This window comes from Emydura macquarii, unplaced genomic scaffold, assembly GCF_026122565.2.
Source record: "Emydura macquarii macquarii isolate MOO-44397 ecotype Brisbane River unplaced genomic scaffold, CSIRO-AGI_Emac_v2 contig_1043, whole genome shotgun sequence".
Taxonomy (NCBI): domain Eukaryota; kingdom Metazoa; phylum Chordata; order Testudines; family Chelidae; genus Emydura; species Emydura macquarii.
Window position 1 is genome coordinate 13,799,356 of NW_027131180.1, and position 53,648 is coordinate 13,853,003.

At 41.6% G+C, this 53,648-nt stretch overlaps 1 protein-coding gene across 1 annotated transcript; it reads left to right on the top strand.

Moving 5' to 3' along the window:
• The first annotated feature begins 2,566 nt into the window (after positions 1-2,566).
• Positions 2,567-48,132, top strand: LOC137150996 (amine oxidase [flavin-containing] A-like). Its single transcript, XM_067545151.1, has 15 exons — positions 2,567-2,695; positions 19,631-19,725; positions 22,339-22,476; positions 32,522-32,626; positions 33,915-34,006; positions 35,894-36,035; positions 37,854-38,003; positions 38,349-38,508; positions 39,385-39,481; positions 41,567-41,620; positions 42,523-42,580; positions 43,036-43,133; positions 44,581-44,692; positions 45,782-45,844; positions 46,365-48,132. The coding sequence occupies exons 1-15, from the start codon at positions 2,650-2,652 to the stop codon at positions 46,518-46,520; spliced, it is 1,566 nt and encodes a 521-aa protein (XP_067401252.1). The 5' UTR covers positions 2,567-2,649; the 3' UTR covers positions 46,521-48,132.
• Positions 48,133-53,648: the final 5,516 nt, after the last annotated feature.

Consider the following 53,648-nt stretch of genomic DNA (forward strand, 5'->3'; position numbering starts at 1 on the left):
TTATAACACAGGTAACCCATAAATCACAGCCATTTCCCTGTGTAATTACTAATCAGTGGAACACTCTCTTACATCAATGAAAATACAATGTAAAACTATTAATATAGAAAGGTGCTCCAAACCTGTGGTGACAAGGGCCATATAAATACATAGAAAGTGAAGCAGAATGTGGCAATGACAACTAAGAATAAATCTGCTTTATGTGCTATAAAAATGTATATAACCCTGAAGGAGGGCCAGATCTTCAAATTCATTAACAAGTAGCATAAATTGCTTTTATCTACCTTACCTTGGGGATCTATACTGTGCCCATCACTATAGAACTTGAGTGCCTGCCATGTAGATTCATAGAGCCTAAGGCCAGAAGGCACTTCTAGTCCAGTGGTGCACAAACTTTTCCAGTCATGCCCCCCCCCCCCTTAGCAATAACAGAATCTGTCCACATACAGCCCCCATTACTGCACAGCCAAGGCTTCCTCAGCAGAGGATCTTGGGCTGAAGGTGGAGATGCAGGCGGAATTGGGGATGGAGGAAGATCTGGGACTAGAAACAGAGCTGGGCTTGGAGGCGGAGCAGGACTGGGGGCTGAATGGGGTTGGGGGGAAAAGTGAGGCTGGGGTTGGAGCAGGACTGGAAGAGTGGCGCTTCCTCCCTGCCTCCTGTGGGGGCTGGCCCAGGCCCCACAGCGCACACCCCTAAATGTTCCACTGCATCCCTCTAGGGGGTCACAAAGTTTAGGGACCATAGGCCATAGAACTTCCCCAAAATAATTCCTAACAGCCAGTCTTGTTTGTCAGTGATGGAGAATCCACCACAACCCTTGGTTAATTGTTCCCGTGGTTAATTACTCTCACTGTTAAAAATGTATGCCTTATTTCCAGTCTGAATTTGTCTAGCTTCAACTTCCAACCACTGGATCCTATTATATCTTCCTCAGCTAGACTGAAGAGCCCATTATTAAATATTTGTTCCTCATGTGGGTACTAATAACTATAATCAAGTCACCACATAATCTTCTCTGTTACACTAAATAGATGGAGCTCCTTGACTCTATCACCATAGAGCATGTTCTCTGAACTCTCTTCAGTTTATCAACATCCGTCTTAAATTGTGGACACCAGAACAGGACACTGTATTCCAGCAATGGTCACACCAATACAGAGGTAAATAAATTCTCTATTCCAATTTGAGATTCCTCTGTTTATGCGTCCCATGATCACATTAGCTTCTTAGGCCATAGGGTCACACTGGGAGTTCATGTTCAACAGATTATCCACCCCCAAATCTTTTTCAGTCACTGCTTCCCAGGATAGAGTCCTCCCTCCCCCAATCCTATAGGTATGGCATACATTCTTTGTAAAATCAATAGCAATAAAAGTCCCAGTTAAATGCTTTTCACATACACTTACGTCATTAGAAAGGTCAGGCTAAAAAATTGGTTTATATAAAATGTTACAGAAAACAAAAGTTAGCTAAATAAAAAGGCTTACAACGCTCAGTCTGTAATTTTATTATCCTTCAGAGGCCATGATGAAGAAAGTTACTATGCAACAGTGCAAATGTCAACACAATAAACTTTTTTTTTCCAAACTGAGGCATAAATCCTGTTTCTGCCCTGTATCTGCATTACAGTCTACTCCAAAAACAAACCAACAACAAAACACAGTCAAACAAAAACAGATGCTGAATCTGGGTTTTTCTGGTGTTTTTGCACTGGGATCTTGATTTATTTTTTAATTTATTTTTGGACTCAGAGCAGCTGTATTGGTTCTTCCCTTTAGCCAGTGGAATTTGGGGGATCAGAGCCAAAATTTGTCTGGATGTGCGTAGGTTCCCAGTACTGGATCCAGATGTTTGCATTTCTGTAAGAGGACTAGTCGGGGCCTAATTTTTTTTTAACTGGACTATTTTGATAGGCCAGTCAAATTACACATTACAGGTTTTTTGGGGTGGAAAGGAAGAGTGAGCAAGGTCCAAGGAGAGCTACCTTGTTCCCCAAGCTGTAGATTATTGGCAGCAGGACCCCAGAGAGTTGCCAATTAGGAAAAGACATCACAATATCTGTCTCTTTGTCTAGGTCCTTAGGCTGGGCAATCTCTGGGGATCGCCTGAGGCCCGGGTCTCTGACTGATCACTCACTGCTGCTCTGAGGACATTTGCCTGGCTGTCCGGAGGACAGGGACAGGTGCGCGCTTCCCCTCCCTGCACATGCAGGAAGGGACTTTTCATCCGTAGGAGACCCTGAGCCGCGCACGCTGGCAGACACAGAAACTCGCAGAGAAGAAGCAGGGAAGAGGAAACAGGACTGGGGAGCGGGGTCCTCCCTTCCCATCACTTGCCGGGGTGGCGCTTCTGAGGGCGGGGGAGGCTCTGGCTCCCTTTGCCTTCCCCAGTGGTACCTGATTGACACTCAGCGGGCGCCGCGCGCTCCGTCCTCTCCACCCCCGCGGGCGGGTGGAACTCCGCGGCACCCTCCTCCCCGGGAGCCGTGATTGGCGGGGCGGCGGGCGGAGCTGCGCGCGGGGGCCGGGCCGGGCCGGGCCAGGCGGGCGGGGACCGGGAACTGAAGGAGACGCAGGGCGCGAGCGGCAGCAGCAGCAGCAGCAGCAGCTCCTGGGAGCCTCAGGCGCGGAGAGCCGAGGCAGCGCCATGAGCGACAAATACGACGTGATCGTTGTCGGGGGAGGCATCTCAGGTCAGTGCAGCCCGGCGAGCCGCCCCTCGGGGTTTGCTGACGGTCTGCGGGGCTCGCTGCTGCTGCTGGGGATTCCCCGCCGCGCCTCTGTATCCCGCGCCTCCGGGTCCTTCTTCAGCACCCCAGACTCCCGCGCCCCCGGACACTGCCTCACTCTCACTCCACCTGGCCCCGCTGAGGAGCAAAGGTGGAGCAGATGGGCGGCTGGGGGGTCCGTTGGTTTTTGTATGCAGGTTAAAATGCGATGGCCCCAGAGGCACCGGGTGAAAGCCTTGCCCCACTGCACGTCGGGTAGCAATGAAACCTCTAGCAGACTGCAACTTGCATGCTGTCTCACTTAGCTGTATGGCCAACGGTTGCGATGTCCAGAGTTACGGTTTCCCAGCTGAACTGTGCTCAGGCTGATCTATAAACACAGGCGTCTGTTTTTGCAATAAACAGTCCAGGTTAGGCTTTCCTTTCGCTGATCTTGTAATGAGTATACGCTATGGCACCCTTCGCCTGTTTTAAATAAGTATCTGCTCTCACAGCAGCGATAAACCTGTTGTCCCCTTTCTTCAGAAGCGTAACTGTCTTCAGTCGTTGGCACTATCACGCTGCTGTTTGGAAGATTGCCAGGGTGCATGTGGAAATCTTTGGTAGCGGTTTGAGAAAAGAGATCATTTTCAGTGCAACAACTCAGTAAGCCCCCAAAGGTCTCAACAGGCTGAGCACAGCCATCAGCTGATTTTAAGTGGGGAGCCTTTTTCATATAAGTGTAAAGTTACAACAGTGTCAATCTTGGTAAATAATGTATCGCCCTAGTTAGGTACAATGTAATGAAATAGAGTGTAAACCCCACTGTACAACAAAGTGTGTGAAAACACAATGGAATGGAATGGGACCAAGAGATAAGAGTTTGGGCTTGGTTTTCCTGTTTTTTAAAGGTGCTAGAATCGTAGGCATGGGGAGAGTTTGTTTTTCACATCTGAGAAGTTACAAGAGCTACAGAAGATGCCCTTATTGGAATTTCAGATGTTTCTTAGTGTGTATCTTGCTCTTGCACTTCATTACTGCTGTCTTGTCAGGAAGAAAACTGTATGTGTGAACTAGATGGCTGTCATTTAATGTTGTTTTTTTGACATGTGGAGGCCAAGTTTGTTTAGGGTGGTTCAATTCAAAAGTAACAAAACACTATCTTTAAATGACACCTTTCTCTGTTGTTGTGGTACAGATGTAGTTTCGTGATTACCATTGATCTTTCCTAACTATTTTGTGACAGTTAAAACAGGGGTTTTTCTTTGAGAAAAGATGTCTTTGCTATAAGTCTCGGTCCCTCAGAAATACTGGGCTTTTCACATTTCATCTACTGCCTCCTGCAGTATTCAGAACACATGCTTTTATACAGTAAAGAAAATTCTTGCTCCATGTACCCATGCACAATTCCCGTTTACTGTAGTTGAGAGCTGCACAGGAATATCTGAGATTAGAATTAAACATTGATTTATGATGTTTGGGTTTGCTTTGTATAAATCTTTTAAACCTGGCTAATATGCTTAACACAATACCTTGAGTTTTCAGGTATTATCTGTTGTGTTATGAAAGTTTCCAGAATTGTCAAATACTATGTAAGGAGGTGACATCAAATACAATACAATACAAATACAATAACAATTTTAACCAGAACTGCGAAAGTCATGAAAGTTAAATTTTTGTTTGTAATAAAATAATCCAGTTTCCTTCAACTACCCCAGATATGATAGTGGTTTATTAATCAACACACTAGAATATTCAATTGTTATATGAAATTACTTAGAGTCCTCCAATAGAAAAAAAGTGTTTGTGTATTTCTTAGTTAGATGAAAATACAAAAGATTGTGTAGATCAGCCCTTGTGTGTGTGTGTGTTTTTGCAATGCCTGATTGTTGTTCTGGTAACATGGACCATTCAAGCATGCTTCTCAAGCTTTAGCTCATCTCCAGAATCCTTTGATGGAATTAAAAACCTTATTATGTACAGTTGGAGGTATGACATTCTTTATACAGTTGATATAATTCTAAGTACTAGTTCCCCCTAGGAAATAGGTCTCTACCTGTATGTTGCTATTCCGGTCTCCCCATTTATAAAGACGTTTTGAAAAATGTGGTGAACGTTTTTAATTATTCCTTATAATATTAACCACAACGAGCATCAGGAAATTGCTTCAAGATGTTTATTCATAGGATTAAAGCCTAGCAGAGAGCCTGAAACAGAGCCAACCAAGAAACAACAAGATGTAAAGTTTTTGAAAACATGTCAGTGAAATGAAAAAATGATGAATAAACATAATGCATTCTCTGGGTACAAGAACACTTTTCTTGGCCATGGAAACTGTTCTTCTAGGCAGTGCCAATTTCATAAAAATTGGTGTTTACTTTCTTATTGACTTTCTTCTTTCTTTCATTTTGAACTGACATTGAAATAGGAAAGTGTTAGAAAAGCTGCTAATGTACACCCCGTTCATTGAAAATGTACATTAATTACAAGACCATTTACAGCTGTGCTCCATCTTTCTTATCAGCTCTTGGGGTTTTTTTGCATGACCCCTCTGCCCTGACCACTGTGTTATGCAGGAGTTCAGACTAGATTATCATAAATCATCATGGTCCTTTCTGTCCTTAGAGTCTGTGAGTGACTTCAGTGGGGTCAGGATTTCAGTGACAAAACTCCCGTTGACTTCAATAGAGTCAGGATTTCACTCTATGAATCTGATGCAAGCCTTGACTGTCTGCTTCTTCCAGACTTTGTACCTTCTTCCATGTTTCTGTTATGCATGGAATACACTCCTCAAACTGATCCATAAGGCCACTACTCTATCTTCCTTCACACATCTCCTAAATACTCACTTCTTCCTGATATTTACAAGAAAGGACAGATTAAGTGGCTGTGGAATACACTTGAGGTCTTCTCTAATCATTACAAATATATGAAATGTAAATAATGTATATGCATGTTTCTTGGCACAGACTGTCCTCTTACATGTTTGTTTAGCAACTAGCACAACGGGGCTCTAATTCTAACGGGAGCTTTTGAGTGCTACCGCAATTCAAATGGTAGTAATTATTGTACATTTAAAGTTACAATTTTAAATCAGCAGAAATTTTTCCACATCCTTTCTGTAGTGGGGGACCCAAAACTGGACACAATACTCCAAATGTGGCCACATAAGGGCCGAATAATCACTTTCCACAGTCTGCTGGCAATGCTCCTATTAATGCAGCCCAATATGCCGTTAGCCTTCTTGGCAACAAGGACGCACACACAGTTGACTCATATCTAGCTTCCTGTCCACTGTAACCCCGCAGACGTGCTGCGTAGCCAGTCAGTCCCCAGTCTGTAGCAGTGCATGGGATTCTTTCATCCTAAGTGCAGGACTGCACTTGTCTTTGCTGAATCTTATCATATTTCTTTTGGCCCAGTTTGTCTAGGTCACTCTGTATCCTATCCCTGTCATCTAGTGTATCTACCACTCCCCCCAGCTTAGTGTCATCCGCAAACTTGTTAAGGGTGCAATCCACTCCGTCATCCAGATCATTAATGAAGATGTTGTACAAAACCAGCCCCAGGACAGACCCCTGGAGCAGTCTGCTTGATGCCAGCTGCCAACTAGAAATCGAGCCATTGATCACTTCCCATTGAGCCCGATGATCTAGCCAGCTTTCTAGCTACCTTATAGTCCATTCATCCAACCCATACTACTTTAATTTGCTGATAAGAATATTGTGGGAGACCATATCAAAAGCTTTGCTAAAGTCAAGGTATATCACGTCCACCGCTTTCCCCACATCCAAAGAGCCAGTCATCTCATCATAGAAGACAATCAGGTTCGTTAGGCATGACTTGCCCTTGGTGAATCCATGCTGACTGTTCCTGATCACCTTCCTCTTTTCCAAGTGCCTCAAAATGGATTCCTTGAGGACCTGCCCCATAATTTTTCTGGGGACTGAGATGAGGCTGACTGGTCTGTAGTTACCTGGATCCTCTTTCTTCCCTTTTTCAAGATGGGCACTATATTTGCCTTTTTCCAATCATCTGGGACCCCCCTGATTGCCACAAGTTTTAAAAGATAATGGTCAATGGCTCTGCAGTCACATCATCCAACTCCCTCAGCACCCTCAGATGCATTGCATCCGGCCCCATGGACGTGTGCATGTCCAACTTTTCTAAATGGTTCTGAGCTTGTTCTTTCACCAAGGAAGTCTGCTCACCTCCTCCCTATGCTGTGCTGCCCAGTGCAGTAGTCTGACAGCAGACCTTGTCTGTGAAGACAGAGGCAAAAAAAAAAAAAAGCATTGAATACTTCAGCTTTTTCCACATCATCTGTCACTAGGTTCCCTCCCCTATTCAGTAAGAGGCCCACACTTTCCCTGACCACCTTCTTGTTGTTAACATACCGTAGAAACCCTTCTTGTTACCCTTCACGTCCCTTGCTAGCTGCAACTCCAATTGTGCTTTGGCCTTCGTGATTTCATTCCTGCATGTTCGAGCAGCATTTTTATACTCCTTCCTAGTCATCTGACCAAGCTTCCACTTCTTGTAAGCTTCCTTTTTGTGTTTAAGCTCACCGAAGATTTCTTTGTTAAGCCATGCTGTTCGCCTGCCATATTTGCTATTCTTTCTGCATATCGGGATGATTTGTTCCTGTGCCCTCAATAAGGTTTCTTTAAAATACAGCCAGCAATCTTGGATTCCTTTCCCCCTCATATTAGCCTCCCAGGGGATCCTGTCCATCAGTTCTCTGAGGGAGTCAAAGTCTGCTTTTCTGGAGTCCAGGGTCTGTATCCTGCTGTTCTCCTTCCTTCCTTTTGTCAGAATCCTGAACTCTACCATCTCATGGTCACTGCTGCCCAGGTTGCCACCCACTTCTACTCCCCCTACCAAATCTTCCCTGTTTGTGAGGTCAAGAGGAGCTCAGCTCCTACTTGGTTCCTCTAGTGCTTGCACCAGGAAGTTGTCTGCAACACTCTCCAAAAATTTCCTGGGTTGTCTGTGCACTGCTGTATTGCTGTCCCAGTGGATGTCAGGGTGATTGAAGTCCCTCTTGAGAACCAAGGCCTATGAGCTGGAAACTTCCGTTAGTTGTCTGAAGATCTGATATAAAATGATAACTTTAAGTAGCCTTAACTGGATAATAACTATTCTAGATATGGATCAATCTTGTGATTAAACACTAGAGAAAACAGAAAAAGAAGATTCTCAGAACTCTTGACTTTGCTGTTTCAATAGCCCAGCTTGTCAGGCCTCTCCTAGTGTCAGTCTGTCTCTGTCAAGCATCACTTATCCCAGTGTCTCAGAAACCCAACCCCTGAGTTCTTCCCTACATGCATGTTACATTCTGGGGTACAATCCAGACTAGTGAGGGGTTTTGTCACCACCTGCCCTGCCACTTTGGGTGCCTCACAATGCTTTGCTGATGTATCTCCCAACTGGGCCCCTCACAAACAGCATGCAGGTCACACCCTGAGTCTGTGTACAGCTGCAGCCTGCCAGCAAAACTCTGGCTTTCACCAGTCTTGATTACCACTTGTAGGGTGACCCCAACACACTCAGTCCTGGATTTTCCCCAAAAAGCATGTGTTCTGTACTGTCTAGCCCTCTCCTAGGCAGTTCAGATATTAGCGGTCCATTTTTTGCCCCTGAAAGAGGTCTATATACCACAGTTTGCTACTTTGAGTTACTGAATAATTCAGTTTAAACACAACAGTGGATTAGTTTTGACTAAAGAACAAAACAAGTTTATTTAACCACAAAGAGATTTTAAGTGAGTATAAGTACAAGGTATTAAAGTCAGAAATGATTATAAGAGAAATAAAGATAAAATTCTTCCTACTGCTAAGACTTAAACTAGACTTGGTTCAAGGTAAAATCATTACCATAGTTCCCAGCAACACAGCTGACCAAATTCTCAAGTCAGCAGCTGCCCCTAAAGTCCAAAGGGATGGTTTCTTTGTCTTCTTAAATGAAAGAGAGCGAGAAAGATAAAGCAAAAATACGTGGGAGGGGTGTTTGCCCCTCACTTTTTATAGTCCCTTTGAAATGTATTTTCCTGAGGGTTACCCCTAGATAAAAATTCCTTCCCACTATGAGGATGGAGACATGGAATCTCATGATGAAAGAGGTTCCATGTTGTTGTTTCCTAAAATGCAGATTGGTTTGCTCCTGCCCTCCTTTGCTGCCAATGAATGGCCAGTTGACTGGTGATTGCCAGTTAACTTTGATGATACCTGGCTAGAGCTGTCAGCTTGTCCTTTGCTTTTGAGAACAGGTTTACCCCCTCCCTGGACTTGTCTAGTAAACACACTTCAGTCAAAATTTCATCTTATGTTGGTAACTTTACATATAATGTTGCTACACCCATTTAACCATAATATTAGTGATCAGCACGTTATTAGTTTTCAAATGATACCTCACAAGGCATGTTTTGTATGAAGGTTATTACAGTGGTGAGTAGGATAGGAATAAAGGGGTGCATTTGATCACAAGATGAGTCTTTATATTCTTGAGAGTCTTTTGAAGTAAAGGTAAGACACTGCTTGTTTGCATACCAAGCAGGTAAAAAGCTCTGACAGTTGCATAACATTATTGTGGCCATCTTGTTGTGAACTAATACTATTTTAAATAAATTTCTAACATTGTCCAGGGCGTCAGATTCCTACTCTAAAAGACTTAACCCTACCTCCTATTATTTCAAAAGGGGCTTTGAACTTGTGAAGGTGCCCTCTAATCATTCACAGCCTTTATTACACTACTAAGTTAGACTAAAGATAGTTTGCATCATTATCGTCCTTTTCCTTCAAGGAGTCTATGCTTTCCTTGTTTAATGGTAGACGATAAGTTATTTTGTCTCTTGATCATGACTTTAAAAGTACCACATTTCAGTAATTTCATATTTCTCCAGAAATTGAATATATTTAACGTATACAGAATTATGAAAAGACTGATTTTCATGCTGCATAGAGAACATGGATCAGAGATGGAAGTCAGAAGTTATAGAAGAAGTATGAAAAACCAGTGAGATGAACCCACATGCGAGGATGTTTTAGGTTAATATTCAACACAGGGTGCTACAGAAAAGGAAACACTTAACTGTACTTGCAGTTTGCACTGAGGATCATGTGTAGTGCTATTGGATTGGTATTTTCCACTCCATTCTCTGTAATCATCAGACTTTCCCATGGAACCACATACTCAAAGGCTTTGATCATTGTGTGAAATATTGAATAACTGGGAAATGTATATGTGTCCCTGCATGCTATAATGGCAAGACAGCTAAGGCTGTATACTTGTCTGTTTGTTTTAACAGATCTTTGCGTGCAGACTTGCCTGTGGGTAGGAATTTTATGTCAATGCTTCTGTCAAATACACATGGTTGAAATTCTGCTCTTGGTTACACCTGTGCAAATTTGGATTAACTTCACTGACTTTGGAGTTACTTCTGGATTTATTCAGAATTTTGACCCATAATATTTAACTCATTACCAAATGCATGCTACTTCTGTGTTTTTAAATCCACCATATGCTTTGCTATAGCTATCCAGTTCAGATCATGCTCCTAGATATTTCTCGACTAGACATAATATAGATCCTTATAGTCATTGGTGAAAATTTTCAAATTTGTGTACCTAAAGTTAGGTTCCTAAATCTGTATTTAGATACCCAAATAAGTGACCATAGTTCAAAGGTGATAACCACCCTAAATTAGTTCTGATGGTGTTCCGTTAGCAATCTGATTATCATCATGGGAAAAATAAAAACATAGTGCAGAATCTGCAGAATCAAATGCGTATACCCAACATATTGCACAACCTGGGCAGTATGGGTAGAAGTGCTAATAATATTTACCTCCATATCTTATTCAGAACTACTGCAGTCACAAATTAGGCATATCCCAGTAGTAATATTTAATTAGTGCATATTAGTTACAGCATTTTGCGACACTAGGCACACTTTTCAATTAGGATAAAGACAGTCCTTAGTCAAAATGTCATTGTGATATGGTTTTCCCTACAAGAGACAAAAAAAGTCCCCAAATGTTCTTTATACAGCAGTTTTCATACAATTGTGTTCTCTCACACATGGTGTTCTAAAACAATTATATAAAAGGGAGACTGCATCAGACCTGCATTTGTAAATTGAAATATCCTTGGATTACTTATTAAATGAAGATTATTGCACCTATTAGATCTGTCATATGATTGATGAAAGTTATGCATATGAGTGAGTTGGATTGATTGGTTCATGGACTCAAAGTCCGTAACAGATTTTCACAAACCTGTGTCATGTCCTTGAATTCTGGATTTTGTACTGTACTTTTATATTAGCTGAAAGTTATTTAAATTCCCAAATAGTAAGATATATTCCTGTTACACAGAGACTTCCTCAGATATATTGTTATTATTTATTCCAGACACAGAATATTACATATCCAGTGCTTATGAAATATTCCCTAAATACCATAGAATAATCCATACAGGCAAGGGCACATTATTATGGGTGCTTGGTTTCTGACCTACATTATTTTTGTGCAATTAAAATCTCAGCATAATGTTGCAATAGTATTTTTTAGATAAATACTCAGCTGAAGGGTGTCATTTAACATGCAGGATTTATTCTGTGTGTTCAGTAAAACATTTAGCAAAATATCTGTAGAAAATTCACAAAATATCCTGGATGTTCCCACAAGCTCTATTGTGGGTATCCAATATCTTTTTAGCTGATAACATTTTTATTTTAACATCTGAGGAGGAGAATGTCCCAACTCCATGGCACCATACTAACTTTAGTATTAGTTTATTCATTTCTGTTTGTTTTTGTGCTGAGGGGAACATATTATATTTAGTGTAGGGAAATTTGGACTTAAAAATAACAGTGGATGAGCATGTGAGAAAGGCGGCATCATAGGAATAGAATTCTCCTTTTCCTTTGTCCATTGAGACTTTTCTGATACTGCCCATAGGGAAATTCTCTTTGCCCAACTCAGAGTAGAGTGTTCAGCTATTTAAATGGTTTGGATAATAGTGTTATTGAAACTAATTGGAGTAAGGTGCCTTCAGTTAGAGTGTGTCCTGAAATGGAGATGGCTTATTCTGCATTGTTCTGAAAACTATGTCATGAACCAATCAGAGGGGTTTTTTTAATTGAGAGAAAGGAGTTGATCCAGAAAACTAACGCTGACAAACATAGAAAGTGGTTATCTTAAAATTACAAAATAACTAAATGCACCCTCATCCTACCCTTAATATTGCCTAGACTGGAACAAAGACTATAAATGAATCTATGGGAGAACAAGTTAAGTTTTAGACAAACAGAACTTTAGTGACATTCTGGGTGAAGGGAAATTAAAAGAGGAAATTAATTTAGCCTAGTTATGGTGGTTAGTATTGTTTTCTTTCACCATTGAGTTTCTTTGCTGTCTTGTAAAAAAGGTAGTGGTTGAAATGAAATAATGTATTTATTTCATTCTTGTTTCAGTTATTTTTCTTCAGTGATCTCAAATGTATCCTTTCACAGTCTGAAAAGAAAAGCAGGCCTGTTTCTCCTTTCACTTGCAACCCTTTATTCCCCAGTGTACGTCCACTGATGTTAATAAAGTAGCTCCCAAATTACACCAGTGTAACTGAGAGGAGAATCAGGCCCAACTTACTTAAATGTATATTTGTCATACCTGAGAAAACTCCATTAAAAAGGAACTGAGGGTGGAGAGAGAGGAAGAGAGAATTTCTCCCCGAGGATATGGTGTAAATGTATTTCAGCTCATATTGGCACATCCACATTTACTTGGCAAAGATTTCTGTTACACTAATGAGAACTGAGTTTAAGGTGACCATTGCCAGATTTAATTTCTCAATTGTGTGCAGAAATAATTAGATTTCTCATCACTGAAGCAGTAAAAGTAATCACAGCAATAGCATGTTGTTAAGGTGGAACGTTAATGTAATAAAGATTTATTGATAATTGCCTTACTTTACTACTAACTGATGTGTCTTAGGAGAATAAAAAAAAGAAAAAGCTTAAAAATATGCACACCTTAAGGTCAGGAAAAATTGCAGAGACAGCCCTCTAAAGAGGCTTTTTTCTTTTATTATTCAGAGTCAGCTAGGCTACTGCTATAATGGGTTAGTAGCTTATTTTATGTAGAATACGTGAATTGCCATAATACTTTAAGAAGTAATAGCCTGTATTGTTTGTTTTTAGCTGATCTTTTTGTTGCCTATAGTAAACAAATGAACAGACAAAGAGGTGAAAGGTGAAAGAAGTTCTCTCTGTGTATTTAAAAAACAAAAACTAAATTTTCAAAAGTGACTATTGATTTTGGGTCCTGATTTTTAGGTGCCCTGTCTGGGAAGCCTTAAAGGGGCCTGATGTGGGAGGGTGGGTTTCCTCAACTTTGGCACCCAAAATCATTAGTGCTTTTTGAACATTTAAATCCACAACCATATTCTTTCCACTGCCCCCACACAAAATAGTGTAATTTCTTGTGTTGCCTTAGCATTTTTACAAGGATTTGAAATGATGTTATCTCACAGTTACAATGGTTGCAGAGAATCTAGGTTAACAGTCTGACACAGGGACTTATAGCAGTGGAAAGAAAGAGATTCACATTGCCATTGGAAAGAAAGAGATTCACAATTGAGACAAGACTTTGTAATCTTAGCCTATTAGCAATGAGGCAAATCACTTGCAACTCCTGTTCTTTTCGGTTTAAGGTCTTCAACTTCAAATATCTGATCACCAGGCTAACTGTTGTTCCTGATATAAGTCATCTTGAAAACACTGGGTGGTATTCTGGCCCTATTCACATCAATGGCAAAACTATTGATTTCTATAGGGTCAGGATTTCATCCAGTAATTCTGGATCTCATAGTGTAGTGTCAGAGATATCCTTTGCCTGATGCTGTGATCTCACTGCTAGAAATATAATTACCTCTGCCCCCCCCCCCCCCAAATCATTCCTCAAACTTTTGCCATGTGCTAATAGTCTACAAGGATGCTGCTCAATCAGCAGTGGATTTTATCATCACAACAGTTCTGTGAGGTAGGAAAATATTACCCCCATTTTACAGATAGGGAGTGGTGGCACAAAGTACACTAAGCCACTTGCCCAAACTCACACGGGGAGTCTGTGGCTAAGCCAGGAATTGAACTCCGATCTCTTGAGTCCCAAGCCTTGTGCCCTGTCTACTAGATCATCCTTCCATCCCTATGAGCTAAAAGGCCTGGTTAATTTTATTGTGCTCACAAATAGCGTCTTCTGGACTTCTGTCTGCAAGCCAAATACAGTGTACTTGACAGTGGTGTACTTTCTAAGCAGCTGTATTTTTCAGCAATTAGACTTGGTTTGTGTTCTGCAGGCTGACATTAATTTATCTTCCTCTTATCTAATTTTACTGTTTACTCCTCCGTACATCCTGTGTCTTACACTGCTTAGGCTGAAAGGATTGTTATTTCTTTTGAAATGAAGGCAGTGACAGTAGCGATTTAGGGGCTTCAGTAGCACTGTAAAAATCAACTGGAATACAGTTTTCTTGTAGTGTCTTCAAATCCATGGAGCTTGGTTTCCGGTTGCCATGGAAATCCCTGTGGAGGCTGTACAGATTGTCTTGACTTGTTTATCCGGATCTAATAACAAATGGACTTCTACAGCCTGGGACCTCAAACGAGGCACATTCTTGGCAGGCTAACTTCATCTTACCAGACCAGCTAATGCACCGCTAATTTCTAAACTTGGTACTCCCCCAAAAATATTGTCCAAATTATGGTCTCTGTTGTGGGTTTTATACTCTCAGCTATTTTTAGTGGGGGGAGGTATGGGATGCAGTGGTGCCTGGCACCAGCAGCTAGAGGCATTCTATTTCTGGCAGAGAGAAGCAGAGAGAATGCCTGCAAGGGTGGTGGGTGAATATGCTGACATGGTAACTACTATCCTCCTGGAAAGGGAGCAGCAGCACATGCTCCCCACGGTGCTGGCCTCCAGCAACTACAGGGTGCAAAAGGAGGAAGCCAGTCTAGTATCTTAGTTATGTGAGTGCTCCCATTGAAGTCGGTGAGGCTGTTTGTGGGCGAGGAAGGTGCTATGCAGAAGGAGTAAGGCTGGGAGAATCAGACTCTGAAACGGCGTGCTCCATTTCCCTGTTCTGAACCCTGTCTTGCTGGAATGTCATTATGGGCGAGATCTCACACGGGGCCAGGCACAGCACCGTAAAAGTCTCTCCCCTCTCCCTGCTGATAGAGTAGGACTAGTGCAAAGTGCAGAGTATGCTGTGCCAGATTAAGGGGTATTAGCTGTAGGCATACTCCGCCTGTGTGCAGGCTGCTCCAGGAGACACCTGTGTCTCTGAGATCCTCTCTTAGAGCTCCGTGTGAGTCAATGTCTTTGCGCTGCCCCATCGTTTAGCCCTATGAGACCTTTTTTTCAGCTGTTGCCTATGTAGAGTCTCCCCTTTTTTCTTTCCCTCTATACTTAGCTAAATCTGCATAATTCTGGCACTGACATGGGGAACAAGGTACCATGTGTGTCAATGAACCTCACAGCTGACCTTCAGAGGCAATACAATGGATATATGAAAAGGAAATATTCTTTCTCCTCCTTAACTCAGATATCACCACTTTCCTTATGCAATAAATGTTATTGCTCAAATGTATCTTCTTTAATGGGCCTAGCATTTCTTATCATGTTCTCAACTGAGCCAAATTATGAGCAGCAATGAGAAACTTTGTGGTGACAATGGAAAGTGGAATATAAAGGGAAAAACTAGAGACATCCAAGTGAGGCTCCAAAACAGCTAGACATCTTTGCAAGATAAGTTCCTGGAGGATAGGTCCATCAATAGCTATTAGCCAGGATGGGCAGGGATGCAAAACCATGCTCTGAAGTGTCCCTAGCCTCTGTTTGCCAGAAGCTGGGAATAAGCAACAGGGGATGGATCACTGGATGATTACCTGTTCTGTTCATTCCCTCTGATGCACCTGGCATTGGCACTGTCAGAAGACAGGATACTGTGCTAGATGGACCTTTGATCTGACCCAGTATGGCTGTACTTATGTTCAAGCTTCTCACTAGCAATTATTTTTTTCAATACACGATTTCAAGCCTTCTACCAGCATAGCTGCACAACTCTAACAAAATGTGCATGTTGCTGCACCACTCAAAGCTACATCCCTGGCAAGCTCAGGGAAGCATTTGAGACCAGGCTGAAAAAAATGCACAGGACCAGTTTCACACTCTTTTCTTCAAAATGGGCTCTCTGGAGTGTGAACTACATAGTTTAGTGGGGAATTGGAGGCAAGGCACAAAAGTTTTTCCCCATCCCTTGGGTGGTTTCTCAGGCATGTACCTATGCACAACCCAAGGCTTGAATTTGGCCCTTGAAAAATAGATGAGTGAAGGTGAGAGAGTGTGAGCGGGATGAGCACTGAATCAGTGAATGATTTGAGAAATAGAACAGTTTAAGGTAAAGTGAGAAACATGGGAAGAAAAAGATCTCATTTTATGATGCCTATCTCTCACTTTTAGTGCATAGAGTAATAAAGTAGAAATAAAGGAGATCTCCAGTTTTCAATACAGGATATTAGGAAAAAATGAGAAATTCAAGTTGCAGAAACGATAGTGGAAAATTTTACAGTACTTTTTGATTATCTCCATGAATCCAAAAGAAAAAGCAGGCTCCCTAATGCTGTAGAATGTTTAAGGCAGAATTACATAATATTGTTGTCTAATGCCCCTCAGATTCACACCCAGAGCTGACCTAAGGAGCTGAATTTAGTATTTTGCTGTCCTCTCCCTGACTTTATATTTTAAAGAGAGATTTTTTTCTTTTGTTTTCAGATCCATTGTACATTGTGAAAAGAAATCATATCTGTTTAAACTGTCTGAAATCAACACTGAGACTGGTTCCACTTTTGCTGCTTTCCCCTGCAAGTTTCTCCCACCACACCCCAGCACCACGTCCTCCATTCTGCTCCCTCTTGAGGCCACCCACTGCCTCTCCCCCCTCCGGCCTCCCCCCTCTCCCCCCCGAGCTTCCTCCTTCCACTAGGACTCAGCTCTCCTGGGGTGTTCCTCACTCCCCGTATACCTTTTGTGGTGATCTCCTCTCCCTGGCAGGTAATCTGAGTCCCCTCTTTAGGAAACCTCTGGTTGCACCCCTGTTCTCATGACATGAAGGATCTTCACCCCAACTTCAAGAGGGAGCTTTAAAGCCGGTCGGTCATCTCTTCTTACTCTTTCATTAGGTGTTAAGTATTTGTAAGCTTGAAATTCTTGGCATTGCTTCTGTTCCGCAGGTGGATGGGTCCCCTGCCAATTGCCAGTGAGCCAGTCCTGGGCCGGAGTGTCTCACACCAGGTTTGAGCTCTCCCCTCTGCCCCCAGCCCTGCAGTCTCCCCACCCCACAACTAGTCCCAAGTTGTTATCCTCAGAGAGGTGGTCAGACTGAAGAGCATTATTCCCACCACCAAGATTGGATGTTTTACTAAAAGATGAGCTCTGGGAATTATTTTGGGGAAGTTCTATGGCCTGTGCTTTATAGGAGATCAGACTAGATGATCACAATGGTCCCTTCTGGCCTTGGAATCTAGGAATAACCAGGAGTCCGGCAGTTCTGGAAACCCAAGACCCCATCCTACATCATCTTCCCCATGAAGCACCAAAAGCCCATATCTAGTTGCACCTCCCTCCTGTGAGTGGGGGGTTCCCAGTGGCTCCTGCTCTGCTTCTCCCTGGAGACTAGAAGGGAGGGGGCAGTGCCCATGGGCACTGGAAGAACTGCAAAGGTGGGGAGAGCATGTGCGCAGGGTCACAGTGCCACTCAATTTGGCCCAGCCATCCCCCTTCCCCTTGTCCTGTTGGAGGGGCAGCCAGATCAAATCTGAACGAGTGGTATTGCGGCCTTGTGCATGAGATTGTAGAGCCACCTGGCTGCCCCTCTGTCATGATGGAGGGTCAGCCAGGCCAAATTTCCAGCTCCAGTCATGGGTTGGGGGTGGAGGGGATTGGGCTCCCTGCCTCCTTCCTCCTCCTTGGGGCACCCCTGGCTGCTGCTATAAACGCTATTTATCCCAACTTTTTCCTATGCCCTATAGGCATTGCCTTGGCTTTATCTGAATTTTGTCACAGCCAGCTAGCTCTCATTTATGTCACTGTTTCCATTAGACATTAACACAGTGCAGCCCATACCTCCTCATTAACCCTCCTAATGGACTCAAATATACATTGAAACATGCTTTAAAAATAGTGAAACTTGTAAGACTGTAGTGCAAAGGAGTAAAGTTAAACAAGATTAAATGAGTTACAGCAATTACAACTTTAGATACATGATGGGTGCACAGTGCTTTGAATGCCAAAGTGTTTCAGTACAATTATGTCATAGACTAACATGCATTTTTTTCTTTCAGAAATATGTCTACAGGATGCCTCTCCAAAAAAGAATTATTGTTACTTGTTTGATTCTTGAATGTCATTGTGTGTGGGTTAATTCCCTCTTCTCTTTCATGAATGTAAAAAATCCACTTCTGATAATCCAGAAGCCATTATCTAGTTAACCTCTCTCCCCCTTGATACAAAATGTATTTACACAGAGGAAGATTCAGTTTGTTTCCAACACTAGATTGGTTTTTCTGTATCTCTGTTGGGGAGAGAGAAAACCTTTGTCACTTGAAATATGGAGCGCCTAATAAAAATGTAAACATTCTCTGTAATCTCAGACATGCAGAAAAGCTGCACATAGTTTATACAAAAAAACCATAAATTTTGGGAGAAATGAGGTAGGTCTGGAAGGTGTCTGCTGCTCTGGCAAATGTCTTACATTTAAAAACTTTTGAGTATTGAATAGAAAAAGAATGGAGGAATTAACTGCATCCTATGATCTGGTAGTAATCCAACAATTTTTATGAAAAAAAATTTGTAATAATCACATATTTCATTTTATGCAACAATAGGGCATTTTAACTTTCTCAATTTCTGAGAATGATTGATGTGCGTGTGTAAACAGTTGTTTTTTAATCACATCTCTAAGTAGTATGATCAACATGAATATTATATTACTGTTCCTTACTGCAGGGTATATTGTTGGAAGTTCTGATGGCTAAGACTGTCTTTCCTATACCTGAGAAAAATAACAGAAGCTCTATGCCAAATCAGCCTAGGGGACAATGAGATAATCTGGTTTAACAAACTCATTATTATTTTTACAGTCTTGGTTCACATTCATAAAAGTAAAGAGGATTGCTATCCTATTGATTTTGCTGTGTCTCTGATCTCCATCATATGGTCTCGTAATTAGATCATCTGAAAGAGAAAATAAAAAACAAAGCATCCACATTCAGCCAGTTTGATTGCCAAGGCCAAACCCTGCTGCATTAAAACAAATCCCTACCTCAAATATACAGTTTACTTCTGATTTTGGTGGGAATAATGGCAGGGAGTGAGACAGAGAGTTGTCAGGAGAGAGAAGAAATAGGAAAGGCTGCTTTCCTGAGGTGTTCCATTCTGTATATCATCATACATTATTTGTAGCACCTAGAGGCCACAACCAAGACTAGGGGGCCTATGGCTCTAGGCACTGTACAAACACATAGTAAGAGACAGTCCCTGCACTGAATAGCTGATATTTTGTTGTTTAAAAAATCTAATATGTTTTTTAAACCTTGGAGAATGAAGCTTGAGTCTTTGGGATTCTCTCTTTCCCAGTGTTTCTTATGCAGAGAACTCAAAGTTAATGTTAACCAGATGATTCTGTAGTAAAAGTGTATTTCACATTTAATAGGGTACTAAAGCCTGCAGGCCTTTTCAAGGCTTCTAGAGACAGCATGGAAGGTTCTGGTCATGCAGTTTGTTATATTTAAAAAGCTCTTCTTGTACTATATAAGTGTTATCACTGCCAATAACTTTAAAATGATGGTGTCTCTTTTTTCCTATAGGTCTGTCAGCAGCCAAGCTGCTGGATGAATCTGGGCTTAGTGTTCTGGTTCTAGAGGCCCGTGACAGAGTTGGAGGAAGGACTTTCACTGTTCGGGTAAGTGCTTTTTGACAGCAGTAACACTTTATTTTGTGGGTGCATAGTACCACTTCTGCCATTGCCAAGAAGTGGACTAAGGATGGGAAGAGGTTCTTGAAAAAATGTGGATCTCTAAAATGGGTATCACTGTTAAAAAGCTGTTTATTAAAAACTATGTCTTATTTGGACTATGTGGTGTATACAGTGGTTGCCATTGGGCTTAACATATGTCAGACACTGAATTTGACAATATTCCCTGCCTCCTACACATGCTTTTATCCATTGCAGAGGAGAGTCCAAATCATTTTACTTTACATGCATGTGCTGTTGGAAGGAAGTTGCCAGGCCAATACAATAATAGCTAGTTGTCATTGGGTATCATTATGATGTCAGAAAATACAGGGTTGCTATAGATGCCGTACACAGCCAGGATCATCTTGTGGAAAGTTGTATGTTTGGAAGAACCAAAAGTGTTAATTGAGGGCAACTGTGGGGCCACCTCTTTCTATATGGGTACAATGCTGTAGATAATGAGAACTTTCACAGATCTCAGTGACAAGAAGCAATCAAGGCTCTTGAATATCCGTGTGACATAAGGCTCTGTCATTATAGCTCAGATGCATCTTTCAATGCCGTTTCCCTATAAGGCTGTCTGCAATTAAGCTATTACAAAAATGTACTGTACTTTGTTTCCCAACTACATTGGTTGTCATTAACAAAATAAGCATTTCCCTGAGATAACACAACCGTGGTGTACAAATATTGCAGCTGTTTTTCAATCTAAATACAGAGAGATCTTAAGTATGTCAGATACCACTGTATGGTAACTGGGGATAAATATTGATATTCAATAGCAACCATTGTACTTGAATGTACCTGCACATAAACAACATCCTTTTGATGCTAAAAATACTTGATTTAAAACACTTGCTATAAACAAAATCAAACCGAATTATTGTCTTGGGAAATCAGCCTGCTAAGAATAGTATGTGTGTCTTCCTTTTTGCTTTCTTCCCAAGTGTATCTGACACTGTTCAAAGTTCTGCATGGAGTTCCTTCACTGCCAGGCACTAATGCAGCAGTGTTACATGTTCACACAGTATTATATTGCAGTCCTGTGGTGGTGGAGAAAGGATTTTTGTTTTCAAATACATCTAGGGAGGTGCTAAAATACAACAAAGCTGGGAGCCATGTAAGCATTTAGATAGAGAAGGCAAGCTTTGCTACCAGATCTATTTTCAATTTGTAAGTATTAATAGAGGAGACCTTCTGCAAGGATTCGGGAGAGGCTCTTTTTCAGTACAGAAACAGTGCAATATGGATTCTGAAAAGGTAGGGATAGATTTTTATTTTTTTTTCTTAATGGCCATTATTTGGATTTTAACATTGCCTCTCGTATTATAAGGACCTTAAATGATTAAAAAGACAATATTGAAAACAATAATTATCAAACTGTCATGACAGCATTACCATGAGCTCACAGTTCATCACTATGTAATAGTCCTCTCTCTCTCTCTCTCTCTCTCATAACCCTCCTCATCAAAAACTACGTGTTTGGTTCTCCATTGCTTTGCATCTTGTCTACTCATTTACATTTGGGCATGACTGCGTGAATGAGTGGAGAATTCTAATTTAGTAGTGATTGACACTCACTTTACACCAGTTTTGCACCAGTGTAAATAAATACATAATATAAACAGCATTGGAGAATCAGGTGCTAACTTTGCTCTGGCAGGAAATGAAAAGTGAGACAATAAGACCTCTCATATTCTATTGTTAAAGGGCTCAGCACTGTACCCATTGAAGGGCATATCTACAGTACACCCTTAAGTCGACCAGTGTTAGGTCAACTTACAGCCATCGCAGTAATTACTGCAGTGGCTGGTGACCGCACTACTCTCCTTCTGTCAGTGGTGTGTATCCTCACCAGGAACGCTTCCACCAACTGAAGAAGGATAGTGTGGGGGAGGGCTGAGAGGCAGGGTTCTCTGCTCCATGAGCTCTCCACCAGAAGCCCAGCTGCCCCCCGGGCTTCTCATCATCCTGCTCCCAGCCAAGAGCTGGAGAAAAGCTGCCTGAGGCTTCTCACCTCTGAAGGGGAGATCCACTCCAAGTCCGGTTGGCTGCCGTGCTCCCAGAAGGGAGCCAGGGGGCAGCAGGGCTTACCGCTTGGAGTGAGGCGCCTGGGCTGCAGCCCAAGCTGGGCTGCCTGCCACCTGGAGCGGATACCTATCATCAGCTGGGCTGGGGAGCCAGGAGCAGGTTTTTCTTGTCAATTTTACAGCTCTGAAATTGACAAGACAGCCAACACTCGCCCTAACTATAGGGACATCAACCCTACACCTCTGGTGGAGATGGAGCTATGTCGGTATAGTAGAGCACTTACATCAGTGAGAGCAAGGCTGTAGTGTGTACACTTACATAGTTAGGTCGACATAAGCTGCCTTATCTCGAAATAACTTTGTAGTGTAGACTTAAGTCAAAGGGAGTTTTGTCATTGACTACAATGGGTGTAGGACAGAGGTCATTGTAAAGATGTAGTAATATCTAAGACCTTCTTCCTATTCCTAGAGCTTTCTGTTGCAGAGCATCCTATAGCCTTTCTGATTCTTGCAGTTTTTCTTTTAACAGAACAAACAAGTTAACTATGTAGACGTTGGTGGATCATATATAGGACCTACCCAAAACCGAATCCTCCGATTGGCCAAGGAGCTGGGTATAGAGACCTATAAAGTGAATGTAACACAGCGTCTTATCCATTATGTAAAGGTAAGATTTAAATTTTCTTTTCTGCACAGACAGCTAATGAGAATGTTGAATTTTGGAAAGTACTGTGAAAAGAGCTCTGTGTAAAATGCCTTTTTTTGGTAGCTCAGTATGCATGTATCTGTAGTAGATCTTGTTTTTCCGCTTTCATTTATTGGCAATTGAAACAAATTTTCTTTTTCAATGAGTGTGTAAAATATATTCAGTCCATAGGTGCTGGGGTGTATGTGCAAATGGCCATTGTCCCCCTGTAAAACACGGGGAACCATTTCTGAGAACCTGAACTAAACAAGGGCTCAACCAACCCCTTTGGCTCCTGATAGGTGAAGGCAGCACCCCTCCTCCATTGTCATGACAGAGGAGTGTCCAGGCCAAATTTGAGTGGCGTTGCAACCGCAAGCCTCCTCCCCACTTTTGCAGTCCTTCCAGCACCCTTGATTCAGTCAGACTCTAACAACTGAAGACAGGACAAATTTGGCACCTAATTATATTTTAAAATATGCTTTGTAGAACATCAAGATTTCTGGAAGGTTGTCCAATCTTTTGCATCCTGCTTTCATAAACTCTTAAGAATCTAATCAGAAGTATTTATAGCAGCTCTACATAGTTCTATGTGAAAGTTCTTTGCTCTTTTTTTTTTTTTCTTCTTCATGAAGTGAGGGGAAAAGCCACTCATATAGCTTTTGAGACTCTATGACCCCTACAAAGACTAAATGCCAAACAAAGAGCTACTTTTCTGGCAACAATTTACATTTTAGCCAGGTCCACATCTAAACAAAATGACAGTTCCCAGTACTGCTTGGCCACACTACCTGCTTTTTTTCTTGAAAGTCTCCATCAATTCTTCCCTTTAAATGCAGTGACACCAAGATAATGGCTGATCAGTTCTGCAAATTGCCTGCTGCTTGAGCAAGTGGCCATTTTCATTCTAGCAACTGATCTGCTTCTTGAACTAACAGCAGCTTTATGGAATGTTGTTTCTTCCTCGCTGAAGAAAAACACAGAACAGTTGAGAAGTGGGCTTTTAGAAACAGAGTTTCTGATATGAAATTCTGAGAGGTCCCACTCCTGGAAGCACAAACAGTTTAGCATTTTAAATTACTGTTTTTTAAAACACATTTATTTTTCTAACCACACTTCAAAGTATGCCATTTATGAAAATACTTACATGTAAATAATTCGCCTAACCAGGCATTAACCATCTTCTACACAGGGATGCTGGTAGTTCTAAGTTTCCTATAGGCCCCCCTGAGATCTCTCAGGTCTTGCTGGCATAATGTGTTCTCTTAACTCACAAACCATTTCTTTCCCCCTGCTTCATGGAGAGTCTCCTTTGAAAGCTGCTTAGTTGTTGTCATCATCCTGCATCCAAGTAATCTTTTAACTGTTTGTAGCCCTTTGGTCTGTTAGTTCCCAGTCCTGTCAGAAAAAGGCTTGCAACTTTGTTGAAGACAGGATTTGAAGTCCTCAAAGTGAATAGCTTTGCCCATTTCCTTGCAAGTATGTGCTGTGGTGTCTGTATCTGGGCCATTGTCTTTTTCCTATTTGTTTTCCCCCGATTTAAGCTAGATCAGTACATTCATATAGGAAAGTGTTAACCCTATACACAATAACTTCCTCTCACTGAGCAGGTCACATACAGTGTTCCTAAAATTGTCATCTCAGCATTCTTAGATTATCACATATCAGCTCCTACAGTATTCGTAGCGTTATTACATCTCAATATTCTTAGCTTATTACATAGCAGCTCCACTTCTGTTACGATGCTTACAAAATCAATTGGACCAGATTTTCAGCTTGCGTAAATTGGTGTAGCTCCATTGACTTCCATGAAGCTATGCTGATTTACATTGTTTGAGCATCTGGCCTAGTGTATTTAATTTAAACGCATATATGGGCCCCTTTGCTGCTTAAATGGCTCTGCATGTCCTCTGTGTTCTAAGTAAGAGCCTCTAATGGGACACGTATTCATACCTTTAATCCATTTTGACACTGCAGATCCAGATTTCTTTGTCCCATATTTCATTATACATGCTTTAACTAATGACCATGCTTCTCCCATAATCTATCTTTGGTGTGGAAGTGTCTTCTTGTATACAAAGCAGAATTACAAGCTTATCAACTATCCTACATTTCATGGCTAGTCCTGGATTTGGCCTTGCAAGCCTGCTAAGCTACCTTTCTTCTGCCTGTGAGGCCCTTGAAATCTCAGAGTAACAGAAAGCAGATTAAGCTGTTAACATGCCAACTGGAAGGCAGAACAATCCGAAGCTGCCTCCTTTCTCTGTTTGCCAGCTCTTCCCCTTCCTCCTCATTCTCCTTCGGTGTATCATCATTCGGTATTGCTCTGTAGCACAAACAGCTCAGCAGACAGTCTGCCCACTCATCACTGGCTGTCTCATGTAACAGTGAGTTCATCTATACCTGGAGCTGGGAGTGTGAATCCCAGCTCAAGGAGACATACTTGTGTTAGCTCTGATTGAGCTAGTGTGCTAAAAATAGAATGTAGCCATGGCTGTGAGAGCGGCAAGATGGGCTAGTCACCCCGAGTGCATACCATGGGTCTCTGACAGGCACGTCATTGGGGGTAGCTAGCCCCTCCTGCCACTTGCAGTGCTGTGGTTACATTCTATTTTAGTGCACTAGCTCAATGACTGCTAGTGCAAGTGTGTCTTTTCGAGCTGGGAATCGTACCCCCAGCTCTAAGTGTAGACAAATCAATCTCAGTTTTCCTCCTTCTCCCTTATCTATGTGGGAGGCCCATAAACACTAGGACAGAACCTGACAGCATGATCCATTTCTCTCTCCCACACAATTCAAGCCCTCAACCTCTTGCTTTCTTCTCCTGGGGTCTCCATTACTCTTTCTTCTTTCCATTGGGATTTTGTGTTATATCCCATTCTCAGAAGGCAACTACTCTCTCTCCCTTTGAATCCATTCTCAAGATCCACTTCTACTGTGATGCATACAAGAAGTTAGCTACCTCAACTAGGTGTGGGGCATTCAAGGTAATGTATATATTGCTTGTATGTTTTATCCCTCTCCCTCCCATTCGTATGTTTCTTGGCTTCTTAAATTATGAGCTCTTCAGGGTAGGGACTATGTCTTTATGGGTGCAGACAGAGCTTAGCACATTATAAGTGCTACTGGAATCTAAATAACAACAACAGAACTTCCCAAAAATGTAGAGTTAGTTAACAAACTATTTGATACATAGAATGATGGCCCTGAAATTCCTTTAACGTCGCAAATATTTTCCAGATGAATAAATTGCCAGGTTAATTAATTGTCAGTTGTGGATTTGCTACCAAGTTCCACATTTGAACAGAAAACTTTCAGAGGCAAGATTTAAAACATTTCTCTTTAACTATAATATAGTATCTCTCTCAACTAAAGGTCATCACACTGTTTGTTTAGCTGTGGTTAAGCAGGGAGCTCCATTCCCAAGTGCATGTCTCTGAAGTTCACATTCCAACTGTGCTGAGATCAGAGAGAAGAATGGGTAGATTTTGCAGGAAGCCCAAACCAGCTTTGGACTTTACTGTGACAGTTTCAACCATTCATCATGCCTACCACGGATTCAGATTTTTTGTTCAGCAATCTCCCATGAGACAGGATGGTTTTGCTCTAGCCATATGCTTCCAGGATACTGCTAGGAATCATTTAGGTTAGAAGCAAGGGAATAAGTGGCTTTGCTGGTTTAGGAAGCAACCAAAGAGATTTAGAGCACTCTAAGACATTCCATAAACTTTCTTGTGGGGGAGGAATTTTTAAAGTATATTATACTGATTGCACTTTAAGAAACCATGAGCTTTTACTGGGAGATGGGTTTCCTTTGCAGCCTCTGTTTACTTGGAAAATCCAAACTTGCTGTCTGGCTTTTTCTATAGAAACAACTCCACTTGTTACCATGTCAACCAATGTGAATCAAAAGCTAGTTTGTATCCTGGACCACTAAATATATTTTTTATTTTTGGCATGTAGATTTTGTTTAGCTACTAGAGTAGACTATCTTTCCAGCAAGACTGTTCTTTATGTATTGTCCCCATGGCCATTGAGAGTGTTTTAGGGATGAGGGGAAAAAGAGGGACTTCTTCTTTCACAGATTTGATTGACCGCATTCTTTTTTTATCTGATATCTGTTACTTTCCTTGAAAGTCCCATTATCCTCCATTTTCACTTTCACATCAGTTGAACAGGAGCCTCTAGAAATCATCGCTGTTGGTGCCTCGCTGTGGTGTTAAATGAAGCGCCTCTTACAAAATATGCAGCATACTTGTGTTTGATTGCAGCATTCACACTGATATAAAAAGTCAGTAGGTAGATCAGTGATTTTTTTTTCTTTTCTTTTTTTTAATTTTGGTTGTGCTGCACTAGCTCAGCATTTTCAAGGCACCTGACGATCATTTGTCTGTATAGCTTGGTATCTTACATAGAGCTGCTTCTTCCACACTAAGGGTACATCTACACAGCAGCTGGGAGCATGCTTCCCAACTTGGGTACACAGACACACCCTAGCACGTTAAAAATAGCCATGTAGCTGGGAGTAGCACAGGTGGCAGCTCAGGTTCGCTGCCTGAATACAAACCCAGCTGGACCTTTCAGGTACAGACTTGAGTGGCTAGCCCAAACCGCCGCCCAAACTACCCCTGGCTACTTTTTAGGATAGTAGCTCGAGCAGAACTAGCATACCTGTCTACACGCACTGGGAAGCACGCTGCCAGCTGCAATGTAGATGTCCCATAAGACTAAAAGAGGTGAGGGTGTGAGCAGGTGAGGGTGTGAGCAAGTCTACATAGCGATTTGTGAACTGCAGAATCAGATCAAATAAGGGGAAATAAGACATTCTAAATGGGAATGTCCTTGTTCCTTCTTCACGAACCCTTAGGGGGAGGGGTGTGATGGCATAAGGAGTCACTCCTCCAGCCCAACCAGTGTGCATTGTGCAAGGCCCAAGCATAATCTCAGTCGCTGCATTCAGGGGAGCACAGGGACCGCTCCTTCCAGGTATCAGAGGAGGCATGGGGGAGGAGACAGGTTTCAGCGCGCACGCACGCACGCACGCACACACACACACACACACACACACGCACACACCTCTGCCTGCTGAGTCAGCAGACAGGAGTAGGCCGTGTCATCCTCAAGGTTGGTGCAGCTATGCACGTCCCTTGCAAACCTTGAAGCTCAGGATGGGATTGCATCTCCCTGAACTTTGCCTGGGGTGTGATGGCTCCAAAGTGCATCCTACCCAGGACTAAATGCACAGTTTAGCCCTGTATGTGCACAGTGCCGCTCTAACAGAACTTCTCTCCAAATTGCTTTTGCTAAACAGTGAGCTATGGAGCTTCAGATTTTAATTGTGCTGCCTGCCTGACTTACAAACAAACAAACAAAAACAGTCTGAAAGTAGGAAAGTATTCATCACCCTAGGAAAAGAAAAATTAAATAAACTCTATGGGCTAGTCAAGCAGCCTTGCTGTTAGCATGGGAACCAAGCCAGTAGGTTATTTGCTTTTCCGTTAAGGAAACAGTAGTTCAAGATAAATCCACCCGGAACATAATAGCTAGCATAAAAAGGAGAGAATTTCAACCCTTGCTCAGCGTAGTGAACTCCTCTGTAAAGAACAGTTTCTACTGGTGCCTTCCTTGGGATGTGGCAAATTTTAAAAGCAATTACATAAACTCGTGGGCCAGTAAACATTTGGCCTGGATTCCCCTCTCCCCTGAAACACCCATGCAAGAAGGTGGCATGGATGGAAGGTTTTCAGAAACTATGGTAATGAGCACCAGGATAAGAATCTGCATAGATAGATAGATGATTTCCTTCTTGGAGCTTTCCTAGGATCAATCCTTTAGATTGAGGTAGCAGCTTTCCTCCCCACTCTCCCCCATGCTCCACAGATCTCCTGAGATCTTCAGGAGAATCCAGCCATCTGTATGGAGGTCCTCTGTCCATATGGCAGATTTAGGGACCTCTAATTCCAGCCCCACCATCTCCCTGGCAGTGTGGCTCCACTGGAGCCATGTAGTCAAGGACTTCCCCAGCTGCTGCTTCCCCCAGGATCCCACTCCTCCTGAAGTTACTTTCCCCGGCACAGAAGGACACACGGAAGTTAATGCAGCCTCAAGCTGTATTAATTGTCTACTGTTCTAATTCATTGGTTTGAGGGGAATGAAATGTGCATCCCTCTTGACTTCCCCTGCTCCTCATTTTGCCAATCTACAGATCCCAGACTTCACTGAGGTCTCACCGCAGGATCCAGGCTGGGAGGGTTAGTTCTGTAGAATTGACCAGAACCACACAAAGCCTGCCACACCTCTACCTCTTTGTGCGGGATAAGGGATTAATTCTGAGGGAGAGATCCAGCCCCTGTCATTAGAATCTCTAGATCCTGACAAGGTTAAAGAAGGTAAATAAAGGACTCAGTAATCCTTTCTGCTGCTTCCTTTAGAGAGCCAATTAGTCACATCCGGGATGGGGCATGGAAGGGAGGAAGCATGCCTTCTGTGGAAAGCTATGGGATCTTCTGTGCCAGAGCTCTGCATGGATTCTAAAGCAAGTCAAATGAACCCTACATGTGAGCTGTACTGGTGCAGCCTGTCCTCCAAATTCAGGCTCTCCATGCTGTGTAGGTCAGCAGAAGAATTTAGTCTTCAGAGGTGCTGATCTAACACGTCACCCAAGGCCTAAGCCTCGGCCCACCAATCTCAATAGAAGTTTTGTCGTTGACTTTAGGGGGCCCAGGATTGGCTTCCAAAATACCATTAAATTCCAGTCAGTTACTGAAAGCTGTTAAATACCGAGCCAATGCTTTTGCCTCAATTCAGCAACAGAAAAGAAATGAAAGCACGATAATTTAAGTATTTGGATTATAAACTCTTTGGGGCAGGAACTATCCTTGTGTGCTGTATTTATATAGTACCTAGAACAATGGGGTCCTGGTCCGAGATTAGACACTATACTACAGTACCAGTAATAGTAAATAGTAAAAGAAGAAATGAGTGTCAGAAGTAACTTAACATTTCTAGACTTGCTCTGAGCAGGATTAGATTACGTGGTGGTTAAAATGCTGGCGGCCGGTGTGCGTTAGCTCTACCATCACTGTTCCCACCCATGGAGCTGAACCAGGGCTGCTGCAGCAGTGGGAAATGTGCAGGAGAACACTCATGAAGACGCTGCCAGTATGGCTAGACGGCGTGCAGATTCTGTCTGTCACATTAGGAGTTCTAATTGCAATAAATCAGAGCAGAGTTTTTGGAGTATCTGAGCATTTTGCTGCCTAATTCAATTCAATCAATAGCTAACGTTGGCAGAGCTGCTTTGGATAAAGCCCTATAGTAGAGTTACTGTCAGCTCTTATTTATCTGTCTGTCTGCTGTGGGCACTGATAAAGGAGTGTCTTGGGTTCAATAAGAGAGGGGAGAGATGAGAGAAATTTATTTTGAAACTACTTTCACAAAAGTGACTGCCAATTTTTAAAAAAATAAACATTTTCTGGGGTTGAGTAAAATAGGTTTAAAATGTGAGGTGTTGTATGTTAACACTTCGTTGTGTGTGAGTCTGTTTCCAGTGTGAGGTCAGTAACCGTATTGCCAGGTTGTGTGTAGAAGGGTCTTATTACACAGTAAAGGAAAAGTACCTCCTTCTTGTATCTATCTTGGCTTTCTTTAGCTAAGAGTTGGGTAGGTTTTGTTTCACCTCCTATTCGTGTAGTGAATAGAGCCATGGGAAGTTTTTATGTTGCCAGTCATTCTAAAGGGAGAGTTTATTTCTGCCCATTCCTTGTTGTCGCCTTTGCAGTGCAATGCCTGGCTTTGTCGCCTTAATAATAATTAATCTTTTAAGGGCAGTGAGATGGTGAACTTAGACCTTGCCCTTTGCCTTTCAGTTGCATTCACTTTGGTTTATCTATGGTGAGAGAATGGGTGCTGATATTTTAGAGGCATCTAGAGTCCTGATTAAATGGACAGATTAATAATAGTTAAACTCCACAAATACAGAATATGATCGCTCTTTTTAAACAAAGCACTAATATTTTTAAAAAATAATAATTTGCTACTTCCTATAGCATTTGCCCATTAGGAATAGTATTGGTTTATCAAGCTAGGACCTTTGTTGTACTAGCCACTACATCATGATTCAGCTTTCATCCATTTGTATGTGCTCTACCCCACAGCACAGCTTGTTTTCTTCCAAATTTCACTTTAGAGCTGCTGCCTAAAGAGAAGGAGGAAGCAGTTTGTCTTGATCCAAAGAGCTACCTTGGGGCTGGTTCATGGAAGCATTCCTTCCATTCTAGTAGCAGCAAGTGTACGTACTGCAGCCAGATTGGAGGGTTGGGGAGAAGAAATTAGGGATAGCAATCCCCCTCACACCCCGACCCCCCATCCGCTAAAAAAGGAAGAAAAAGGGAAGTGGGGAGAGAAATTGTGGCCCAAATGGCTGAGAATGTGTATAAAAGAACTCAGAGGTAAACAAGCTTCATATCAGTACCCAGAGGGATTAAGCCCTGCTTCATGTGCTCAACATCATTTGAATGAAAACCTTAAGGATTTTTGAAGCCTGAACAGCACTGAGTGGGAGGAGGTGGCAGTGACTCAAGGCATTATGCCTAGCTGGGCCAGGAGCTGGCACTAGACCTCCTAGATTAGCTGTGAGAGCACATTCACTACCAGCTCTTGCTACAACTGGGACAAAGGTACAGCCCAGCTTTTCCATCCCATCCCAGAGCAGCCCTGTGGCCTCAAGTCATTGTGAGGAGATGGAGAGAGACTATGGCTACACCTTACTGAGGGATCAAATGATACTGGTCATGCCAGGAGACCCACACCTGCACCATCCCTGTGCAGTACTGTAGCTGCCTCCTGTCCCCTGTCATCTCAGCATATCTGCACTTGGACAGCCATAATTTGACCCTACATTTTAAGGTTTGGTTTCTTTACTGGTCTCACCAACTCTGATGGTGAAATGTCCTCTTGTAGGTTTTTGGTGTTTGGAACTTTGCAGAAAGCCATTTAGAAGAATATCAATAGGGCACACAAACACAATACACAGACAATTGGAGTTTTGCCATTGATTTCAATAGGAGCAGGTTCAAAATGATTTGGTGAGGAAAAAATGTTGGCTGTTGATCCAGCTCCTTGTTCAGATACGAGCTGTCAAGAGAACCAGCTGTTCAAATGTATGTCATTGAATTGCTTTGTTTTTAATTATTAGCTGCAGCAGTTTTGTGGCATATCTATTTTTGTATATATTCATAACATTTTCAGAAGTATCAAGAATTATTTTCTGAAGCCAAAAACATCTGGAGGTTTTTTGTATTTGTTTGTTTTAGGTATGGAATTTTTTTGATGCTAGTGTTGTCTCAGGATGCATCATATAGGAATATGCCTAGTGACTGATGGTCAGTGACTGCAATTAAAGATATTCCGATAGTTCTGAAGCTTATTTAGGATTTATCCATACTTTTGGTTGCTTGCTCAGTGTGAACCACCAAATCATCTCAGTTTCATCCGTCACTAACAGGCTTAGCAGCAAGAAATACTTAACATTTAGTCTTCCTGAGGAGTTATTCCAGAACAGCTATTTTCACACTTCGGAGTTAATCAGGATATAAAGTGAAACCAGAACAAGACATTCTTATTCTGGAATAATAGCATCCACACATGGAATTAATCACGAATCACTAACCTATTTTATATTCACACCCTACCTTATTCTGCATTATTTGTATGTGTAGACAAGCCCTCAGGCATGGCTGAAATTTGCTCTATTCAGAGTATCTGAAAACAGATGCCACAAAAACTGAATTTTGTCATCCTATTAAGACAACTTGATTTTCTTGTTTGTCACTTGGCCCACTTATTGATCAGCATTTCTCACAGCAGAAACTTGCCCAGAATTCATTTTACAAAGACTTTTTGGATTGAAAGTTAATTATAATATTGTTTTGGTAATTGCAGCTTTTGTTTAATTTGTGCTGCCATGTTCTCTTGGTCCATTTTCTGTGTTGCATCTCAGTTGGTTATCTTCATTTGTGTATTTCAGGGGAAGTCTTACCCATTCCAGGGTGCCTTCCCTCCAGTATGGAATCCCATAGTTTACTTGGATTATAACAACCTGTGGAGGACACTGAATGAAATGGGGAAAGAGGTATGATGTAAATGTGGACGGCATATAAATCTACCATGAGATTACACTATGGGTCTTGGTGCCATAGGGAATGGGCTTTTTTTTTTTTTTTATATGAAGGTTCAGAAAAACCCTTTCAGAGTCCCCATATGGAGTGTCAGACATCAACCACAAACACTGAAAGATATCAGAGCACCTACACTGAAAGAAGTGATTTTATATCTAAAGATTGGAGGCTGAAATGTGCTGTTTTACAAAAGGACTTTTAAAAATGTCAAACCGTGGAACATAGAGGACTAGACTGTGTTTAGATCGTTCACCCTTTATAAAGAGTATAGCTGCACAGACCCAGACAAAGCACAGTGCATCACAGGGGTAAGATTCCTGCCTTGCTTGGGGAGAATAGTAATATGTTACTAATCCATGCCAGTAGGGGAGTACTACCTCCTGTGGTGGTGCATCTGTGCTGTCCAGTGTATTGTCAAAGAGGCAAATTCAAAACAGACCACTCATTCAAGGATGGGGTAAAGCAGTAGATGTGCTTACCCCATTGAAGGTCCAGAAAGGCCATGCCAGGAATGTGTGGGAGGATGGGGGGAGGGAGTGGGGGTGTCTCACTGTCTCCCACTAGAACTACCTCCTATGATGATATTGATGCTCATGTGCAACTGCGTTAGTAGGACTACAGGCTAGCTCGGGGTGACGTTATTTTTAAAATCACAATTTTTAAATGCTTCAGAAACTGAACTTTTAAAATTCTTGACCATCTGCTATGGGGAAAAAAAAAAACCCTGCAGAGGCCTCCAAACTTTCAAATATCTGTCAGCTGTCCCATAATCTTACTACTAAAGTGGGGGCCAATCTGACAAAGACTTACACACACACAAATAAGTTTACGCACACAAGGACAAGTTACTCACATTTGTAAGGTTTTGCAGGATCAGGTATCTGCATAATGATGTACTTATGCTGCATGCTTTCCCTCAGAAATCTCTCAGATAATATCTTTTTTTTTTTTTGACAAGATTCAGATAAACAATAGTGTATTCATGTGTTGAGACTTGTAGGCATTAAATGTATAGTTCAATTTTACAGTGCACATAAAAGGCCAGATTCTGCCCTCAGTTATACTCTGGATTTGCACCAGTATATCTATTGATTGAATAAAAATAGTCCAGCTTTACACCAGTGTACGAGTTGGTGAGAGCAAATTTGGGCCACTATATTAGCTGGCCTGAGGCTGCAAATTAAATGTGAGTAGGTAGTAATACACTATGCACTAAGTTTACTGTTTCGCCTTCATTTGTAGATCCCTGCTGATGCACCCTGGGCGGCCCCACATGCTGCAGAATGGGACAAAATGACAATGAAGGAGCTCACTGACAAAATTTGCTGGACCAAGTAGATAAATGTTTTATTCACTTTAATATCTCTAGCTTTCTTGGCACATTAGATGATGCGGTATAAAGTACACATACTGACGTCCTGATCGTGCTCCCGTTGACTTCAAGTGGGTCAGGTCAGACCTCAAATTTACCCATGATACAAAGCAGAAATGGATTGCCATCACTTACGAGGACAGAGTTTAAAAATACAGAATGAGCTTGACAAATTAGAAGTTTCTGAAATCAATAAAATGAGATTCGATAAGGACAAAGGCACGGTGGCTAATGTATGAAGAAATAATTGAATGCTCCAGCAAAGAATGGAGGATAATTGGATAGACAGTAGTAAGAGAAGAGGTTGTAATGGCATAGTGGATAATAAAATGAATGCATTAACTGTGCTGTTCTATCACAAAGGCAGCAAAAGTGATACTGGATTGTCTCAACAAAAATATCCCATGTAAAACAAGTTAAATGATTGTTGGTTTCTTTTAAATTCAGCACTAGTGAGGTCACAACAGGGTAGATTTTGGCAATGTGGTATATTAAAAAAAAATTGACAAATTAGAGCAAGCCCAAACTTCGTAAATAAAAATTGTCTGGGTTTTATAGAAGATGATCTCTGAGGGTTGGTTAAGAAAGTTGAACGTGCAAGGAGCTGAGCGCCTCAACTCCCACTGTCTGAATGGGAGTTGAGGGTGTTCGACATCTGGCAACATCAGAACCTTAGATTGTAAGCTTTTGTGGGAATGTGCATTGTCTTTTCTTTGTCTATGAAGTGCCATGCACATTCAGAGTGCTATATGAATAAAAACAACACTGCTGCATGGATGTGGAGTCAACAGCTCCAGCTGTGGTCTGCTCTTCCTTCCCCATTTCATAACATCCTCACTATAATAAGGCAAACAAAACCAGGTACATTGTATTAAATGTACCTTGCTGTGTCATTCCTTTACAATGTACTAGAATAGCTTCTTTCTCTATATTTAGTACATTTTATTTATGAAGCTCAGCCTTATCTTTCTTACTGCTTTGTAGCACTGTACCAAAGATTTCAGTCCGGTTTCTCCCTCAAAGTATTGTACCTCTCCGAATCCTTTTCCTGTTCTGCATCTGACAAGATATGGCCACTTGGTTTCTGTCCTGATCATTGTTGCATGATATTTTCCTTACAGTTAATTTTATAAGCCAGTTGTCTGCCCATGCATGTACTCTGTGCAATTAATTCTGAGCAGTGCTTTCTACACCAAATGGACTTTCTTCTAAGTCAATAAGTCATAGATGTATAAGCAGTAATAGATTTATAATAATCAGTATGCCACTATTCTTCTGTTCAGTGTGAACAAAACTGATTCTAATGCTGATTCTTGTGATAATCTAATTTTAATAGGGATATTGAACTGAGATGTGTTCAGAAACTCTCAAGGAACAATTCACTCCCTTCAAACCAATCAAAGTTTCCTAGCCACTATTCAGAATGGTGGTAGTATAAAAAAGAAACTGATCTTGCGAGTAGCATTCAACTCCCACTGACATTCGCTGCATTTGAAAGTGCTTGTAATAAAGATGTGACACCCAGGGTGCTGGTCAGAGGTTGGCTGTTATTTCCTGGCAGATGACATGGGTCAGTTACAAAAGCTCCTATTCTTGCCATGTGTCAATCAATATTCACTGCTCAAGGGGCTATTTTTACTGGGCTCAACATATCTCAGGATTGAGCCCTCGGAACACAATGCTGCAAGTGTTCCATGTATGGAACTGTTGTTGCCTTTGATGAAAAGGTCTGCATGCTGGGTGTCATGAAAAATGCATTTTTGGTGAATTTACTAATTACCCAAAACAGTTCACCCAGCTCTAATATCTAAATCCTAACCCTGTTGTCTTTGCTTTTGTTTGCATGCAGAACTGCCAGAGAGTTTGCTACTCTCTTTGTGAACATCAATGTCACCTCTGAGCCTCATGAGGTCTCTGCTCTCTGGTTCCTGTGGTACGTGAAGCTGTGTGGGGGGACAACCAGGATATTTTCCGTAACCAATGGGGGGCAGGTACAGAATGTCATCCATATTTCCTTTCTTGAGACCATAATGAACAAGTGTGGTGTTCCTTTTTCATAGCATAAATTTAACACATTCTCTGCAGTTAATGAAAAGATGAATAATCAGTTTACACGATGCAAGAGTTCAATATGTGTTTGAAGGTGTCAAATTATCACCTATGGGAAATCTGTACAATGTGGCATCTAATCAATCTAGGCTTCAGGTTAAATCGGGACAATTTATTTAACTTCCCTCCACACATTCTCTTCCATACACTTCTTTTTTTGCTGCTGTTATATCTGCCATTTCGGTTTCCATGGCCACTTATTATTGAATGTTTGATGTCCTTCAAGCATACAAAGCAAGTGGAGTTGAAACTAAATATAAGTGTAGTAAAAAGTTACTTGGATAACTTGATTGAGATTTTTAAATGTTCTTTAGTCAGAGTAGCACGGAGGCCTTGATGATCATAAAACATTGGGTAAGGTCTTAGCTTTGGGACTGATTTTTTTTTGGGGGGGAAGCTCCCTGCATTGGCTAATGCAGCAAGGAATGTTAACAGTTAAAATCTTAAAATATGTATATCACTAGGATTTCCCTCTCTTTGTTGTAACCTCTGGTGGCAAGAAGTAGAAATGGGTACTGAAAGGTTCCACCCTCTTGAAAGACTTGTTCCCATGTGAGCTGCCTTTTGTCACCCACATTAGAATATTTACTTCCTGGGTTATGTAGTGTGGCAGGAATCCAGACATGTGCACAACTCACGTGTTTCATTTGACTCCTTTGGGTGAGGTTTTGGAAGGGAGCACACACTTGAAAAAAATAAAGAAATAAATTTCACCCAAGCAAAGATGTTTGAATATTTTGGACTTGACACCTCTCCACCCTCTCATCAGTCTTCTGCTCTGGCCATCCTAATCTCAGGCAGTAAGTGACATCAGTGGCTGCTAGGCCTGTCAGTATAGTGTGGTGAAATGGAAAATCATCATAATATTACAACTGTCTTCCGAAGGTTGTAGGTAAAATAGGAAAGATTAAAGAGAGAGCCCTTGGAAAAATGTGATGGCAATAAGAGGGATGGTTCATTTTTGTTGTGCCCAGAACTTGTACAATTTTCTGGCTTCTGCCCCTAAAATAAATATAAAGTAAATTTAAAAAAACAAAACGGGGAAAAATGATAAATCCTTCTAATGCCAAAAGCTAAGAAAAATATTTTTAAACTACTTTTAGCTTCAACTGCAGTCTTTCTGCCCAGCTCCTCTGAGATCATTTCCTCACAGCTGATCCCAATTATATTGTATATGGAAGTGAGGTACTTGTTACAGCTGATAGGAAAAACAGAAGGGGATTAGAGCTTCCACCAGGTCTCTGCACTGCAAGCACAGAGAAATGTTTGTGGGGATTTTCTCTTCATTCAAGGCAACAGAATCCTTGTGCTCTCTCAGGGAAAGCAGAAGGTCCATGCTTGACATTCTTGGGGCCAGATTAGATCAGATCCTGCTATGTTGCATATGAGTGTGTTGACAGAATGTTAATATGTAAAATAAAAGGCCATTCATTATTGATTAAGTAGCATGCTTGTGAAGCTGAAGTACCACTTTAAGAATCCTTTCTAATCTAATTGATGAGTCATTCAATCAACTGATTAATAACTACAGAAGCTAATGCAAAAATTATGGGAATAGTCACTGGGACTCAGATTTTTAAAACAACTCTTGAAAATCTGGCCTTGTTTGTGGGCTCTGTGCACCTGAAAATCTGGCCCTGTTCTTATGTGTTAACAGAATTTATTATTGACTCTACTCTGATTTCTTTTTTTGTTTCCAGGAGAGGAAGTTTGTTGGGGGTTCTGGTCAGATTACGGAAAAGATAAGGGATCTCCTCAAAGGCAGAGTTAAACTGGAGAGGCCCGTAGTCCGCATTGATCAGTCGGGCGATAATGTTATCGTGGAGACTCTAAACCATGAGATATATGAGGTAATTCAATAAAAATAATAGTTGTTTGTATTTTGGATGGGTGGGGAGAATGTCTGCTGCAGCTCTTAGCCAAATGTAATCAGCACCACACATTTGTGTGTGTCTGCTTCTCAAACTCCCTGAAAGTCTTTGAAATCTGCTTTACTCGTTTATTTATGACGGGGAGTCATATTAGTGTATTGTTAATTTGTTCTTGACGTTAATCGACCTTTTCTCTGCTTTATTTTATTGTCATTTTATATTTTAGTGCTCACAAGGTCATCTTAAATAAAGGAAAATAATGTTTCTGTTTATGTCTAAGTTTGCAGGTGTGTGTGTATTACATATCAATGTCTTATGTTTCAGGGCAGGTATGTGATTAGTGCCATCCCCCCAGGCCTTACTACAAAGATCCATTTCAACCCAGAACTACCACCAGAGAGAAACCAGTTAATTCACCGTCTTCCTATGGGTTCTGTCATTAAATGCATGGTGTACTATAAGGAAGCCTTCTGGAAGAAGATGGGTACGTGGGTATCAACTAGGGGAAAAATGAAGAACATGGGGGTTTAGTGTTAAACCCATGGCGTTAAAGTTAGTGTATTATCTTTAAGTCTTGGAGAATGGGCACAATTTTTCCCAGGACGGTGTGTAAGGATGCTTCATTTCCAACATTAGAACATCCACCATTGCATTAAACTGATAAAAAAATTTTTTATATTATGAGGATTTATCTCTCTTCAACCAGCCATTAATTGACTGGGATTAGGAAGAAGTTTCCCCTAGGACCAGATCATTTCACTGTTGTTCACTACAGGGTTGTTTGAACCTGCTTCTGTAGTATCTGGTGCTGATCCCTGTCAGAGCCAGGATACTGGACAGGATGGATCAGGGGTCTGATCCACTTTGGCAATTCCTGTGTTATGTCCTACCCCTGCTGTTCCTGCTCTATTTCTATGTAATCCCCATTCAGAATTCCACAAAGAGTATGGGATTGAGTCTCCGCTGCGTAGACCTGCCAAGAATAGGGTTCTGTTGTTGTTTTGGGGAAGCTACTTGATGAACGAATACAATATATTTCTACTGGATCTGAATTTTTTTGCAGTTTCTGTTATCTTATAATTGTAAGTCCCATAACTTTCTGTGAGTCACAAATAATTCATGCAAAGCAACAAAATCCACATTTAAAAACAAATTAGGATGCGTGTATACAAGCAGTTTGGGAAACTGTACTGACAGGGAGAGAGAGAATGCTAGAAGAAGGTTCCAGATTTCTAGATATTACCAGTGAATGAAGAACATCTGTGCGTTTACTTTTTACTGAAGTTTTTCATTTCTACCAGTGAATAACACTCAGCAGTTGTTATATCTGACTGCCATCTTGTTTTCTTTCTCCTGTCAGATTACTGTGGTTGCATGCTTATTGAGGACGAAGAAGCTCCAATTTCAATAACCTTAGATGATACCAAACCTGATGAATCTGTGCCTGCCATTATAGGGTAAGGTGCCTATAGTCTGTATTCCTAGATTTATAGATGCTTTTTAAAGAACTGGAGGGATGGAAAGCATGCAAATCACTATAGTGATATTCATCCTCATTCCTCATTGTGAGGATGCATGCAAGGCACCCTAGGCCATCAACAGCCCTTGGGCATCCTGTTATGTGGGGATAAAGTAGCTATACAGCCCCTTCAAGTCTCTGAACTCCTTGCAGTGAGGCGTTGCACCCACTCTAAGTAGACCAGTGCCGAGGAGGCTGGTGGGAAGGGAGGTACATCATCCAATGTGCCTATTCCCTTGGTTGAAGCTAAGAACACATTTAAGTGTTTTGCTGAATTAGGCCCAAACAGTTAAACCTCTCTTACTCAAATTTAGCACGCACCTTGCTTTGGCCACACTGCACCTTCTCTTCTGGCCATGCTGAATCCCTGAAAATGCATCTGACAGAAGCCATTGTTTGCCTTTAATCTGCAATGCATTAAAGAGAGAGGAAAGACTTTTCCTCACAGCATCTTGTAATTAGGTCAAAGAACAGCTGTTAAGTGACGGATTTGAAATTCTGGAGAAACTGACAAGTATTTAGCATTTCATTTTGGAAGGAAAGCTGGAAAAAGTGTAACAGCATTTAGTGGCTTTTGAAAAGAGTGAATTAAGTGAATATACATTTTAAAAAAACTTTTACAAAATGTTTCTATTTTAAACCCAAGGCGAACCTTCCAAACAAGCTGAAAAAACACTTGTATGTATATATACAAAATAATTGCATGTATAGTACCATACAGAGAGAACCTAACATTCCTATTGAATTGTGTAACATTATGGGCACAAAGTGTTAGAATGTCCATGTTCTGAGCTCCATGAAACCCCTAACGTTCCTTTCAAATTATTGTCAACAACAGGAATGTAAATATTTTTTCTTGCTACTAAAATCAATGTTGGAATGATCTCTTTGCTAATATGCACAACTTTATAAAGGACTCCAAGAGCCAAATTCACCTGAGTTATAATCTCCATGGAAGTCAGTGGATTTATTCCAGGATCAATTTGACTCTAGCTGAAACATCTTAGAGCAATTACGGACAGGAATGTGACTGTAGCCTTCTACACTGCTTGTCATAAAATATATTTTGTGTGTGTACTGTAGCCTCACTCCCCGGCAATTGCCCTGTAGCTGACCTTGTCATGGATCTTTTATTAAAATAAATTGTATTGGCTTTGTGGTAGGGGCAGCTACCTGGAAATTTAGAAGGACAAGAAAAGGAAAGTCCAGTTCAAGGAAACTGAGGTCTCAATCTCCACCAATTTGGATTTAGGTTTCAATATGGAAAGAAAGGCTGCACGTGTTGTGTTGGTTGATTATCTCTGTCTTCCCGCTAGATGAAGAGCAAGGTGTTGCCTAATTCTAGCCTAATTCTGTTCCCAGTGAAGTCAGTAGGCATTTTACCACTCATTTAAGTGGGAGGAGAATTAGGCCAATGCTGAACAAATTTGAAAATTCCACTCCAGGGGTGTCTATTGATGCTTCTAAAATTGTGAGCTCTCTTTGATACCAATAACCATGGGGTACTATTGACCCCCTGTGCCGATCCTAATGTGTAGATGGAGTTGCTTTCAAAGGGCTCTGCACCACTCTGAGATCTCTGCCAGAATTCAATATTGGACAACTGCTTGTCAATAGTCTATGTCTCTGTCACCTTAAAATTGAATTGCTGTACTATACTGTAGCTGGGGCTACACCTACAACCCATTAGGAAACTTCAGCTAGCATAGCACGTGGGAATCAGTTTTGTTAGCTTCCTGCATAGAGCACTTTACTCCTGCGTTTGTGATCTCCTTACAAATCGATCATTTCCAGACATAATGCAACAAGCTATTGAATATAGATAAATGTTCAGTTCAGGAGCTGGACAATCCTTCATTGACTCGAGTGTTAATTAAGCTTTTTAGATGGTGAAAGAATGAGGCTTACCAGTGGTGTGCTTGCTTCACTCATTGTAAAGTCTTTGCTTGACTTTATGCCTTTCCTTTGTAAATCAGTTTGTGTACTGACACTGCGCAGTACTTATGTCCTCTTTTCTCTTTAGTTTTATCCTTACAAGAAAGGCCTTTAGATTGGCACATGTCAGCAAAGAAGAGAGGTAAGAACCTACACATTTTAAAGACTGGTTCTATAAAAGAGTCTGTTCTTTAAGTTGCTTCATCAAATAATTTTATATACACATAGAGCAACTACAGATAATAGTATTCCCCAGACTCCGGGAGCCAAACTCAGCCTGTGTAAGCAGGCACAGCCCCCAGTGAATCCAGTTTAAGGGTATTTTAAAGTGTCTATATGCTATTTGCTTTTCCGTGTTATCACTAGCACATTGTCTTTCATAGATACTCTTGGGGCACTGTTTTTGTCTGTGACAACTGCTGGCTGCTGCAAAGACTCCAAAATGCTTTCTTCCTGACCGTTTTCACATAGCTGGTCCATTAGTGAAATGATGGGAGTGCTGAAGTACATAACTTTTGTCCTTCCCATACAAGCCAAACAAAAACCTTCTAACATTTTATTGTTATTTACATACATGTATAAACATCCATGTCTACAACAGTACTATTTCCACAGCCATATATGAAAGAAGAGGCCAGGTGAAGCCTATTTTGTTGTTCATAATAAATAAAATACCATTTAGCATGTTACAAGTCAAAATCTACTCTCAGCTACCCTGTTGTAAATCTGGAGTGATCTCATTGGAGCTATTCCAGACTTATACCTGTGAACCTGAGTATAATTTGACCCTATAATCCTCAAATAACTCTACAAAAGTTAATTTATTGGCTCTCAGTCCAACATGAGCCTCCCAAATGTGATATCTGGATTTAACACTTAGGCATCCATGTTTGAAAATTTGGCTTAAGAGTATGAACTTGGAATCAGTTGTACATACAAAAATAACTTTTAACGTATGGGAACAAATTTTAATGTGAAGAACAACAGCAAAGAATGAGGTTTTTTCTCACTTGTTTTCTGATCACTGTTTGTATTTGTGTTTAGGAAGAGAAAAATCTGTGAGCTGTATGCCAAAGTGCTGGGCTCAGAAGAGGCTTTATATGTAAGAAACCACTGTCTGTTTTTTCATCTCCATTTTTGCTAGTGCTGTTTGTTTCTTCTGAATGGTGAAGCAAAGACAAAAACATTCAAGTTTTAATTCTCAAAAGCAATGCAGGTTATGCCATTTGATACTTGCTTTCCCTGAGGCTGGTGAGCCCCAAACACTACAGGGAGACAAGAACTCTATCTCTATACCACAAAAGAGGATAAGAATTGTCAACGTTGTCTCTGTTATATGGGAGATCAAGGCTCTGTAGAAGTTCAGACCTGCTCATTTTGTGCTGTTGGGTAGTATTAACAGAGTGCAGTGTCAGTCCTGTATCAGAATTGTAAAAAAAACAACATTCTAGTTTTTTTGTTTCCTAAAAGCCAAACATTTACTTATTTTGTTTCCAATATCCTAGCCAAGGGCTAGGTCTATCTATTTGGTCTATCTTGTTTTGTTAACTTTTACAGCCAGTGCATTACGAAGAAAAGAACTGGAGCGCAGAACAGTATTCAGCAGGCTGTTATACAGCCTACTTCCCACCAGGCATCATGTCTCAATATGGAAGGTAAACTAGAGAACATTTTTCTTTTTGTTGTAATTTCTCTGTAATTGTTATAATATTCTTTCCATACAAAACATAATGAACATACAGCATATGGGTGAAATCCTGGCCCCACTGAAGTCAAGGGGAGTTTTGCTATTGACTACGATAGAACCAGGATTTCACCCACAATCTTCAGTGAAACAGAACACACTGCCTAATGGACATATGTGAGCAATACAAGACCTCTTCTCTTTAGGTCACTGACCATTTTTGCTGCTTAAAATGTTTAATATGTTGCTTTAGGGCTTTCTAAAGGAGTGATGCTTTACCCATTGAAGTCAACAGGACCCTTGCCAATAACTCAATACATGCAAGGTCAGACTCAGGCAGAGCTGATTCAGTTACAGTCATTGGGAAGGAACAAATAGGGATATACATACATTTTTTGTATAGATAACCCCACCAAAAAAACTACATACAATTCTTGCACATAATTAGGAGTAGGCAAATTGCTTTGTTCCATATGGCCCACTTCAGATACTAGTGATTAAATGTCCAGTTATATTTAAGTACTTGTGGCAAATATGATACTCCTTCCTGCACATGATGGGAACAACCCAGCAAACCATACATCCTTGGCAAGGGCACACTGTGGCCCTTTAACATTTGTCTCAAGCTGACTGTCAGTCATCTGGGGAATATCCTGCCCATGTTTCAGGATGCTGGGGATCCCCTGAGCATGTGGGTGCTATATTTTGTTATCCTGAGTGCCATGGAGTGATGGGTGAAGTTACTGCTTTGTCCTTGGGCAGAGCTAGTCTCTGGCAGCTGTTTAAAGTCTAACCCCATGTTTCCTCCGTAACCACTAGAGACTCCCTCTCTATGAAAAGGGCGTGCAGTTCCTGTGGCTGTGTTGCCCAAGAAGCTTACAGAGTTTGTGCAACTGAACTACAGCAGCCCAGGGCCCTAAAGGGAAAGATGCAGCTTTCCCTTCTGCATACAGAGATATCTGTCTCTCTTCCCCTTTTGCTGCAGCCATACAAATGGGAAAGTTCTGCTGAATCTCAAAATATAAGACCAACCCATCACTGCAAAGGCATCATTCATATCCATTTGTAATGAAAGAATAAAAGCAAAGCAGCCATAGAGGGGAAACAAATCCATTTAACCACAGTGCATTTCTGGAGCCTCTTAGGATTGTTCCCTATTCAAGCACTAAAAGGAGACCTCTTTTGAGATATCAGTTTGTCTTGGATTTTCTCTGACTCGGGTCTTGAATAATGTTATAGCGGCAGGTAAGATGCAAACCTAAGGGAACACCCTAATGCATTTCTTTCCCTCTCCATACCAGCCCTTTGGGAATTATTGAGAAATTTAACAAGCTCTGGTGTGAAGGGCAATAATTGCTTTTTGAATGATCCATCAACCTTCTGTTAATGTCCTCTGACATTTTACACTTTTTTGAAAGGACCATTCGCCAACCACTCGGCAGGATCTATTTTGCTGGCACGGAGACCGCTACCCAATGGAGCGGGTACATGGAGGGGGCTGTGCAAGCAGGAGAGAGAGCAGCAAGAGAGGTACGATTAGCCATTTTTCCTTGATCATAGCTATTGAAGACCAAAAGAGGCCAGATATTCCATGGAGGTTTCAAACTTAGTATCTGACTCGGAGTATGTCTGCACTTCAAGCTGAGGATGTGATTCCACAGCTCGAGGAGACACATCTATGCTAGTGGTCATGGAGCTAATGCACTAAAAATAGAGTTTAGTTGTCATGGCGTGAGTGGCAGGCCACCCTAAGTATGTGCCTGTCTGAGACCACAGGCACAGATTCGGGGCTGTTAGCCCCGCCCACCAGTCAGGCCACTCTGGCTACATTCTACTTTTAGTGTACTCCTCACTGAGAGCTAGTGCAAGTGCGTCTCCTTGAGTTGGGAATCATGCCCTGCTCAAAATGTAGACATGCCGTTGGTGCATTAGCTACTATAGTAGTACTAATGAAAGAGGGCTCCTACAGTTAACAGCAGCAAGATTCCAAAACACCACGAGCCAAAGTTTAACTATGTTCTGTATAGCATTAACTCCACAATCAAGAACCTTCAGAGGCAAAAATTTACATCCCTGTCCCCGTGATCTGCAATCCAACCAGGGTCACTGCCAAAAGATTTTCGATCTCATATGTAACACAAGATTAAACTTACTTCAGTTTTTGCCTGGTGGGTGAAACCTATCATAACTGTCTTGAGTGGGGAAAACTGCAGTGGGGAAAACTGCAGTGTGTGTGAATTACTATACGAAGTTCCACATCTTACATAATAGAGGAGCCATTAAAATGTTCCCTTTTACTTAGATCATTGTACAGCTGCACGTTAGTCTGATTAATAGCCATTATATTTTCACAGATACCACCAACTCTGTCCCCTTTTTCTTAGCTTACTGATATCATCTGACAAATTGCTAGTCGCTTTCTGGCTCAAGGCATGCACTGCTAGTAATGTCAGTGCTTCTTTCAGATTTCAAGTTCTCTGACTTTTAGCTCATGAAAAAAATAAGTTTTTTTCATTTTCTTCTTATTATTTAATGCTACCAGTCTATGTAACCAGCAATGTTACCTTGCTTATTAAATAAAACATGAATGTTCATATGGTGTCATTATTTTTCCTCCAGATACTGCACGATATGGGAAAGATCTCAAAGGGTGAAATCTGGATACCTGAACCAGAGTCAGAGGCAAGCTTTATCTCCCGTGTATTTATTTGTAGAGCAATAGCTAAACACAGTATTCAGGTTGCTAGCCCTAGCTAAGTTCTTATAGGAATGGGGCCATATTAGAGCTTCTGATCACCTAATGTTATGAATGAATTCATCTTCCCAACACCCCTGTGAGGAAGGGAAATATTGTTCTCTGTTTTGCAGATGGGGAACTAAGGCCCAGAGAAAATGACTTAATTGCCCAGGGTACTACTGGGATTCTTGGAATAGCTAGCAAATGAACCTAATTCTGCTGAATCCCAGTCCAGTTCCTTAACTGCAAGATCACCCTTCTTCCCAAACCTGTTGTCTGATTTACATCAGTGGTTCTCAGCCTTTTCCATACTGTGACCAAGTTATAACAGATGAAATTTTGGGACCCCCATTTAGCTAGAAAGAAAGAAAAACACTTGATTTATATAATACTTTAGTGAGCTCTATACTCTCTCTCTTATAGCAGAGGTGACCCTGCACTAATCCTGAATGTTCCTTCTTCCAGGATGTCCCAGCCCAGCCAATCATTACAACTTTTTGGGAGAGAAACTTGCCGTCTGTACAAGGACTGCTGAAGCTTGTTGGATTTTCCACTTTCTTCACTTCAGTGGCTGCCATTGGGCTGTTGACCTACAAAAAGGGGCTGCTAGCTCAAAACTAAAGAATGTGTCCATGGGAAGTTGCACACTTGCTATTTTCCCCTTCCCAATCCCAGGGTTGTCTTTGGAGAGGAGTCACCCAGAAAGCCGGAAAGGGCAAGAGACCTTCTTTAGATTTTCTTTTGAACACCTGCATTTAACACACCAAAACCATTTAAATCAGTGTCAGTTAAACAACAGAAAAGATCAATTGTGGTGAAAGAAGTGGCATTTCTATTTTCCTTCTGCATTAATTTGTCTTGATTGACAGCATAAAATCAATTGCATATATTTCCTAATATCTGAAGGGGAAAATCCAGAGCAAAAACTTTGCAAAGTGCAAGATGCCTTTGTATAATACATTTTCTTCAATTTGCTGTTTTATTTTTGAAAACGTGCAATTAATAAATATCTTTGTTTTAAATCCATCTCTGTGTAGAGGCTCAGTAGGTTAGAGGGCTTGTCTGTAAAATACCTGTTACACATAAAAGACTGACAAACCAACCTGATTTAGAATTGCAAAAATAAATTAAAAACATATTTGATTAATTATTAGACAGAAATACAGAACTTAGCAATGAGCTGAATAAATACAGATAATTAGCATCCAGAACCTCCCTTCCCCCTCCCCGAAGCTCAATACAGCAAGAAAAAGAAGTGCAGATGAACTTTTTGATTGTATGTTGTTGAACAAATGGCTGCACTTGATTAACATGGAAGATCTGTATCTCAGTTGTTCCTTTTCTGTGGGATACTCCCACATTATGGATCTGTCACCTTCTGTCCCATAAGCACATGATGCTGCCTTGCCTGTTATTAAAATTGACAGAAGTGAATTAGCGAAGTTATAGACCAACTGACCTATGATACTAAAGACATTATTTTCAGAATGTCAGCAGTTTCCTGGCTCCCTATTAATTTGCTGTTTCACTTGATGTATAATCTGTACTGCCCCCTTACTTTAAGGGGAAAGGTGGGACTTGACTTACTGCCTTGTAAATTACATTAATTGGATGCTTCTGCCTATCCCACTGTTATACATGAGGCATTGATTGCTACATTCCAAGAATGCTTCTTGCACTTGGAACTGTTTGTTTTCCAAATAAACATTTTTCAGTGTGTTAATTTAGAGTAAAAACAGAATGATTTAAAGGCCTGATCCTGACATCACTGACGCCAAGAAGATTTTTGCCATGAACATCAGTGGGAGCAGATGCAGGCCCTGAATGAACATTAATCTGCACCTCTTGGCAAAACAGAATCAAGGTTGTCTTCTACTGTCCTGGGAGACCTAAAACTACTCAGCTGCTTTCTGCAATTCTCTCATGCTAAGTGATGAGCTTAGAGAAGCCAGAGTGTGTCCACTGATTAAATTAATTAGGTGTTTACAACTTGTTTTCTGCAGGAGCTGGGCTATAGTTGGTGTGGTGTGTTCTCCAGAAGTATTAACCAAATAATTACTGTTCACTGAAATGGAATATATACATTTCAAAATATGCCATGGTTGTTAATTGCTTTTAAGAATGTGGATATTGTATGTATGTCCAGGAGTTCCATTGTAATTCAACATTAGTGAAATGTGCCTTTAAAAATAGTCCTCAAATCTTGATAAAAGAATCCATTTTGTAAAGCTTTCTTCAGACTTTCACTTGCATCATTTTGTGAGCTTGCCAACAGCATCCTACTTATTTTAGGCTTTGCCATCTGCACCTACATTAAAGCTCTAAGTGCATCACATACAATAAAACCAAAACACATCCAATTGATCTTAATCACTGGACACAGAAAGATAAGTCTTCTCAGCCCATGTGTCCTCCCTCCACTCTCACTCTCTGTGCCTTAGAGAAGACATGAATGTAGTTCAGACTGGAGTAAACTCAGTGTAGACTCCAGTGAACCAAGGTAGGAAACTATTTCCAAAGGGAAGGACTTTTCATGGAAACAACTTGCCACCAGTCCACTTCCAATAGAAACTGGGCACTGCTAGTGCCAGCACTTCAGATGATCACAACTACCACCGTGAGAAAGGTACTCGCTCCAGTAGAGAGCCCAACACTACTGACATCTTTTTGCTCAAAGCCATTGCATGAGAATCATCCAGGCTACCCCAGTTTCTCCGAAGTCAGTAAGTTATTTGTAAGATGAGCTTGAGTTTTCATCTACAGCTTCTCTATCCATCTGGCGCACGCACACACTCTCGAATTTAGTTTTTGGGAAAAGACAATAATTTCAGCAATGTGGAAATGTTCGATTTTCAATATACGCAGTGGCAGTGCTAAACTCTTATTCAAAGGGAGTTTGCAGCAATCTCTCTGCAGAAAGTATTTTAAAATAGATCATTTTGGAATTCAGTTCTGCTGAGGTCGACGAAGGAAGAACAGCCGCAACCAGTGTTGTTTGCCAGACAAGTGGCCACCTCTCTAAGTCATCTTTACACCCCTCCAGCAGTGCACAGCTGACATACATGGCCAGCTGAGGATTCTGATGCACTGAGGAATCCTCCAGCAATGTAGAGGTGGTACAGAAGCAATGAAGCACCTGCCACCATGCCTCAAAGGGGCAACATGTCAGGGGCATGGCCACAGGAAGGGAACATGGCCTGAGCGGTGCTGCATTCTGGCTGTCCCTGGCTGCAGGAATGGCCCTGTGATCTGCTGCAGACAGGCACTTAGAGCACCCCTGAGCTGCTCTGAGGGGTGCCTGGGGTTGAATATTTCACTGACTTAATACATGCTATATACCCCCTCAAATACTTTCACCTGTGTGTGTATGTAGGCCATTTGTTTGTGTGGATCTGAAATTAACTTCTTTCTAAGACAGCTTTTATGCACATACTGTAAATGAAGGAAAATAACCTGACGCTACCTATAGCTAACGTGGGACTAAAACAAAGAGACACCAGGATTAGAAGCAGTGGACATTTTTTCTTTTCTAGTTTTCCAGCTGATCACAGACAATGCTTGCAATGTACTTTAGTGCTACAGTGCTGGAATAATTCAGCTGAACCTTCCCTGAATAATTTAACGTCGCCCGGTGAGTGTTCTGACACATCGCAGAGCGAAAAGCACTCCTTGCTACCGTGGAGACTGTAAATGGTATTTGAAATAGAAGTGTTTGATTAAAATTGGCATTTTGGAATCTCCTGCTGCTGGTAGGCACCATGCTGCTGCTGAAAAAGGACAGCATTTGTGGTTGTGTTAGAGATTATAAAGCAAAAGGGAAACTGGTTTAATACCCTTTTGACAATCAGAACAACTTTACTGTTTAAACATTTGGCTTTAATATTAAACAGCCAAGTTCTTTCCAAAACCAATTTTAATATAAAGTAGGATGGAGTTTATCATCTCTGGGTTCAAATTGAGCCATTCCCATTGTTAAAGTACTACTGTTAAAACATAAGTGGAAGCAGTTCCTTCCACGGAGAGCCTTTTATCTTAAGTTTGCCGTGCATATTCAGTTATGTCTTGTTGCTATTTTGACACATGAATTCAGTGCTCATAGAAAGATGTCAAAAGATGCCCTCAATCTTCAGGGCTATCAATTTAGCAAGTGAAGAGCAGATAAGCACAGGCAAATGGTAGCAACACAGGCTTCCCTACACGGCCTCACCTGTGCAACTATCCCCTCACCAGTGGGGCTCTTGCTGAGCATCCTGGCCCATTTCTGAAGCGTGCCTCAGCGCATGCTAGACTTTAAGGATGGGAAGTTAATGAATGATTAAAGTTAAGCATGTGCTTAAGGTCTGCACTGGATTTAGCAAGAGGGCTCAGCATCTTGCAGGCCCAAATCCCTAGAAGAGAGTGAGGTGGATTCATCCCTGCTTCAGCACCCCAACAGAAATTAAATGGATTGTGACTTGGTCCCCCACCACAGACTACAGCAGCTTCAGAGCTGCCCTGATTTGCACCTCATTGCCAGTGCAGGATCTCACAACAACCAGACTCCTTCCAATGCCTTTCCCTCAGCCCACCTCAGAACACCCCTGGCCCAGGGAATGCTGCAACCAGGACGAGTTGGCACGAGATTGTGATTGTACTGAATCTGGGACTGCCCAGGTAACAGGAGTGACTTGCAGTTCTCCAGGAATATATTCTCCTTATTAAAAGAAAGGAGGCAATGTTCTAACCCACAAGGAAAGGGCAGAATCCCAAGGAAATACTGAATCTTTATCCTCACGTGGGGTTCCATCAGGTGCTGTTGGTAAGGATAAGTATCAAGGTACCAGCATGGAGTGACAGTACTTAAGACCTACACTAGGCCCTTCAGAATGGCCAGCATGAGTTTTGTCTTTGTAGAAGACTGAGCTGACACAGTTAGAAAGGCAGAGTCTCTCTTTGCACCATCCCTGAGCTTGGCCTTAAGTACCACACTGTCCAGCCCCTGTGGAAAATGATGGAACAAGCCCATGGAATCCTGTGAAGGTGAGAATGCTATGGATGCACCACAGAAAAATAAGGGATAGTGAAGGAGACACTCAGAGAAAAAAAGGAAATAAAAACTCCAAAAAGAGGGAAGCACTTAGGGTTAAAATCTGATTTAAAAGTCTTGGGGAGGAGAGGAAGCAAGGGAAAAGACTGATCTGTGATGTGTTGAAGTACAAAGGCTAGAGCAAGCACAGATTGAGGGAACAAATGAGAGAAGAAAAAGACTTCAGAAATAGCTACACGCTAACAACGAAATAAAATAATCAACAAAGAAAAGTAGACAAAATATCTAGATAAGAGAAAAATATGTGCTACAGATCCCTAGCATTTCTTTTATTATCTAGCTCAGATACATGGCCATAGGACCTGAGAGCCTCACAATCTTCAATGTATTTATCCTCACAATACCCCTGTGGGGTAGGAAAGTACTATTAGCCCCATTTTACAGGTGGGGAATTAAGGCACCAAGACGCTAGGTGACTTTCCCGAAGTCTCACAGGCAGTCCGTGGCACAGAATGGAATCTATGGTGTCCAAGTTCCAGCATGAACCTTCACTTTCATTTGACAGAAAGGGTTCAGATACTACAAAATAACCTGTGCTGAGAGGGTTGCGTTCATCAAATTGTAACTGAACCTGTGGCTATTGGGGTGCATGTGCAAATTCAGCCCTAATGAAAGCCTGGAGGGGCAAACAGCACCCCTGGGCAAGTAATGTCCACCTGGCACACACATCCCTGTGCTTGACACTCAGCAGGTTGCTGTCTTTGGGGCCCCATACACTAGACTTGTGTGCGCAAGCTTCCCTTGGTCTGAGTAGGTTGAGGCATTGTCTCGCTCCTTGACCTATCTTGTCACATGTTCTAAGCATGGACTGTCTCTAACCCCTTCAGCGAAACAGGGCCACAGAGTCCCCTGGAGCTGTGCTGACCATGCAGATTCTGCAGTTGCTTAGGCACACCTTTGCCCACAGCTCCAATCTTGTGGGTTTACAATTTAACGTGTCAGAGACACATTATATGTGAAGCAAGCAGTCACACGTATAGGCTTTACAAAGGTTTCTTAACACATTACTCTTTCCTTGGATAGCACAGAAGATATACAGCTCTGGACAAACAATAAAACATGCATTTCCCTGTTTCAATTTCCTCACAATTCTAATGTATTCGTTGGGCTTCAAAGTCCTCTCAGGAGTTCAGGCTCATAGACACGTAGGACTGGAAAGGACCTCACAAGGTCATCTAGTCTAGCCCCCTGCACTTATGTTAGGATCAGGCATTATCTAGCCCAGCCCTGTCAGGTGTTTAAGCTGCTCTTAAAAATCTCCAGTGATGGAGATTCCACAACCTTCCTGCACAATTTACTCCAGAGTTTAATTACTCTGACAGTTAGGATATTTTTCCTAATGTCCAATCTAAACCACCCTTGCTGCTATTTAAGTTCATTGCTTCTTGTTCTGTCCTCAGAGGTTAAGGAGAACAGGTGTTCTTCCTTCTCCTTGCAACAACCTTTTATGTATTTGAAAACTGTTATCATGTCCCCCTCAGTTGTCTCTTCTTCACACTAAACAAACTCAATTTTTTTCAATTTTCCCTCATAGGTCATGTTCGCTAGACCTTTAATCATTTTTGTTGCTCTTTTCTGGACTTGCTCCAATTTGGTCATATCTTGCCTGAAATGTGGCACCCAGAACTGGACACAATACTTCAGTTGAGAACTAAGAGGTTTTTAAGGTTTTTAAGCTGCGGCTTGACAAAACCCTCGCTGGGATTATTTAGCTGAGGTTAGTCCTGCTCTGAGCAGGGGGTTGGACTAGATGACCTCCTGAGGTCCTTTCCAACTCTATGATTCTATGATAATCAGCGCAGAGCAGAATGGAAGAATTACTTCTCACATCTTGCTTACACTATTCTTGCTAATACATCCCAGAATATTTGCTTTTTTTTACACTCTTGACTCATATTTAACTTGTGATCCTGCATGACACCCAGATCCCTTTCTGCAGTACTCCTTCCTAGGCAATCATTTCCCATTTTGTATGTGTGCAACTGATTGTTCCTTCCTAAGTGGAGTATCTTGCATTTGTTCTTCTTGAATTTCATCCTATTTATTTCAGACCATTTTTCCAGTTTGTCCAGCCCATTTGATTTTAATCCTATCCTCCAAAGCACTTGCAAGCCCTCCCAGCTTGATATAGTCCACAAACTGTACAGGTGTACTCTCTAGGTCATTATCTAAATCATTGATGAAGATATCGAACTGAACCAGACCCAGAACTGATCCCTGCAGGACTCTACTTGATATGCCCTTCCAACTTGACTGTGAACCACTGATAACTACTCTCTGGGGACAGTTTTCCAACCAGTTACGCCCACACCTTATTGTAGCGCCGTCTGGGTTGTATATCCCTAGTTTCTTTATGAGAAGGTCACGCAAGACAGTACCAAAAGCTTTAGTAACTTTGAGATATATACGACATCACTTCCCTCCTATTCACAAAGCTTGTTACCTTGTCAAAGAACGCTATCAGGTTGATTTTACACAATTTGTTCTTGACAACTCCATGCTGCCAGTTACAAATCATCGTATTATCATCTAGATCAGTGATCCTCAAACTTTTCAGGTCACACCCCTCCCCACCCAGGAGTGGCAATCGGGAGCCACTGCCAGACATGGGGCCAAAGCAGCATTTGGGGGCCGTGAGCTGGGGCCCAAGCTGTGCCTAGGGC

Excerpts from the sequence above, each read along its gene's own strand:
- LOC137150996 (XM_067545151.1), top strand. The coding sequence starts at position 2,650 with ATGAGCGACAAATACGACGTGATCGTTGTCGGGGGAGGCATCTCAG. Across the intron at positions 19,726-22,338 it reads GAAGGACTTTCACTGTTCGG|AACAAACAAGTTAACTATGT; the intron begins GTAAGTGCTTTT and ends TTCTTTTAACAG. Across the intron at positions 22,477-32,521 it reads GTCTTATCCATTATGTAAAG|GGGAAGTCTTACCCATTCCA; the intron begins GTAAGATTTAAA and ends TGTGTATTTCAG.